This window comes from Peromyscus maniculatus, chromosome 8 (genome assembly GCF_049852395.1).
Source record: "Peromyscus maniculatus bairdii isolate BWxNUB_F1_BW_parent chromosome 8, HU_Pman_BW_mat_3.1, whole genome shotgun sequence".
Taxonomy (NCBI): domain Eukaryota; kingdom Metazoa; phylum Chordata; class Mammalia; order Rodentia; family Cricetidae; genus Peromyscus; species Peromyscus maniculatus.
In genome coordinates, this window is record NC_134859.1 from 69,394,731 (window position 1) to 69,465,550 (window position 70,820).

General features: G+C 45.8%; 1 protein-coding gene and 8 pseudogenes across 4 annotated transcripts in view; 3 read left to right on the top strand and 6 right to left on the bottom strand.

Moving 5' to 3' along the window:
- The first annotated feature begins 4,262 nt into the window (after positions 1–4,262).
- Positions 4,263–5,756, top strand: LOC143266948 (eukaryotic translation initiation factor 2-alpha kinase 1 pseudogene; annotated as a pseudogene).
- A 1,350-nt stretch (positions 5,757–7,106) lies between these two features.
- On the top strand, positions 7,107–7,681 carry LOC143267076 (schlafen family member 2 pseudogene; annotated as a pseudogene).
- A 3,163-nt stretch (positions 7,682–10,844) lies between these two features.
- Positions 10,845–14,084, bottom strand: LOC143274477 (E3 ubiquitin-protein ligase RBBP6-like; annotated as a pseudogene).
- Positions 14,085–15,400: 1,316 nt separating this feature from the next.
- LOC143274478 (E3 ubiquitin-protein ligase RBBP6 pseudogene) lies at positions 15,401–18,576 on the bottom strand (annotated as a pseudogene).
- Positions 18,577–19,866: 1,290 nt separating this feature from the next.
- Positions 19,867–23,045, bottom strand: LOC143274479 (E3 ubiquitin-protein ligase RBBP6 pseudogene; annotated as a pseudogene).
- Positions 23,046–24,335: 1,290 nt separating this feature from the next.
- Positions 24,336–27,514, bottom strand: LOC143274480 (E3 ubiquitin-protein ligase RBBP6 pseudogene; annotated as a pseudogene).
- Positions 27,515–28,756: 1,242 nt separating this feature from the next.
- Positions 28,757–31,976, bottom strand: LOC143267077 (E3 ubiquitin-protein ligase RBBP6 pseudogene; annotated as a pseudogene).
- A 1,227-nt stretch (positions 31,977–33,203) lies between these two features.
- On the bottom strand, positions 33,204–36,411 carry LOC143267078 (E3 ubiquitin-protein ligase RBBP6 pseudogene; annotated as a pseudogene).
- Positions 36,412–55,012: 18,601 nt separating this feature from the next.
- The window catches only part of LOC143266949 (schlafen family member 13-like), a 24,056-nt gene continuing 8,248 nt past the window's right edge, over positions 55,013–70,820 (top strand). Inside the window, exons 1-3 of one of the 4 annotated variants that reach the window (XM_076543006.1) lie at positions 55,013–55,182; positions 56,112–56,367; positions 63,532–64,595. In XM_076543006.1, the coding sequence (XP_076399121.1) occupies positions 63,539–64,595 (1,057 nt within the window). In that variant the 5' untranslated portion in view covers positions 55,013–55,182; positions 56,112–56,367; positions 63,532–63,538. Of the gene's footprint in view, positions 55,845–56,111; positions 56,368–63,434; positions 64,596–70,820 lie in introns of those variants that run through there. The other 3 variants (XM_076543004.1, XM_076543005.1, XM_076543003.1) reach the window with 3 other exon arrangements.

Below are 70,820 nucleotides of genomic sequence, written 5' to 3' on the forward strand. Positions count from 1 at the left end.
AGTTGGAGGGCCGGAGGGGGGAGGACAAAAGAATCCGTGGCTGATATGTAAAATTAAATTAAATTATAAAATAAAATTAAAACAAAAAATTTTCAATGGTTCATAATTCACCTTTTTTAATCATGTGTCTCGGACACGATCCTTCAAAAACAAACAGGATAAGTAAGCCACAAACCCAGGCATGTAAATTCATTAACCTCTTTGCAACTTTAGGTCCGGTTTACAAAACAGATTCCCTGCCCCCACTCCGAAATTGCAGTGTTGACTGGAAAAAATTCCCTGAGACTTGGACTTGGCATTTAAGGTGTCTTGTTAGCTGTCCTCAGAAGGGAAGACCATGGCATTCAGATGCCAGGGCTCAGACTGGCAGGAAAACACACTGGGACAGGAGCAGGAGCTGCCTCTTGGAGAAGAAAGAGACATGCAGCAAGCACTCTGTGCTCCTCTGAGGTGCTTTGCATTTGGTCTGGAGAGCATTGTAAGCTTTCTGGGCTCCAGTGCACTTACTTCCTTTCTCATCTAGAATGCTGTTCCTGCCTGCCTGATGGACATGTTTACCCAACTTCCCACAGGATCAGGTCTCCCTGTGAATGGGGAAGCATCTGGAAAAAGAGGTGCCAGTGCTTGTGGTGTGTGTGGCTCAAGTCTCTCCAGTTAACCTTCTCCTTCTCTCTTTCCCTTCCCCTCTTCTCTCTCCTCTGTCCTCCTAGCTTCTTCTCAATCAATCCTCAGAGTCCAATTCAGTCACAAAGTCAGAAAAAAGAACTGGAAAAAAGTCAGAAAAAAGAACTGGCTGGGCTTCCTTTCCTCCAGCTTCCCTGATTCCTGTGTAACCCAGCCATGTTGACTAGTTCAGCCCTTTTGCCCTTTTAGCCTCTTGGTCTCCTGACCTCCTGGCCTCTTGCCTCCTGACTCTCCTAGCTCAGTCTGCCAGTCATGTTCTCTCTGGACCCTTCCAGAAGCTTCTGGCTTTTTTTCTCCCTCCCATCTACTGTAAATCTTCTCTTCCACCATACCTAGGAGCAGTCATGTCCTCTTTTAAGTTCGTTTTTTCATTCACTGAACCTGTCTTTAGATCTTTCTTCTCTTTTCAAGGTTTATCCACTTACTTTGTGGAGGAATACTTTGAGCAGAATACAGTCAGTGTCGACAGTTGTCATGATATTGTGCTCCCCAAAATATTGTGTACCCTAATAAACTTATCTGGGGCCAGAGAACAGAACAGCCACTAGATATAGAGGCCAGAAAATGGTGGCACACATGCCTTTAATTATAACCTTCCAGAGGGAGAGATGCACCTGGATCTCTGTGAGTTCAATGATACACTGGAAACAGCCAGGCAGGGTAACAAGAGAATTTAATCCCAGGAAGTGATAGCAGAAAGCAGAAACGTATTTAAGGGGTGGTATTTAAATGCTTTTAGGCTTTTGAGCAGCACAGTTCAGCTGAGAGGCATCCAGGTCTGAGGCAACAGGATCAGCTGAGGAACTGGCAAGGTGTGGTGGCTGTGGCTTGTTCTGCTTCTCTGATCTTCCAGCTTTAACTCAATACCTGGCTCCAGGTTTGTTTTTGTTAATAAGACATGTTAAGTTTCATGCTACAGACAGTACCTCCACACTTGTCTATTACAAATTCCCTTTTACACTTTGCTTCCTTTGGCAGAGGACTGGACAGAATATACATCACTTGGCTCTTGAGGGACCAACAGTGACATAACATTCTGGTCCATGCTCTGTTGGGAACTGGAGGGTGTTAGGCCCCTGTGTATTTCTGTACAGTGTTAGGTTCAAAGGAAACTCCAGTTCCCCACACTCCAAAAGCCAATCCAAGTAGTGAGAAATGAGCTCAAATTAGACTATAGGAAGATTTCTGGTAATTAGATGAAAGCCAGCATTCCCGGCAAATTGGTGAAGTCAGTTTCTGTGAACCAAAGACTAAAATCAAAAACACTGATGACAGCTATTGTTGGACAGGGTGTGGAGCAAGGGGAACACTCCTGCTCTGCAGGTGGGAGTACAAACTTGTAGAGCCACATTGGAAATCAGTATGATGACTCCTTAGAAAATTGGGAATCAATCTACCTCAAGAGCCAATGATACCACTCTTGGGCATATACCCAAGTGATGCTCAATGATACCACAAGGACACGTATTCAACTATGTTCATAGCAGCATTATTCCTAATAGCCAGAAGCTGGAAACAGCCTAGATGCCCCACAACCAAAGAATGAATCAAGAAAATTTCGTACATATCCTCAGTGAAGTATTACCCACCTGTAAAACTCCAGAAGAGCTAGGAAACAAGGAACACCCTAAGAGGGATGCAGGGATCGATTTGGGAAGGGGAAACAGAAGAGATCTCCATGAATAAACTGAGGATGCGGTGGGGGAAGAGAAGAGGTGATGGAGGATGAGAACATGAGGGAACACCATGGTTGGTCTGGGGCAGAGTAGGAATGGAAGAGCAAGGAAAGAAATATCTTGATAGAGGGAGACATTATGGGGTAAGGGAGAAACCTGGTGCTAGGGAAATTCCCAGGAATCCACAAGGACGACCACCGATAGACTACTAGAAATAAAGAGGGTGCCTGAGCTGGACTACACTGGTAAACAGGTTGGTGAATACCCTAACTGTCATCATAGAGCCTTCATCCAATAACTGGAGGAAGCAGATGCAGAGATTCACAGCCAACCACCAGGCCGAGCTCTGGGTGTCCAGGTGAAGAGAGGAGAGAGGGATTATTTTAGCAAAAAGTGGTGGGGGTCATCAAGATCATGATTAGGACATCTACAGAGACAACTGAACCTAGCTCATAGGAACTCACCAACTTGAGACCAACAGCTCTGGAACCTACATGGGATCAGACTAGGCCCTCTGAAAATAGGAAGACAGTTGTATAGTTTGGTCTGTTTGAGGGGCCCTTGGCAGTGGGATTAGGATCTATCCCTGGTGCAGGAGTGGGCTTTCTGGAGCCCATTACCTATGGCCAGAGGCCTTGCTTAACCTTGATGCAGGAGGAAGAGACTTAGTCCTGGCTCAACTGTGTATAGCAGGCTTTTCTGCCCTGCCATGGGAGGGGAGGCCTTCATTTGTTGGAGTTCAGCATGGGGGAAGGGTCAAGGAGGGGAAGGCTGGGAGGGAACAGGAGGAGGGATGAGAGGGAGAATCCATGGTTTGTATGTTAAATGAATAAAAATATTTTTTAATAAAAAAGAAGAAATAAAATTAAACACCTCACCCTAACACGGGGTTTTCCCCCATCACCTCTATAAACCTTTTGCCTATATGCCATGTGTGTCTACCCTCTATCCAGAGGATGTCCCTTGTTCCTCCTGGACAAATACCCCTGTCCCCTTTTCCTTTTCTCCTTCCTTTATTCTCCCTTCTCCCCTATCTCCTTCACCAGTGCATCCTAGCCCATTCTAATACAGATCTAAATCTAAATCTAAAATTAAATCTAAATCTACATCTAAATCTCCCTTTTCCTCCTCCTAAAAGTTGCCCATAAATTCTGGGGGGTGAGGTTGCAAGCCTTTAATCCCAGCACTTGGGAGGAAGAGCTAGGTGGATCTCTGTGAGTTCGAGGGGCAGCCTGGCCTACAGAGGGAGATCCAGGACAGGCACTAAAACTGCAGGGAGAAACTCTGGAAAAAACCTAAAAACCTAAAAAAAAAAAAAAAAAAAAAAAAATGACTCCTGCAAGGTGATTTGCTGCACGTTTCTGCCTGAGTCAGAAAACAGCCACTTGAAGTTAACATTCCTGGCCCCACTTAGAAAAGAATCCCTGAGTAAAAACAGGTATTTGGCTGGGGTTTATAACTAACCTGGAGTCTGAGTTTCACAGAAAATATTCAGTGTACTTCAAAAAGTGTTACAGTAGAGGTTTTTAGTATAGTTCACCTCACTTCCGGAAGTGCTATACAGTAGTACTGTTTTGGATACTTCCCTTCACTTCAGGAAGTGTTAAACAGTAGTGCTGTTTTGGATACTTTCCCTTACTTCAGGAAGTGTTATACAGTAGTGCTGTTTTGGATACTTCCCCTTACTTCAGGAAGTGTTACAGTGGCGTTTTTAGTATAGTACTTCTTTTCAAGCACTCACAGTGGCTATATATTGATTCCACAAAGCCAATTTCTCTCAAAGGCTTGCCTGGAGAGGTACTGTGAAGTGCTGGTTCTCACTGGGTAGGTCCTACTGTATTGGCTCTGTTTGTTCTAAAGGAAAGAATTAACTTGGAACACGAAACGAGTGCTTGGAAAATGACCATTGTTGTTGATCAGGAGATGGACTGTGCACAAACCTCACGCTACTTAAATGAATTTGAAGAGCTTGCCATCTTAGGAAAGGGAGGATATGGAAGAGTATACAAGGTCCAGAACAAAATAGACCGTCAGCATTATGCAATTAAGAAAATCCTGATTAAGAGTGCAACTAAAACAGACTGTATGAAGGAGCTACGAGAAGCAAAGGTTCTGGCAGGTCTCCGACACCCCAACATTGTTGGCTATCACGCTTCATGGCTAGAACTTGTTCGTGTGGTTCGGCCACAAGACAGAGTTCCCATTCAACTGCCCTCTCTTGAAGTACTGTCGGAGCATGAAGGGGACAGAGATCAAGGTGATATTAAAGACAATGAAAGCAGCTCATCCATTATCTTTGCTGAACACACCTCAGAAAAAGAGAAACCTTTTGGTGAATCTGACATTAAAAACGAGAATAACAACTTGGTGAGCCGCACTGCTGATTTAGTGATCAGCAACAGCAGTGAATTTGAATCGTCCACTGAGCTCCAAGAAAATGACTCGACCGATTTGTCTATCAGACCAGTTGTCAAGCATCAGCTGCCACTGGGGCATAACTCAGACTTGGAAGGGAATTCTACATCCACGGATGAGTCCTCTGAAGGCAATTTGAACCTGCTGGAGCAGACAGAGGTTCGGTACCACCTGATGCTGCACATCCAGTTGCAGCTGTGTGAGCTGTCCCTGAGGGACTGGATAGCCGAGAGGAACAAGCGGAGCCGGGAGTATGTGGATGAAGCTGCCTGTCCCTCCGTCATGGCCAGTGTTGCAACAAAAATATTTAAAGAATTGCTGGAAGGTGTCTTTTACATGCATAACATGGGCATTGTCCACAGAGATCTGAAGCCTAGAAATATTTTTCTTCATGGCCCTGATCAGCAAGTAAAAATAGGAGACTTTGGTCTGGCCTGTGCAGACATCATACAGAAGAGCTCAGGCTGGACCAGCAGACATGGAAAGGGAATGCCGACACATACGTCCAGAGTGGGGACCTGTCTGTATGCATCACCCGAACAGTTGGAAGGATCCGAGTATGATGCCAAGTCAGATATGTATAGCCTGGGTGTGATCCTGCTCGAGCTCTTACAGCCATTCGGGACAGACATGGAGCGAGCAACAGTCTTAACAGGCATGAGGACTGGTCGGATACCCGAATCCCTTAGTAAGAGGTGTCCGGTACAAGCCAAGTATATCCAGCTCCTAACTGGGAGGAATGCATCACAGAGACCGTCTGCTCTTCAGCTGCTGCAGAGTGAACTTTTCCAGACAACTGGAAATGTTAATCTCACATTGCAGATGAAGATAATAGAGCAAGAGAAGGAAATTGAAGAACTACAGAGGCAACTCAGCCTCCTTTCCCAGGACAAAGGGCTGAAGGGATGAGAGGGAAAGTGGGGGCCTAGCTATATAGCCTGAATTATGCTGCCCACCATGGGAAAGTGGACTTACACTCTTTGGAAGGCATCCAGGCAGTGGGACCAAGACCTGTCCTCAGTGCATGGGCTGGCTGTTTGGAAACTGTTTGGAAGCTTATGCAGGGACACTTGGCTCAGCCTGGAAGGAGGGGACTGGACCTGCCTGGACTGAATCTACCAGGTTGAACTCAATCCCCAGGGGAGTCTTTACCCTGGAGGAGATGGCTATCCGGGGTGGGCTGGGAGGAAGTTGGAGGGCCGGAGGGGGGAGGACAAAAGAATCCGTGGCTGATATGTAAAATTAAATTAAATTATAAAATAAAATTAAAACAAAAAATTTTCAATGGTTCATAATTCACCTTTTTTAAGCATGTGTCTCGGACACGATCCTTCAAAAACAAACAGGACAAGTAAGCCACAAACCCAGGCATGTAAATTCATTAACCTCTTTGCAACTTTAGGTCCGGTTTACAAAACAGATTCCCTGCCCCCACCCTTTCATGGCCCAAGACTGCACTAAATCGAGCCTGTTCCTCCTGCCCTCTCCAAGATTTGATTCTTCAATTTCCTACTTAAATGTTACTGCCCACCCCTGAAACTTAAGGTAAGGTATCATTCCATTACTTTCTTAAGCTCTGCCAATTGACCATCCTGTCTTCCAGAAGTTTCAGAAGATACTTTCCAGAAGATACTGAGACAGCTGCAAGTCTTCCTTGGTCCTTGCATGCTGCTGCTGAAGCCAGTTACCAGACACTTGATCACTCCTGGGCTCAAAACTTCTATGGGCTATGCACTGTCTTGAAGGTCAGAGTTCAGCTTCTTAGCACCATGCCCAGCCTTTCTGCTCTCTCTCAACATGGCATCACCCTCAGCTTGCTCCTATCAAGCTTTCAAGTCCTTGCCCTCAAGTGATCTGAGCAGCTGAGATGTCATGTTTTCTGCCTTTATCTTGCAGTGTACCATGATCCTTTTCCTTTTTAAAGCCCGCAACTCCCTAAACCACCTGAGCATTCTTCAGCCAGCAGTCTCTGATGTCTTTTAAGTGCCTGCCCCCTGGCTAGTAGTCAACTCAGTACATCGCACTTGATTTTACTGACTTGAATAAAATAAAATCCACAGACAAAAAAAAAAAAAAAAGAATTCCAATTACAGCTTGACCAGAGATGGAATAGGGCTGGATCTGGAAAATAATTTTGGTGATATTCTTTCATTTCCTCATAAATACCTACACTACAGGCAGAACAAAGGCTACTTTTTTATTTTTGTGAGACCCTGGGTCGGTGATATCTCCGGTCAACGTGTCCTTACATTAAAAACCAATTTTTATAGGAGAAGTTTGCCATCCTCATTTCAACTGAAAGCACCTGATGTAGTTCGGGTCCTCAAAGCCATGAAGGATGCTAAACTGAGATCAAGTTCAAGACAATGTTTGCATGGATCATTTGACTCTGAGGAATTAAAACTAGGACATCTTGATAAGTTTTTTAACAAGGAAAAGTTGACTCTGGAGGAGCCATTCTATTTCCCTAAATCAAAACATGCAGAGTTAAAATGTACCCTAAAGAAAAGACTATAGAGATTCTCCCTAAAACTGTTTCTGCATTTGCAAACACTGACGGGGGATATTTGTTCATTGGTTTAGATGGGAAAAAACAGCAATTCATTGGTTTTGAAGCAGAGAGGAGCGATCTTGTTCATCTAAAGAGTGAAATAGAGAAGTGCATCCAACAGCTGCCTGTCACTCACTTCTGTGAGGAGCAGGAGAAGATAAAGTACACATGCAAATTCATCCAAGTCCACAGACCTGGAGCTGTGTGTTCCTATGTCTGTGCACTCAGAGTGGAGAGATTCTGCTGTGCTGTGTTCTCTGCAGAGCCCGATTCCTGGCACGTGGAAGACAGCTGTGTGAAGAGGTTTACCACAGAGGAATGGGTCAAGCTCCAGGTGAATGCCCCACCCTTTTGAGGAAGGGGGATTTACAATCACTTTTCATTTACTCCAGAGGTTGGAAGATTGCTTTCTGGGACCTGAGCAACATCAACACTCCTCATGTCAGGGTTTCTCTGTGTGTAGCCTTGGCTCTCCTAAAACTTTTGAGCAGGGTGGCCTCATACTCACAGAGATCTGCCTCCTTTTCCTCACAAGTGCTAAGATTAAAGACATGAGACACTGCCATTGTGTATCTTTATATTGCTACTCTGTAGCTCAGACTGGCATGGAACTTTCTATGTAGTTCAGCAGGTTGGCCTTGAATTTGTGGCTCTTTTCCTGTATCATTACCCAAGTGCTGGAAATTCCAACACTTTTTCATCTCTTTTTCTTTTCCTTATTCAATAATCTGACCTGGATTCCAGGGAATGTAGCTTCATGTGTACATTGGAATATGAGTTAAATAAATCTGTTCTCCCCCAACCTTCCTTCATTTGGTGCCACTTAACAACAAGTGCTCTTTGGGATGTAAGTTAGGGACTATCACTGGACTCCTGTGAGTTTGTGCCACCCAGTGGCTAGAACTAACCACTGCATCCTGAAAAGCACAGGGCATTCCTGAATAAAGGCAACAGGAGAAAGTCACAACAAAGGCCAGGTCTGCATAACTACCCAGTGAGAAAATACTTCCTAATAGGCAAAGACAGTTCCACTGTAAGTCTCATTTTCTAAATGACTTTAATAGAAGGGGTGAGGGTATATTCCAAGGGATACAGCCATGGACTCTGCAGATGGTGTTCTGGAAATATTCAAGGATCTTACTCAAGTTGCTCATCCTCACCAGTGTGATGGAAATCAAGAATCGAAAGTGCAGAACATAGGTGCTTACTAAACTCTAGAAGGTTCTAAACCCTGCTGAGAGGACATTGAAGTAGATGGCTCATGAACCAGGCCTACAGGAATATTAGTAGTTTCTTGTAGAATAATTATGCTTGAGCATGTCTATGTCTAGGATTATGTCAAGAAGGAGTCATAGGTTTTAGGATTTATAGATTAAACTTAGTAGATTGAAAAAGACTCTCCAGGCTGGTCAGTGGTAACACATGACTTTAATGCCAGCACTCAGGGGCCAGAGGCAGATGGATCTATGTGAGTTGGAGGCCAGCCTGGTCTAGAGAGTTCCAGGAGAGCCAGGGCTACACAGATAAACCCTGTCTTGAACGAAACCTCCCCAAGCCCAGAGAAAAAGAAAAAAGAAAAAAACCACAAAGAAACAGGGTCTCACTAAGTTGACCAGGGGGCCATAACTCAGTGATCTGCCTGCCTCTATTTCCTGGGTGCTAGGACTAAAAAGTGTTTGTCACCAGGCCCACACATCCACTTTCTTCTCTCCTTCTTTATTTTTAAAGATGTATTACTTTATTACTTTTCCTGTAAGATAGCTCTGGGTTTAAAGGTGCCTGCCACCAAGCCTAAAACATGAGTTCCATCCTTCTTTGGGATTTAAATGGTAGAAACATATAACTTCTGTTACAAGTTGTCCTCTGAACTCCACAGCACATGGCATGATGCCTAACCCTACACAAAATAAAAATTTTAAATATAATTTTTAAAAGATTGAATTTTTAATTTGTGTATGTATGTGTTTGCCTGCATGGGTTTGTGTGTACCATTTTATGCAGGAACCCCTGGGGGCCAGAAGAGTGCCTCAGATACCCTGGAACTGGACTTAGAGATGGTTGTGAGACATTCAGTGGGTGCTGGAACCGAACCCAGGGCCTCTTCGAAAGCAGCAAGCACTGCTCACCACCCTCTAGCTCCTGGTCACTGTCTGATGTGCACTTCACTTCTTTTGTTTGTGTGTGTGAGACAAGGTCTCATTTAGCCCGTGCCAGCCTCCAAATAACTATAGCCGAGGATGGGCTAGAAGTCCTCTTCCCCCTGCCTCCACTTCTGGAGTACAAGTTCAAGGTCAACTGTAACTCGAATTCTAGTTGCTTTTAATAGTAAAAACCCAGAGCTAGATATCAGAGGAAATGCTGAAAGATCAGAGAGACAAAGGAGCAAGTCACAGCCACCACTCACCTTGCCAACTCCACAGGTGAAAGGGGGAGATCCTATTTCTATGAATACTCAGACTGACTGGACTGAGATGCTGTCCCCACCGACCTTATATTTCTTTCTCCAGCTCTCTAGAACTGGGGTTAAAGGTGTGAGCCACCACTGGAGCACCAGTTCTAAATGGTTTGAACAGTAAAAACCCCGAGCCAGATACCACGGACGCCAAATACCAAAAGTTAAAAGCGTCCAAGGGGCAACCCACAGCCAACTCTCAGCTATCTTTTCTAATCCTCACCTGAAAGGGTGAGATCCGGACTCAAGGAATCCTCAGACTCAATGAGCTGAGATCCGATCTCCATCTGCCTTATATACCTGTCTCCAACTCCCTGGTACTAGGATTAAGGAAGTGGCCCAATCCCACCCTTTGGTTCTCTTTCTCCGTCTCTCTCTTCCCCTCCCTATCACTCTCCCTCCCCCACCCTCTCTCTCTCTCTCTCTCCCTCTCTCTCTCTCTCTTCTTAGACTGACTCAATGACTTAGAGCTAGGGTGGTCTTGATATCTGGATCTTCCTGCTTCCTCCTCCCAAGTTCTTGGATTAGAGGTGTGTACCAACAGTCCCTGGATTCTATGCTGAACTTGTGACTGATCAGCCCTCTGATCTTCAGGCAAGCTTTTTGATTGGGGCACAAACAAGATATCACCACAGTCACCCCCAGCTACCTAGGAGTTAGAGACCAGGCTACACAAGACATTTAAAAAAAAAAAAAAAAGGAACTTTTGATATCTAGATCTACTGCTAGGATTCGAAAAGGGTAGAACTAAAGGCAGATGTGACGAATTAGGCACAATACCACTGTGGCAATGCTTTGCTAAATGTTAAATGGGAGAAGCAGCCGCCTGGGATATAAAGTTGACCGCAGAATTTGCCGTATGTGTAAAGTATCAGAAAAGAGTGGAAATAAGCAAAACTGAAAACACAAACAAACAAACAAAACACTGGGGTCATGAGATGTTTAGAAACTTTTTATTTTTATTTTTCCATCCCTCAAGCTGATAGGATCATGTTCCGTTGCCCTCTTTTAACAATGTTTTTTGTTAAAATCGACAGTATCAGATCCTGCCCTCAAGACACCCAGTCCAAGTTATTGGTCTACAGGACATATCCTGCCATCACTCCCAATAGAGCTACAAGATCGGAGTTTTATAGAGTCAGTCTTTGCAGCCCGCTCTTTGGCTTTTTCAAGTGGAGCGTCAGACCTAGGAGAGTTTTCACGGTCCCCGTCCACCTACACTTGGGGTCCTTTAGAAGGTTTGAAAACATTTTCCTTCTTGGCTGTAGCAGGCATATCCCTTTCCCCTTTGGTCTTGTCACTTTTTCCTTTTGGTTTATCTTTTTCTCTCTTGTCCTTCTCAGACACTGCTTTGAAAGTGATGGATTCTGCCTCCGTCAGTTCATCCCCAACAGGTGTGTAGCATCGTCTCTCCTCGGGAGGACAAACGGTGTATCTGCCTTAGTGTCATCCACACCCAGCAACTCCCTGGATTGGCTGGAAGTCTCTAACAGCTCAGAACTCAGGAAGCTCTCACTCTCCTCATGCTTTCCCCGTTTTCCGTTTTTCTCTTATGCTTGTGTCTTCATGGACTCCTGGAACGTTCCCACACTCCTTCACTTTGGATTTTGTGTTACTTTTCGGATTGTGACTTATCTGTCCATGGAAGGCTTTCCTGGATAGTTGCTGCCTCGGTTTCTGTGTCTATGATGTTGTCCAGGAGCATAGTCTTCTCTGGGCCCTCTTGTGAAGGGTGAATTTCTGATATTAAGAGGTGAAAGTCTCTATGGAGAGAAGTCTTCTCTGGTAGCTGATGGTCTAGCCTGTGCCCCCACAGCATACCCATGGTAGTACTTGTTGTACCATTATCGGTAGGCGATTCCCCTCCCATTTCCCTGGGGCGTTCTTTCTCAAAGAGGTCTCTAAAGTGGACCCTCTGCCCTTACTAGGTTTTGATGTCACGGCGAGTGGACCTTCTCTGAGGAGATCTTGACCGTGAACGAGAACCTCTATATGGAGGGGACCTTGACCTAGATCCATGATATCCTCGAGAACTGGCCCCTGAACCGTGATGACGGCTCTCGCCTCTGCCTCTCCTGGGGTAGCGAGGTGATGGCGAATAGAAGCCAGAGTGTGGGCGGCTGGAGGATCCAGAGGAAGAGCTTGACCGCGTGGAGCCAGATCTTGACTTAGAGGAAGAAGCGTATGAACTTCTGGAATCTGATGAACCAGTACAGGGAGATTTAGACCTGGAAAAGGAGTGCCCTGGCTTCCTCTGAATCTTTTCATGCCCCGTCAACGCCTTAAGAAAACCATTGGTAAACTCGTCTAGCCTGGACTTTTTCTTCTCCTCTTCCCTCAGTCGTCGTTGCTCTCTATAGAATTCTTCCCTGGACAAAAGCCGGGTTGGTGTTGCAGGCATGGTGTTTGGGTGAGCAGTCTGCACTCCTGACGACCATACCCAAGGTTTCCATACAGTGGCAGGAGCTGGTGGAAACCCTGCAGGGGGGACACTGTATCCTGAAGGCTGGGGCTGGTCAGGAGGGAAGCCAGGAGAGAAGTGTGGGGGAGGTACACCAGGAGGAACAGGCACAGAGACTGGAGTTCCTGGGAGGGATGGGCCTTGAGCCCTCTGGGATCTTTGGCTGTGCTGTGGCCCGCGCTCTGTGCTCCTGTGACGACTTCCTTCCCCTCTTCTGACTTGCTGCGGTGGAGAAACCAGGTGGCCAAGCTGGTTGAAATGTCCCCAGCCTGGTGGTGGTCCACCACCTGGAAGGGCAGCACTTTTTCTTACCGGACCAGTTGTGGGGACCCACTGTCCCTGCAATGAGGACTGTGCCAACCGAGACGCAGTTCCAAGGACAGGCACCTCGTGACCCTTTTCCTGAGTAAGAGCCCCAGTGGCAACTGAGGAGGCTCCCTTAGAATGCTCTGGTTCCAGCGCTGCGGCTGGTAATAATTTATCACCCGAATCCCGGAAAGGGCCGTCTGAGTTTTCCGAATGGACTGGGATAGACACTGTCGCAGTCAAATCCGGTACCGGTACCGGAGCTGGGGCAGAAGATGGACTTCCAGGCACAGAGGGTGCCAAGGGAGCCGGACTTGAAGTTAACGAAGATACAGAGGGAGCTGGGACAGCTGAGGAAGATGTCACTGGGATCCTCAGAGGATCCAGCTGTCTCCGTACCAAAGTTCGCGCCAGAGGCTGGGGGCTCCTCTGAAGGAGCGGTCTTGGTGGTGGTATTGGGGGTGGGGGTGGAGGGAACTGTTGCCGAGGTCCTTTGGTACAGCCAGTTCCATTTTCGAAGTTACTAACAGCCTGTCGTAAACACTTGTTGGCAGTTAAAGCATCCGGAGAAACATGGATCTGATGACATGTTGGACATGTATGTTCATCTGATTCCAGGAGTGCTGTCCTAATGCATTCATCACAGTAACTGTTTCCACAGCAGGGAATGATAGCAGCATCCACCATGATGTCTTTGCAGATGAGGCACAGGAGCTCCTCCGGGATAGGTGTTTTTTCTTCTTCTTCTGAAGATGACGACGACGACGACGACGATGTCGAAGACGACGACGACGACAAGGACGGTTTCTCTGGGAAGAAGGGTGGCTTCTCTTTCTTCCCGATCGCATAGGCCTCTGCATCTAGGGTCGGTATTGCGTATTTTCCAGAGGTGGTGAGCATCGCACCCTTCGTGTTAGGATCTTTCACCTCAGTCAGAAAACTGGTGGGAATTCCAGTGCTCCTTCTGATTCTCCGGCCGGATTCAAGGTTCTTATCCCCGTTTGTTGGGCAACTCTTAATATGATGACCAGGGACACCACAACGAAAACAGGTATAAGATGGAGGTGGTGGACCCAGAGGTTTCTTCACGGAACTGCCTGGGTCGTATTCTCGGCCACATTGCCACATCATCGCTTTGATTTTATCTTCCTCCGAAGCATTGGCTTCAGCCAGATTGGCAGTCTCTGTGAGCTGGGCCAGAGAAATGGATGCAGAAGAGTCATCGGTTGCCTGTGTGGTTCCCATCACTGGTCCAGGTCCACTTAGAGCGTGTGTCTTCCTTGCCGACTTAACGCCTCCACTAGGAATTCTTCTGACAATCACAGATGAGTTCTTAGGAATTGGCGCATTGTCATCTGTATATTCTTCTTGCGTCTCTGCGTTGAAGACGCGCAGGTCGCTATTGGCAGCTTTCAGCTTTTCTCTGCCCATAATCTGCTTCTTTAAGTCGCAGAGGGAGATTTGGAGCCCATCAAAGATGATCATGTCGTAGTTGAGTTTAGAGGAAAATTTATAGTGCACACAGGGCATGCTGGCAGAGGATTCTGTGGGCTAGGCCCCGCTCAGAGCCCTGATGTTTGCAGCTGGGTCTCAAGTAGACCCCGGGACCTTGATTGATCTCCTGTCTTCAAAGATGCTGCCTCAGAATAGAGCCAGCTCTTGGGGTACAGAGTGAGACTCTTATGTCCGGGTCCTGGGTTCTTGCCCCACACTGGGAACCAGCTGTAGCACCAGTTCTAAATGGTTTGAACAGTAAAAAACCCCAGCCAGATACCACAGACGCCAAATGCCAAAAGTTCAGAGAGTCCAAGGGGCAACCCACAGCCAACTCTCACCTATCTTTTCCAGTCCTCAGCTGAAAGGATGAGATCCGGTCTCTAGGAAACCTCAGACTGAAAGAGCTGAGATCCGGTCTCCATCTGCCTTATATACCTGTCTCCACCTCCCTGGTGCTGGGATTAAGGGTGTGGCCCAACCCCACCCATTGGCTCTCTTTCTCCCTCTCCTCTCCCTCTTCCCCTCCCTCTCCTTTTCCCTCTCCCTCTCCCCCCCCCCCCCTCTCTCTCTCTCTCTCTCTCTCTCTCTCTCTCTCTCTCTCTCTCCCTCTCCCTGTCCCTCTCTCTCTCTCTCTCTGTCCCGCTCTCTCTCTCTTCTTCGACTGACTCAATGACTTAGAGCTAGGGTGGTCTTGATATCTGGATCTTCCTGCTTCCTCCTCCCGAGTTCTTGGATTAGAGGTGTGTACCAACAGTCCCTGGATTCTATGCTGAACTTGTGACTGATCAGCCCTCTGATCTTCAGGCAAGCTTTTTGATTGGGGCACAAACAAGATATCACCACAGTCACCCCCAGCTACCTAGGAGTTAGAGACCAGGCTACACAAGACACTTTAAAAAAAAAAAAAAAGTATCTTTTGATATCTAGCTCTACTGCTAGGATTCGAAAAAGGGTAGAACTAAAGGCAGATGTGACTGACGAATTAGGCACAATACCACTGTGGCAATGCTTTGCAAAATGTTAAATGGGAGAAGCAGCCGCCTGGGATATAAAGTTGACCGCAGAATTTGCCGTATGTGTAAAGTATCAGAAAAGAGTGGAAATAAGCAAAACTGAAAACACAAACAAACAAACAAAACACTGGGGTCATGAGATGTTTAGAAACTTTTTATTTTTATTTTTCCATCCCTCAAGCTGATAGGATCATGTTCCGTTGCCCTCTTTTAACAATGTTTTTTGTTAAAATCGACAGTATCAGATGCTAGTATCAGATCCTGCCCTCAAGACACCCAGTCCAAGTTATTGGTCTACAGGACATATCCTGCCATCACTCCCAATAGAGCTACAAGATCGGAGTTTTATAGAGTCAGTCTCTGCAGCCCGCTCTTTGGCTTTTTCAAGTGGAGCGTCAGACCTAGGAGAGTTTTCACGGTCCCCGTCCACCTACACTTGGGGTCCTTTAGAAGGTTTGAAAACATTTTCCTTCTTGGCTGTAGCAGGCATATCCCTTTCCCCTTTGGTCTTGTCACTTTTTCCTTTTGGTTTATCTTTTTCTCTCTTGTCCTTCTCAGACACTGCTTTGAAAGTGATGGATTCTGCCTCCGTCAGTTCATCCCCAACAGGTGTGTAGCATCGTCTCTCCTCGGGAGGACAAACGGTGTATCTGCCTTAGTGTCATCCACACCCAGCAACTCCCTGGATTGGCTGGAAGTCTCTAACAGCTCAGAACTCAGGAAGCTCTCACTCTCTTCCTGCTTTCCCCGTTTTCCGTTTTTCTCTCATGCTTGTGTCTTCATGGACTCCTGGAACGTTCCCACACTCCTTCACTTTGGATTTTGTGTTACTTTTCGGATTGTGACTTATCTGTCCGTGGAAGGCTTTCCTGGATAGTTGCTGCCTCGGTTTCTGTGTCTATGATGTTGTCCAGGAGCATAGTCTTCTCTGGGCCCTCTTGTGAAGGGTGAATTTCTGATATTAAGAGGTGAAAGTCTCTATGGAGAGAAGTCTTCTCTGGTAGCTGATGGTCTAGCCTGTGCCCCCACAGCATACCCATGGTAGTACTTGTTGTACCATTATCGGTAGGCGATTCCCCTCCCATTTCCCTGGGGCGTTCTTTCTCAAAGAGGTCTCTAAAGTGGACCCTCTGCCCTTACTAGGTTTTGATGTCACGGCGAGTGGACCTTCTCTGAGGAGATCTTGACCGTGAACGAGAACCTCTATATGGAGGGGACCTTGACCTAGATCCATGATATCCTCGAGAACTGGCCCCTGAACCGTGATGACGGCTCTCGCCTCTGCCTCTCCTGGGGTAGCGAGGTGATGGCGAATAGAAGCCAGAGTGTGGGCGGCTGGAGGATCCAGAGGAAGAGCTTGACCGCGTGGAGCCAGATCTTGACTTAGAGGAAGAAGCGTATGAACTTCTGGAATCTGATGAACCAGTACAGGGAGATTTAGACCTGGAAAAGGAGTGCCCTGGCTTCCTCTGAATCTTTTCATGCCCCGTCAACGCCTTAAGAAAACCATTGGTAAACTCGTCTAGCCTGGACTTTTTCTTCTCCTCTTCCCTCAGTCGTCGTTGCTCTCTATAGAATTCTTCCCTGGACAAAAGCCGGGTTGGTGTTGCAGGCATGGTGTTTGGGTGAGCAGTCTGCACTCCTGACGACCATACCCAAGGTTTCCATACAGTGGCAGGAGCTGGTGGAAACCCTGCAGGGGGTACACTGTATCCTGAAGGCTGGGGCTGGTCAGGAGGGAAGCCAGGAGAGAAGTGTGTGGGAGGTACACCAGGAGGAACAGGCACAGAGACTGGAGTTCCTGGGAGGGATGGGCCTTGAGCCCTCTGGGATCTTTGGCTGTGCTGTGGCCCGCGCTCTGTGCTCCTGTGACGACTTCCTTCCCCTCTTCTGACTTGCTGCGGTGGAGAAACCAGGTGGCCAAGCTGGTTGAAATGTCCCCAGCCTGGTGGTGGTCCACCACCTGGAAGGGCAGCACTTTTTCTTACCGGACCAGTTGTGGGGACCCACTGTCCCTGCAATGAGGACTGTGCCAACCGAGACGCAGTTCCAAGGACAGGCACCTCGTGACCCTTTTCCTGAGTAAGAGCCCCAGTGGCAACTGAGGAGGCTCCCTTAGAATGCTCTGGTTCCAGCGCTGCGGCTGGTAATAATTTATCACCCGAATCCCGGAAAGGGCCGTCTGAGTTTTCCGAATGGACTGGGATAGACACTGTCGCAGTCAAATCCGGTACCGGTACCGGAGCTGGGGCAGAAGATGGACTTCCAGGCACAGAGGGTGCCAAGGGAGCCGGACTTGAAGTTAACGAAGATACAGAGGGAGCTGGGACAGCTGAGGAAGATGTCACTGGGATCCTCAGAGGATCCAGCTGTCTCCGTACCAAAGTTCGCGCCAGAGGCTGGGGGCTCCTCTGAAGGAGCGGTCTTGGTGGTGGTATTGGGGGTGGGGGTGGAGGGAACTGTTGCCGAGGTCCTTTGGTACAGCCAGTTCCATTTTCGAAGTTACTAACAGCCTGTCGTAAACACTTGTTGGCAGTTAAAGCATCCGGAAAAACATGGTTCTGATGACATGTTGGACATGTATGTTCATCTGATTCCAGGAGTGCTGTCCTAATGCATTCATCACAGTAACTGTTTCCACAGCAGGGAATGATAGCAGCATCCACCATGATGTCTTTGCAGATGAGGCACAGGAGCTCCTCCGGGATAGGTGTTTTTTCTTCTTCTTCTGAAGATGACGACGACGACGACGACGATGTCGAAGACGACGACGACGACAAGGACGGTTTCTCTGGGAAGAAGGGTGGCTTCTCTTTCTTCCCGATCGCATAGGCCTCTGCATCTAGGGTCGGTATTGCGTATTTTCCAGAGGTGGTGAGCATCGCACCCTTCGTGTTAGGATCTTTCACCTCAGTCAGAAAACTGGTGGGAATTCCAGTGCTCCTTCTGATTCTCCGGCCGGATTCAAGGTTCTTATCCCCGTTTGTTGGGCAACTCTTAATATGATGACCAGGGACACCACAACGAAAACAGGTATAAGATGGAGGTGGTGGACCCAGAGGTTTCTTCACGGAACTGCCTGGGTCGTATTCTCGGCCACATTGCCACATCATCGCTTTGATTTTATCTTCCTCCGAAGCATTGGCTTCAGCCAGATTGGCAGTCTCTGTGAGCTGGGCCAGAGAAATGGATGCAGAAGAGTCATCGGTTGCCTGTGTGGTTCCCATCACTGGTCCAGGTCCACTTAGAGCGTGTGTCTTCCTTGCCGACTTAACGCCTCCACTAGGAATTCTTCTGACAATCACAGATGAGTTCTTAGGAATTGGCGCATTGTCATCTGTATATTCTTCTTGCGTCTCTGCGTTGAAGACGCGCAGGTCGCTATTGGCAGCTTTCAGCTTTTCTCTGCCCATAATCTGCTTCTTTAAGTCGCAGAGGGAGATTTGGAGCCCATCAAAGATGATCATGTCGTAGTTGAGTTTAGAGGAAAATTTATAGTGCACACAGGGCATGCTGGCAGAGGATTCTGTGGGCTAGGCCCCGCTCAGAGCCCTGATGTTTGCAGCTGGGTCTCAAGTAGACCCCGGGACCTTGATTGATCTCCTGTCTTCAAAGATGCTGCCTCAGAATAGAGCCAGCTCTTGGGGTACAGAGTGAGACTCTTATGTCCGGGTCCTGGGTTCTTGCCCCACACTGGGAACCAGCTGTAGCACCAGTTCTAAATGGTTTGAACAGTAAAAAACCCCAGCCAGATACCACAGACGCCAAATGCCAAAAGTTCAGAGAGTCCAAGGGGCAACCCACAGCCAACTCTCACCTATCTTTTCCAGTCCTCAGCTGAAAGGATGAGATCCGGTCTCTAGGAAACCTCAGACTGAAAGAGCTGAGATCCGGTCTCCATCTGCCTTATATACCTGTCTCCACCTCCCTGGTGCTGGGATTAAGGGTGTGGCCCAACCCCACCCATTGGCTCTCTTTCTCCCTCTCCTCTCCCTCTTCCCCTCCCTCTCCTTTTCCCTCTCCCTCTCCCCCCCCCCCTCTCTCTCTCTCTCTCTCTCTCTCTCTCCCTCTCCCTGTCCCTCTCTCTCTCTCTCTCTCTCTGTCCCGCTCTCTCTCTCTTCTTCGACTGACTCAATGACTTAGAGCTAGGGTGGTCTTGATATCTGGATCTTCCTGCTTCCTCCTCCCGAGTTCTTGGATTAGAGGTGTGTACCAACAGTCCCTGGATTCTATGCTGAACTTGTGACTGATCAGCCCTCTGATCTTCAGGCAAGCTTTTTGATTGGGGCACAAACAAGATATCACCACAGTCACCCCCAGCTACCTAGGAGTTAGAGACCAGGCTACACAAGACACTTTAAAAAAAAAAAAAAAAGTATCTTTTGATATCTAGCTCTACTGCTAGGATTCGAAAAAGGGTAGAACTAAAGGCAGATGTGACTGACGAATTAGGCACAATACCACTGTGGCAATGCTTTGCAAAATGTTAAATGGGAGAAGCAGCCGCCTGGGATATAAAGTTGACCGCAGAATTTGCCGTATGTGTAAAGTATCAGAAAAGAGTGGAAATAAGCAAAACTGAAAACACAAACAAACAAACAAAACACTGGGGTCATGAGATGTTTAGAAACTTTTTATTTTTATTTTTCCATCCCTCAAGCTGATAGGATCATGTTCCGTTGCCCTCTTTTAACAATGTTTTTTGTTAAAGTCGACAGTATCAGATCCTGCCCTCAAGACACCCAGTCCAAGTTACTGGTCTACAGGACATATCCTGCCATCACTCCCAATAGAGCTACAAGATCGGAGTTTTATAGAGTCAGTCTTTGCAGCCCGCTCTTTGGCTTTTTCAAGTGGAGCGTCAGACCTAGGAGAGTTTTCACGGTCCCCGTCCACCTACACTTGGGGTCCTTTAGAAGGTTTGAAAACATTTTCCTTCTTGGCTGTAGCAGGCATATCCCTTTCCCCTTTGGTCTTGTCACTTTTTCCTTTTGGTTTATCTTTTTCTCTCTTGTCCTTCTCAGACACTGCTTTGAAAGTGATGGATTCTGCCTCCGTCAGTTCATCCCCAACAGGTGTGTAGCATCGTCTCTCCTCGGGAGGACAAACGGTGTATCTGCCTTAGTGTCATCCACACCCAGCAACTCCCTGGATTGGCTGGAAGTCTCTAACAGCTCAGAACTCAGGAAGCTCTCACTCTCTTCCTGCTTTCCCCGTTTTCCGTTTTTCTCTCATGCTTGTGTCTTCATGGACTCCTGGAACGTTCCCACACTCCTTCACTTTGGATTTTGTGTTACTTTTCGGATTGTGACTTATCTGTCCGTGGAAGGCTTTCCTGGATAGTTGCTGCCTCGGTTTCTGTGTCTATGATGTTGTCCAGGAGCATAGTCTTCTCTGGGCCCTCTTGTGAAGGGTGAATTTCTGATATTAAGAGGTGAAAGTCTCTTTGGAGAGAAGTCTTCTCTGGTAGCTGATGGTCTAGCCTGTGCCCCCACAGCATACCCATGGTAGTACTTGTTGTACCATTATCGGTAGGCGATTCCCCTCCCATTTCCCTGGGGCGTTCTTTCTCAAAGAGGTCTCTAAAGTGGACCCTCTGCCCTTACTAGGTTTTGATGTCACGGCGAGTGGACCTTCTCTGAGGAGATCTTGACCGTGAACGAGAACCTCTATATGGAGGGGACCTTGACCTAGATCCATGATATCCTCGAGAACTGGCCCCTGAACCGTGATGACGGCTCTCGCCTCTGCCTCTCCTGGGGTAGCGAGGTGATGGCGAATAGAAGAAGCCAGAGTGTGGGCGGCTGGAGGATCCAGAGGAAGAGCTTGACCGCGTGGAGCCAGATCTTGACTTAGAGGAAGAAGCATATGAACTTCTGGAATCTGATGAACCAGTACAGGGAGATTTAGACCTGGAAAAGGAGTGCCCTGGCTTCCTCTGAATCTTTTCATGCCCCGTCAACGCCTTAAGAAAACCATTGGTAAACTCGTCTAGCCTGGACTTTTTCTTCTCCTCTTCCCTCAGTCGTCGTTGCTCTCTATAGAATTCTTCCCTGGACAAAAGCCGGGTTGGTGTTGCAGGCATGGTGTTTGGGTGAGCAGTCTGCACTCCTGACGACCATACCCAAGGTTTCCATACAGTGGCAGGAGCTGGTGGAAACCCTGCAGGGGGGACACTGTATCCTGAAGGCTGGGGCTGGTCAGGAGGGAAGCCAGGAGAGAAGTGTGGGGGAGGTACACCAGGAGGAACAGGCACAGAGACTGGAGTTCCTGGGAGGGATGGGCCTTGAGCCCTCTGGGATCTTTGGCTGTGCTGTGGCCCGCGCTCTGTGCTCCTGTGACGACTTCCTTCCCCTCTTCTGACTTGCTGCGGTGGAGAAACCAGGTGGCCAAGCTGGTTGAAATGTCCCCAGCCTGGTGGTGGTCCACCACCTGGAAGGGCAGCACTTTTTCTTACCGGACCAGTTGTGGGGACCCACTGTCCCTGCAATGAGGACTGTGCCAACCGAGACGCAGTTCCAAGGACAGGCACCTCGTGACCCTTTTCCTGAGTAAGAGCCCCAGTGGCAACTGAGGAGGCTCCCTTAGAATGCTCTGGTTCCAGCGCTGCGGCTGGTAATAATTTATCACCCGAATCCCGGAAAGGGCCGTCTGAGTTTTCCGAATGGACTGGGATAGACACTGTCGCAGTCAAATCCGGTACCGGTACCGGAGCTGGGGCAGAAGATGGACTTCCAGGCACAGAGGGTGCCAAGGGAGCCGGACTTGAAGTTAACGAAGATACAGAGGGAGCTGGGACAGCTGAGGAAGATGTCACTGGGATCCTCAGAGGATCCAGCTGTCTCCGTACCAAAGTTCGCGCCAGAGGCTGGGGGCTCCTCTGAAGGAGCGGTCTTGGTGGTGGTATTGGGGGTGGGGGTGGAGGGAACTGTTGCCGAGGTCCTTTGGTACAGCCAGTTCCATTTTCGAAGTTACTAACAGCCTGTCGTAAACACTTGTTGGCAGTTAAAGCATCCGGAAAAACATGGTTCTGATGACATGTTGGACATGTATGTTCATCTGATTCCAGGAGTGCTGTCCTAATGCATTCATCACAGTAACTGTTTCCACAGCAGGGAATGATAGCAGCATCCACCATGATGTCTTTGCAGATGAGGCACAGGAGCTCCTCCGGGATAGGTGTTTTTTCTTCTTCTTCTGAAGATGACGACGACGACGACGACGATGTCGAAGACGACGACGACGACAAGGACGGTTTCTCTGGGAAGAAGGGTGGCTTCTCTTTCTTCCCGATCGCATAGGCCTCTGCATCTAGGGTCGGTATTGCGTATTTTCCAGAGGTGGTGAGCATCGCACCCTTCGTGTTAGGATCTTTCACCTCAGTCAGAAAACTGGTGGGAATTCCAGTGCTCCTTCTGATTCTCCGGCCGGATTCAAGGTTCTTATCCCCGTTTGTTGGGCAACTCTTAATATGATGACCAGGGACACCACAACGAAAACAGGTATAAGATGGAGGTGGTGGACCCAGAGGTTTCTTCACGGAACTGCCTGGGTCGTATTCTCGGCCACATTGCCACATCATCGCTTTGATTTTATCTTCCTCCGAAGCATTGGCTTCAGCCAGATTGGCAGTCTCTGTGAGCTGGGCCAGAGAAATGGATGCAGAAGAGTCATCGGTTGCCTGTGTGGTTCCCATCACTGGTCCAGGTCCACTTAGAGCGTGTGTCTTCCTTGCCGACTTAACGCCTCCACTAGGAATTCTTCTGACAATCACAGATGAGTTCTTAGGAATTGGCGCATTGTCATCTGTATATTCTTCTTGCGTCTCTGCGTTGAAGACGCGCAGGTCGCTATTGGCAGCTTTCAGCTTTTCTCTGCCCATAATCTGCTTCTTTAAGTCGCAGAGGGAGATTTGGAGCCCATCAAAGATGATCATGTCGTAGTTGAGTTTAGAGGAAAATTTATAGTGCACACAGGGCATGCTGGCAGAGGATTCTGTGGGCTAGGCCCCGCTCAGAGCCCTGATGTTTGCAGCTGGGTCTCAAGTAGACCCCGGGACCTTGATTGATCTCCTGTCTTCAAAGATGCTGCCTCAGAATAGAGCCAGCTCTTGGGGTACAGAGTGAGACTCTTATGTCCGGGTCCTGGGTTCTTGCCCCACACTGGGAACCAGCTGTAGCACCAGTTCTAAATGGTTTGAACAGTAAAAAACCCCAGCCAGATACCACAGACGCCAAATGCCAAAAGTTCAGAGAGTCCAAGGGGCAACCCACAGCCAACTCTCACCTATCTTTTCCAGTCCTCAGCTGAAAGGATGAGATCCGGTCTCTAGGAAACCTCAGACTGAAAGAGCTGAGATCCGGTCTCCATCTGCCTTATATACCTGTCTCCACCTCCCTGGTGCTGGGATTAAGGGTGTGGCCCAACCCCACCCATTGGCTCTCTTTCTCCCTCTCCTCTCCCTCTTCCCCTCCCTCTCCTTTTCCCTCTCCCTCTCCCCCCCCCCTCTCTCTCTCTCTCTCTCTCTCTCTCTCTCCTCTCCCTGTCCCTCTCTCTCTCTCTCTCTCTCTGTCCCGCTCTCTCTCTCTTCTTCGACTGACTCAATGACTTAGAGCTAGGGTGGTCTTGATATCTGGATCTTCCTGCTTCCTCCTCCCGAGTTCTTGGATTAGAGGTGTGTACCAACAGTCCCTGGATTCTATGCTGAACTTGTGACTGATCAGCCCTCTGATCTTCAGGCAAGCTTTTTGATTGGGGCACAAACAAGATATCACCACAGTCACCCCCAGCTACCTAGGAGTTAGAGACCAGGCTACACAAGACACTTTAAAAAAAAAAAAAAAAGTATCTTTTGATATCTAGCTCTACTGCTAGGATTCGAAAAAGGGTAGAACTAAAGGCAGATGTGACTGACGAATTAGGCACAATACCACTGTGGCAATGCTTTGCAAAATGTTAAATGGGAGAAGCAGCCGCCTGGGATATAAAGTTGACCGCAGAATTTGCCGTATGTGTAAAGTATCAGAAAAGAGTGGAAATAAGCAAAACTGAAAACACAAACAAACAAACAAAACACTGGGGTCATGAGATGTTTAGAAACTTTTTATTTTTATTTTTCCATCCCTCAAGCTGATAGGATCATGTTCCGTTGCCCTCTTTTAACAATGTTTTTTGTTAAAGTCGACAGTATCAGATCCTGCCCTCAAGACACCCAGTCCAAGTTACTGGTCTACAGGACATATCCTGCCATCACTCCCAATAGAGCTACAAGATCGGAGTTTTATAGAGTCAGTCTTTGCAGCCCGCTCTTTGGCTTTTTCAAGTGGAGCGTCAGACCTAGGAGAGTTTTCACGGTCCCCGTCCACCTACACTTGGGGTCCTTTAGAAGGTTTGAAAACATTTTCCTTCTTGGCTGTAGCAGGCATATCCCTTTCCCCTTTGGTCTTGTCACTTTTTCCTTTTGGTTTATCTTTTTCTCTCTTGTCCTTCTCAGACACTGCTTTGAAAGTGATGGATTCTGCCTCCGTCAGTTCATCCCCAACAGGTGTGTAGCATCGTCTCTCCTCGGGAGGACAAACGGTGTATCTGCCTTAGTGTCATCCACACCCAGCAACTCCCTGGATTGGCTGGAAGTCTCTAACAGCTCAGAACTCAGGAAGCTCTCACTCTCTTCCTGCTTTCCCCGTTTTCCGTTTTTCTCTCATGCTTGTGTCTTCATGGACTCCTGGAACGTTCCCACACTCCTTCACTTTGGATTTTGTGTTACTTTTCGGATTGTGACTTATCTGTCCGTGGAAGGCTTTCCTGGATAGTTGCTGCCTCGGTTTCTGTGTCTATGATGTTGTCCAGGAGCATAGTCTTCTCTGGGCCCTCTTGTGAAGGGTGAATTTCTGATATTAAGAGGTGAAAGTCTCTTTGGAGAGAAGTCTTCTCTGGTAGCTGATGGTCTAGCCTGTGCCCCCACAGCATACCCATGGTAGTACTTGTTGTACCATTATCGGTAGGCGATTCCCCTCCCATTTCCCTGGGGCGTTCTTTCTCAAAGAGGTCTCTAAAGTGGACCCTCTGCCCTTACTAGGTTTTGATGTCACGGCGAGTGGACCTTCTCTGAGGAGATCTTGACCGTGAACGAGAACCTCTATATGGAGGGGACCTTGACCTAGATCCATGATATCCTCGAGAACTGGCCCCTGAACCGTGATGACGGCTCTCGCCTCTGCCTCTCCTGGGGTAGCGAGGTGATGGCGAATAGAAGAAGCCAGAGTGTGGGCGGCTGGAGGATCCAGAGGAAGAGCTTGACCGCGTGGAGCCAGATCTTGACTTAGAGGAAGAAGCATATGAACTTCTGGAATCTGATGAACCAGTACAGGGAGATTTAGACCTGGAAAAGGAGTGCCCTGGCTTCCTCTGAATCTTTTCATGCCCCGTCAACGCCTTAAGAAAACCATTGGTAAACTCGTCTAGCCTGGACTTTTTCTTCTCCTCTTCCCTCAGTCGTCGTTGCTCTCTATAGAATTCTTCCCTGGACAAAAGCCGGGTTGGTGTTGCAGGCATGGTGTTTGGGTGAGCAGTCTGCACTCCTGACGACCATACCCAAGGTTTCCATACAGTGGCAGGAGCTGGTGGAAACCCTGCAGGGGGGACACTGTATCCTGAAGGCTGGGGCTGGTCAGGAGGGAAGCCAGGAGAGAAGTGTGGGGGAGGTACACCAGGAGGAACAGGCACAGAGACTGGAGTTCCTGGGAGGGATGGGCCTTGAGCCCTCTGGGATCTTTGGCTGTGCTGTGGCCCGCGCTCTGTGCTCCTGTGACGACTTCCTTCCCCTCTTCTGACTTGCTGCGGTGGAGAAACCAGGTGGCCAAGCTGGTTGAAATGTCCCCAGCCTGGTGGTGGTCCACCACCTGGAAGGGCAGCACTTTTTCTTACCGGACCAGTTGTGGGGACCCACTGTCCCTGCAATGAGGACTGTGCCAACCGAGACGCAGTTCCAAGGACAGGCACCTCGTGACCCTTTTCCTGAGTAAGAGCCCCAGTGGCAACTGAGGAGGCTCCCTTAGAATGCTCTGGTTCCAGCGCTGCGGCTGGTAATAATTTATCACCCGAATCCCGGAAAGGGCCGTCTGAGTTTTCCGAATGGACTGGGATAGACACTGTCGCAGTCAAATCCGGTACCGGTACCGGAGCTGGGGCAGAAGATGGACTTCCAGGCACAGAGGGTGCCAAGGGAGCCGGACTTGAAGTTAACGAAGATACAGAGGGAGCTGGGACAGCTGAGGAAGATGTCACTGGGATCCTCAGAGGATCCAGCTGTCTCCGTACCAAAGTTCGCGCCAGAGGCTGGGGGCTCCTCTGAAGGAGCGGTCTTGGTGGTGGTATTGGGGGTGGGGGTGGAGGGAACTGTTGCCGAGGTCCTTTGGTACAGCCAGTTCCATTTTCGAAGTTACTAACAGCCTGTCGTAAACACTTGTTGGCAGTTAAAGCATCCGGAAAAACATGGTTCTGATGACATGTTGGACATGTATGTTCATCTGATTCCAGGAGTGCTGTCCTAATGCATTCATCACAGTAACTGTTTCCACAGCAGGGAATGATAGCAGCATCCACCATGATGTCTTTGCAGATGAGGCACAGGAGCTCCTCCGGGATAGGTGTTTTTTCTTCTTCTTCTGAAGATGACGACGACGACGACGACGATGTCGAAGACGACGACGACGACAAGGACGGTTTCTCTGGGAAGAAGGGTGGCTTCTCTTTCTTCCCGATCGCATAGGCCTCTGCATCTAGGGTCGGTATTGCGTATTTTCCAGAGGTGGTGAGCATCGCACCCTTCGTGTTAGGATCTTTCACCTCAGTCAGAAAACTGGTGGGAATTCCAGTGCTCCTTCTGATTCTCCGGCCGGATTCAAGGTTCTTATCCCCGTTTGTTGGGCAACTCTTAATATGATGACCAGGGACACCACAACGAAAACAGGTATAAGATGGAGGTGGTGGACCCAGAGGTTTCTTCACGGAACTGCCTGGGTCGTATTCTCGGCCACATTGCCACATCATCGCTTTGATTTTATCTTCCTCCGAAGCATTGGCTTCAGCCAGATTGGCAGTCTCTGTGAGCTGGGCCAGAGAAATGGATGCAGAAGAGTCATCGGTTGCCTGTGTGGTTCCCATCACTGGTCCAGGTCCACTTAGAGCGTGTGTCTTCCTTGCCGACTTAACGCCTCCACTAGGAATTCTTCTGACAATCACAGATGAGTTCTTAGGAATTGGCGCATTGTCATCTGTATATTCTTCTTGCGTCTCTGCGTTGAAGACGCGCAGGTCGCTATTGGCAGCTTTCAGCTTTTCTCTGCCCATAATCTGCTTCTTTAAGTCGCAGAGGGAGATTTGGAGCCCATCAAAGATGATCATGTCGTAGTTGAGTTTAGAGGAAAATTTATAGTGCACACAGGGCATGCTGGCAGAGGATTCTGTGGGCTAGGCCCCGCTCAGAGCCCTGATGTTTGCAGCTGGGTCTCAAGTAGACCCCGGGACCTTGATTGATCTCCTGTCTTCAAAGATGCTGCCTCAGAATAGAGCCAGCTCTTGGGGTACAGAGTGAGACTCTTATGTCCGGGTCCTGGGTTCTTGCCCCACACTGGGAACCAGCTGTAGCACCAGTTCTAAATGGTTTGAACAGTAAAAAACCCCAGCCAGATACCACAGACGCCAAATGCCAAAAGTTCAGAGAGTCCAAGGGGCAACCCACAGCCAACTCTCACCTATCTTTTCCAGTCCTCAGCTGAAAGGATGAGATCCGGTCTCTAGGAAACCTCAGACTGAAAGAGCTGAGATCCGGTCTCCATCTGCCTTATATACCTGTCTCCACCTCCCTGGTGCTGGGATTAAGGGTGTGGCCCAACCCCACCCATTGGCTCTCTTTCTCCCTCTCCTCTCCCTCTTCCCCTCCCTCTCCTTTTCCCTCTCCCTCTCCCCCCCCCCTCTCTCTCTCTCTCTCTCTCTCTCTCTCTCCCTCTCCCTGTCCCTCTCTCTCCCTCTCCCTGTCCCGCTCTCTCTCTCTTCTTAGACTGACTCAATGACTTAGAGCTAGGGTGGTCTTGATATCTGGATCTTCCTGCTTCCTCCTCCCGAGTTCTTGGATTAGAGGTGTGTACCAACAGTCCCTGGATTCTATGCTGAACTTGTGACTGATCAGCCCTCTGATCTTCAGGCAAGCTTTTTGATTGGGGCACAAACAAGATATCACCACAGTCACCCCCAGCTACCTAGGAGTTAGAGACCAGGCTACACAAGACACTTAAAAAAAAAAAAAAAAAAAAAAAGGATCTTTTGATATCTAGCTCCACTGCTAGGATTCGAAAAGGGTAGAACTAAAGGCAGATGTGACGAATTAGGCACAATACCACTGTGGCAATGCTTTGCAAAATGTTAAATGGGAGAAGCAGCCGCCTGGGATATAAAGTTGACCGCAGAATTTGCCGTATGTGTAAAGTATCAGAAAAGAGTGGAAATAAGCAAAACTGAAAACACAAACAAACAAACAAAACACTGGGGTCATGAGATGTTTAGAAACTTTTTATTTTTATTTTTCCATCCCTCAAGCTGATAGGATCATGTTCCGTTGCCCTCTTTTAACAATGTTTTTTGTTAAAATCGACAGTATCGGATGCTAGTATCAGATCCTGCCCTCAAGACACCCAGTCCAAGTTACTGGTCTACAGGACATATCCTGCCATCACTCCCAATAGAGCTACAAGATCGGAGTTTTATAGAGTCAATCTTTGCAGCCCGCTCTTTGGCTTTTTCAAGTGGAGCGTCAGACCTAGCAGAGTTTTCACGGTCCCCGTCCACCTACACTTGGGGTCCTTTAGAAAGTTTGAAAACATTTTCCTTCTTGGCTGTAGCAGGCATATGCCTTTCCCCTTTGGTCTTGTCACTTTTTCCTTTTGGTTTATCTTTTTCTCTCTTGTCCTTCTCAGACACTGCTTTGAAAGTGATGGATTCTGCCTCCGTCAGTTCATCCCCAACAGGTGTGTAGCATCGTCTCTCCTTGGGAGGACAAACGGTGTATCTGCCTTAGTGTCATCCACACCCAGCAACTCCCTGGATTGGCTGGAAGTCTCTAACAGCTCAGAACTCAGGAAGCTCTCACTCTCCTCATGCTTTCCCCGTTTTCCGTTTTTCTCTTATGCTTGTGTCTTCATGGACTCCTGGAACGTTCCCACTCTCCTTCACTTTGGATTTTGTGTTACTTTTCGGATTGTGACTATCTGTCCGTGGAAGGCTTTCCTGGATAGTTGCTGCCTCGGTTTTCTGTGTCTATGATGTTGCCCAGGAGCATAGTCTTCTCTGGGCCGTCTTGTGAAGGGTGAATTTCTGATATTAAGAGGTGAAAGTCTCTATGGAGAGAAGTCTTCTCTGGTAGCTGATGGTCTAGCCTGTGCCCCCACGGCATACCGACGGTAGTACTTGTTGTACCATTATCGGTAGGCGATTCCCCTCCCATTTCCCTGGGGCGTTCTTTCTCAAAGAGGTCTCTAAAGTGGACCCTCTGCCCTTACTAGGTTTTGATGTCACGGCGAGTGGACCTTCTCTGAGGAGATCTTGACCGTGAACGAGAACCTCTATATGGAGGGGACCTTGACCTAGATCCATGATGTCCTCGAAAACTGGACCCTGAACCGTGATGAGGGCTCTCGCCTCTGCCTCTCCTGGGGTATTGAGGTGATGGCGAATAGAAGCCAGAGTGTGGGCGGCTGGAGGATGCAGAGGAAGAGCTTGACCGCGTGGAGCCAGATCTTGACTTTGAGGAAGAAGCATATGAACTTCTTGAATCTGATGAACCAGTACAGGGAGATTTAGACCTGGAAAAGGAGTGCCCTGGCTTCCTCTGAATCTTTTCATGCCCCGTCAACGCCTTAAGAAAACCATTGGTAAACTCGTCTAGCCTGGACTTTTTCTTCTCCTCTTCCCTCAGTCGTCGTTGCTCTCTATAGAATTCTTCCCTGGACAAAAGCCGGGTTGGTGTTATAGGCATGGTGTTTGGGTGAGCAGTCTGCACTCCTGACGACCACACCCAAGGTTTCCATACAGTGGCAGGAGCTGGTGGAAACCCTGCAGGGGGGACACTGTATCCTGAAGGCTGGGGCTGGTCAGGAGGGAAGCCAGGAGAGAAGTGTGGGGGAGGTACACCTGGAGGAACAGGCACAGAGACTGGAGTTCCTGGGAGGGATGGGCCTTGAGCCCTCTGGGATCTTTGGCTGTGCTGTGGCCCGCGCTCTGTGCTCCTGTGACAACTTCCTGCCCCTCTTCTGATTTGCTGCGGTGGAGAAACCAGGTGGCCAAGCTGATTGAAATGTCCCCAGCCTGGTGGTGGTCCACCACCTGGAAGAGCAGCACTTTTTCTTGCCGGACCAGTTGTGGGGACCCACTGTCCCTGCAATGAGGACTGTGCCAACCGAGACGCAGTTCCAAGGACAGGCACCTCGTGACCCTTTTCCTGAGTAAGAGCCCCAGTGGCAACTGAGGAGGCTCCCTTAGAATGCTCTGGTTCCAGCGCTGGGGCTGGTAATACTTTATCACCCGAATCCCGAAAAGGGCCGTCTGACTTTTCCGAATGGACTGGTATAGACACTGTCGCAGTCAAATCCGGTACCAGAGCTGGGGCAGAAGATGGACTTCCAGGCACAGAGGGTGCCAAGGGAGCCGGACTTGAAGTTAACGAAGATACAGAGGGAGCTGGGAGAGCTGAGGAAGACGTCACTGGGATCCTCAGAGGATCCAGCTGTCTCCGTACCAGAGTTCGCGCCAGAGGCTGGGGGCTCCTCTGAAGGAGCGGTCTTGGTGGTGGTATTGGGGGTGGGGGTGGAGGGAACTGTTGGCGAGGTCCTTTGGTATAGCCAGTTCCATTTTCGAAGTTACTAACAGCCTGTCGTAAACACTTGTTGGCAGTTAAAGCATCCGGAGAAACATGGTTCTGATGACATGTTGGACATGTATGTTCATCTGATTCCAGGAGTGCTGTCCTAATGCATTCATCACAGTAACTGTTTCCACAGCAGGGAATGATAGCAGCATCCACCATGATGTCTTTGCAGATGAGGCACAGGAGCTCCTCCGGGATAGGTGTTTTTTCTCCTTCTTCTGAAGATGACGACGACGACGACGACGACGACGACGACGACAAGGACGGTTTCTCTGGGAAGAAAGGTGGCTTCTCTTTCTTCCCGATCGCATAGGCCTCTGCATCTAGGGTCGGTATTGCGTATTTTCCAGAGGTGGTGAGCATCGCACCCTTCGTGTTAGGATCTTTCACCTCAGTCAGAAAACTGGTGGGAATTCCAGTGCTCCTTCTGATTCTCCGGCCGGATTCAAGGTTCTTATCCCCGTTTGTTGGGCAACTCTTAATATGATGACCAGGGACACCACAACGAAAACAGGTATAAGATGGAGGTGGTGGACCCAGAGGTTTCTTCACGGAACTGCCTGGGTCGTATTCTTGGCCACATTGCCACATCATCGCTTTGATTTTATCTTCCTCCGAAGCATTGGCTTCAGCCAGATTGGCAGTCTCTGTAAGCTGGGCCAGAGAAATGGATGCAGAAGAGTCATCGGTTGCCTGTGTGGTTCCCATCACTGGTCCAGGTCCACTTAGAGCGTGAGTCTTCCTTGCCGACTTAACGCCTCCACTAGGAATTCTTCTGACAATCACAGATGAGTTCTTAGGAATTGGCGCATTGTCATCTGTATATTCTTCTTGCGTCTCTGCGTTGAAGATGCGCAGGTCGCTATTGGCAGCTTTCAGCTTTTCTCTGCCCATAATCTGCTTCTTTAAGTCGCAGAGGGAGATTTGGAGCCCATCAAAGATGATCATGTCGTAGTTGAGTTTAGAGGAAAATTTATAGTGCACACAGGGCATGCTGGCAGAGGATTCTGTGGGCTAGGCCCCGCTCAGAGCCCTGATGTTTGCAGCTGGGTCTCAAGTAGACCCCGGGACCTTGATTGATCTCCTGTCTTCAAAGATGCTGCCTCAGAATAGAGCCAGCTCTTGGGGTACAGAGTGAGACTCTTATGTCCGGGTCCTGGGTTCTTGCCCCACACTGGGAACCAGCTGTAGCACCAGTTCTAAATGGTTTGAACAGTAAAAAACCCCAGCCAGATACCACAGACGCCAAATGCCAAAAGTTCAGAGAGTCCAAGGGGCAACCCACAGCCAACTCTCACCTATCTTTTCCAGTCCTCAGCTGAAAGGATGAGATCCGGTCTCTAGGAAACCTCAGACTGAAAGAGCTGAGATCCGGTCTCCATCTGCCTTATATACCTGTCTCCACCTCCCTGGTGCTGGGATTAAGGGTGTGGCCCAACCCCACCCATTGGCTCTCTTTCTCCCTCTCCTCTCCCTCTTCCCCTCCCTCTCCTTTTCCCTCTCTCTCTCTCTCTCTCTCTCTCTCTCTCTCTCTCTCTCTCTCTCTCTCTCTCTCTCCCTCTCCCTGTCCCGCTCTCTCTCTCTTCTTAGACTGACTCAATGACTTAGAGCTAGGGTGGTCTTGATATCTGGATCTTCCTGCTTCCTCCTCCCGAGTTCTTGGATTAGAGGTGTGTACCAACAGTCCCTGGATTCTATGCTGAACTTGTGACTGATCAGCCCTCTGATCTTCAGGCAAGCTTTTTGATTGGGGCACAAACAAGATATCACCACAGTCACCCCCAGCTACCTAGGAGTTAGAGACCAGGCTACACAAGACACTTTAAAAAAAAAAAAAAAAAAAAGGATCTTTTGATATCTAGCTCCACTGCTAGGATTCGAAAAGGGTAGAACTAAAGGCAGATGTGACGAATTAGGCACAATACCACTGTGGCAATGCTTTGCAAAATGTTAAATGGGAGAAGCAGCCGCCTGGGATATAAAGTTGACCGCAGAATTTGCCGTATGTGTAAAGTATCAGAAAAGAGTGGAAATAAGCAAAACTGAAAACACAAACAAACAAACAAAACACTGGGGTCATGAGATGTTTAGAAACTTTTTATTTTTATTTTTCCATCCCTCAAGCTGATAGGATCATGTTCCGTTGCCCTCTTTTAACAATGTTTTTTGTTAAAATCGACAGTATCGGATGCTAGTATCAGATCCTGCCCTCAAGACACCCAGTCCAAGTTACTGGTCTACAGGACATATCCTGCCATCACTCCCAATAGAGCTACAAGATCGGAGTTTTATAGAGTCAATCTTTGCAGCCCGCTCTTTGGCTTTTTCAAGTGGAGCGTCAGACCTAGCAGAGTTTTCACGGTCCCCGTCCACCTACACTTGGGGTCCTTTAGAAAGTTTGAAAACATTTTCCTTCTTGGCTGTAGCAGGCATATGCCTTTCCCCTTTGGTCTTGTCACTTTTTCCTTTTGGTTTATCTTTTTCTCTCTTGTCCTTCTCAGACACTGCTTTGAAAGTGATGGATTCTGCCTCCGTCAGTTCATCCCCAACAGGTGTGTAGCATCGTCTCTCCTTGGGAGGACAAACGGTGTATCTGCCTTAGTGTCATCCACACCCAGCAACTCCCTGGATTGGCTGGAAGTCTCTAACAGCTCAGAACTCAGGAAGCTCTCACTCTCCTCATGCTTTCCCCGTTTTCCGTTTTTCTCTTATGCTTGTGTCTTCATGGACTCCTGGAACGTTCCCACTCTCCTTCACTTTGGATTTTGTGTTACTTTTCGGATTGTGACTATCTGTCCGTGGAAGGCTTTCCTGGATAGTTGCTGCCTCGGTTTTCTGTGTCTATGATGTTGCCCAGGAGCATAGTCTTCTCTGGGCCGTCTTGTGAAGGGTGAATTTCTGATATTAAGAGGTGAAAGTCTCTATGGAGAGAAGTCTTCTCTGGTAGCTGATGGTCTAGCCTGTGCCCCCACGGCATACCGACGGTAGTACTTGTTGTACCATTATCGGTAGGCGATTCCCCTCCCATTTCCCTGGGGCGTTCTTTCTCAAAGAGGTCTCTAAAGTGGACCCTCTGCCCTTACTAGGTTTTGATGTCACGGCGAGTGGACCTTCTCTGAGGAGATCTTGACCGTGAACGAGAACCTCTATATGGAGGGGACCTTGACCTAGATCCATGATGTCCTCGAAAACTGGACCCTGAACCGTGATGAGGGCTCTCGCCTCTGCCTCTCCTGGGGTATTGAGGTGATGGCAAATAGAAGCCAGAGTGTGGGCGGCTGGAGGATGCAGAGGAAGAGCTTGACCGCGTGGAGCCAGATCTTGACTTTGAGGAAGAAGCATATGAACTTCTTGAATCTGATGAACCAGTACAGGGAGATTTAGACCTGGAAAAGGAGTGCCCTGGCTTCCTCTGAATCTTTTCATGCCCCGTCAACGCCTTAAGAAAACCATTGGTAAACTCGTCTAGCCTGGACTTTTTCTTCTCCTCTTCCCTCAGTCGTCGTTGCTCTCTATAGAATTCTTCCCTGGACAAAAGCCGGGTTGGTGTTATAGGCATGGTGTTTGGGTGAGCAGTCTGCACTCCTGACGACCACACCCAAGGTTTCCATACAGTGGCAGGAGCTGGTGGAAACCCTGCAGGGGGGACACTGTATCCTGAAGGCTGGGGCTGGTCAGGAGGGAAGCCAGGAGAGAAGTGTGGGGGAGGTACACCTGGAGGAACAGGCACAGAGACTGGAGTTCCTGGGAGGGATGGGCCTTGAGCCCTCTGGGATCTTTGGCTGTGCTGTGGCCCGCGCTCTGTGCTCCTGTGACAACTTCCTGCCCCTCTTCTGATTTGCTGCGGTGGAGAAACCAGGTGGCCAAGCTGATTGAAATGTCCCCAGCCTGGTGGTGGTCCACCACCTGGAAGAGCAGCACTTTTTCTTGCCGGACCAGTTGTGGGGACCCACTGTCCCTGCAATGAGGACTGTGCCAACCGAGACGCAGTTCCAAGGACAGGCACCTCGTGACCCTTTTCCTGAGTAAGAGCCCCAGTGGCAACTGAGGAGGCTCCCTTAGAATGCTCTGGTTCCAGCGCTGGGGCTGGTAATACTTTATCACCCGAATCCCGAAAAGGGCCGTCTGACTTTTCCGAATGGACTGGTATAGACACTGTCGCAGTCAAATCCGGTACCAGAGCTGGGGCAGAAGATGGACTTCCAGGCACAGAGGGTGCCAAGGGAGCCGGACTTGAAGTTAACGAAGATACAGAGGGAGCTGGGAGAGCTGAGGAAGACGTCACTGGGATCCTCAGAGGATCCAGCTGTCTCCGTACCAGAGTTCGCGCCAGAGGCTGGGGGCTCCTCTGAAGGAGCGGTCTTGGTGGTGGTATTGGGGGTGGGGGTGGAGGGAACTGTTGGCGAGGTCCTTTGGTATAGCCAGTTCCATTTTCGAAGTTACTAACAGCCTGTCGTAAACACTTGTTGGCAGTTAAAGCATCCGGAGAAACATGGTTCTGATGACATGTTGGACATGTATGTTCATCTGATTCCAGGAGTGCTGTCCTAATGCATTCATCACAGTAACTGTTTCCACAGCAGGGAATGATAGCAGCATCCACCATGATGTCTTTGCAGATGAGGCACAGGAGCTCCTCCGGGATAGGTGTTTTTTCTCCTTCTTCTGAAGATGACGACGACGACGACGACAACGACGACGACAAGGACGGTTTCTCTGGGAAGAAGGGTGGCTTCTCTTTCTTCCCGATCGCATAGGCCTCTGCATCTAGGGTCGGTATTGCGTATTTTCCAGAGGTGGTGAGCATCGCACCCTTCGTGTTAGGATCTTTCACCTCAGTCAGAAAACTGGTGGGAATTCCAGTGCTCCTTCTGATTCTCCGGCCGGATTCAAGGTTCTTATCCCCGTTTGTTGGGCAACTCTTAATATGATGACCAGGGACACCACAACGAAAACAGGTATAAGATGGAGGTGGTGGACCCAGAGGTTTCTTCACGGAACTGCCTGGGTCGTATTCTCGGCCACATTGCCACATCATCGCTTTGATTTTATCTTCCTCCGAAGCATTGGCTTCAGCCAGATTGGCAGTCTCTGTAAGCTGGGCCAGAGAAATGGATGCAGAAGAGTCATCGGTTGCCTGTGTGGTTCCCATCACTGGTCCAGGTCCACTTAGAGCGTGAGTCTTCCTTGCCGACTTAACGCCTCCACTAGGAATTCTTCTGACAATCACAGATGAGTTCTTAGGAATTGGCGCATTGTCATCTGTATATTCTTCTTGCGTCTCTGCGTTGAAGATGCGCAGGTCGCTATTGGCAGCTTTCAGCTTTTCTCTGCCCATAATCTGCTTCTTTAAGTCGCAGAGGGAGATTTGGAGCCCATCAAAGATGATCATGTTGTAGTTGAGTTTAGAGGAAAATTTATAGTGCACACAGGGCATGCTGGCAGAGGATTCTGTGGGCTAGGCCCCGCTCAGAGCCCTGATGTTTGCAGCTGGGTCTCAAGTAGACCACGGGACCTTGATTGATCTCCTGTCTTCAAAGATGCTGCCTCAGAATAGAGCCAGCTCTTGGGGTACAGAGTGAGACTCTTATGTCCGGGTCCTGGGTTCTTGCCCCACACTGGGAACCAGCTGTAGCACCAGTTCTAAATGGTTTGAACAGTAAAAAACCCCAGCCAGATACCACAGATGCCAAATGCCAAAAGTTCAGAGAGTCCAAGGGGCAACCCACAGCCAACTCTCACCTATCTTTTCCAGTCCTCAGCTGAAAGGATGAGATCCGGTCTCTAGGAAACCTCAGACTGAAAGAGCTGAGATCCGGTCTCCATCTGCCTTATATACCTGTCTCCACCTCCCTGGTGCTGGGATTAAGGGTGTGGCCCAACCCCACCCATTGGCTCTCTTTCTCCCTCTCCTCTCCCTCTTCCCCTCCCTCTCCTTTTCTCTTTCTCTCTCTCTCTCTCTCTCTCTCTCTCTCTCTCTCTCTCTCTCTCTCTCTCTCTCTCTCTCTCTCTCCCTCTCCCTGTCCCGCTCTCTCTCTCTTCTTAGACTGACTCAATGACTTAGAGCTAGGGTGGTCTTGATATCTGGATCTTCCTGCTTCCTCCTCCCGAGTTCTTGGATTAGAGGTGTGTACCAACAGTCCCTGGATTCTATGCTGAACTTGTGACTGATCAGCCCTCTGATCTTCAGGCAAGCTTTTTGATTGCGGCACAAACAAGATATCACCACAGTCACCCCCCAGCTACCTAGGAGTTAGAGACCAGGCTACACAAGACACAGGGCATACTGGCAGAGGATTCTGTGGGCTAGGCGCTCCTCTTGAACCCTGATGTTTGCAGCTGGGTCTCAAGTAGACCCCGAGACCTTGATTGAACTCCTGTCTTCAAAGATGCTGCCTCAGAATAGAGCTAGCTCTTGGGGTAGAGCGTGAGACTCTTATGTCGGGGTCCTGGCTTCTTGCCCCACACTGGGCACCAGCTGTAGCACCAGTTCTAAATGGTTTGAACAGTAAAAACCCCGAGCCAGATACCACAGACGCCAAATGCCAAAGGTTCAGAGAGTCCAAGGGGCAACCCACAGCCAACCATCACCTATCTTTTCTAGTCCTCAGCTGAAAGGGTGAGATCTGGTCTCTAGGAATCCTCAGACTGAATGAGCTGAGATTCGGTCTCCATCTGCCTTATATACCTGTCTCCACCTCCCTGGTGCTGGGATTACGGTGTGGCCCAACCCCACCCTGATCTTTGCAGAGTTCTTGGATTAGAGTTATGTGCCAACACTCCTTGGCCTCAATGCTGAACTAGTGACTGGATCAGCCCTGTGAACTTCAGTCAAGGTTTTTTGATTGAGGCACAAACAAAATATCACCACAGTCACTTTCAGCTCATAGGAGTTAGCGACCAGGCAACATGAGACTTTTTGGAAAAACAAATTAAAAAAGAAGCATCAATATTTGGGGTTATAGGAAATCATCTGGGTTTAAATATTTGTCTTCCTCTTTTTTCCATTTCTAGATTATTAATACTCTTAATGCTTAGTCTCAAATTTTCTATCAATCTAATCATATTTCCTAGGAAAACTTTCAGGTCTCTTAAATTTTAAAAGTTATTTTTGTTTCAAGGTCTTTTTACTTAGTCGTTTCTTGCCCAGGTGTTCCTGAACTCTCATTGATCCATTTGCCTCTGTCTCTAAACTTCTGAGATTTAAGTTGTGTGCTTTAATTCTGTTTATTCATTATTTTATTTAATTCTTCGTGTCAGAGTCTCCCTATGTAGTCCTGACTGTTTTGGAACTCTCAATGTGGATCAAGCTGGCCTGAACTTAGAGTTCTGTCTTGCTCTGCCTCTGTGCTTTGATTCAGGGCCACAGTTCCCTGTGTGCTTTTATGCTTAACTGACATTAAGACGCAATTCTCTTTCCCATTTCTATCAGGTACGTTTTCTGCCCCCACTCATCAGTGGAATGATATCCAAGATTTCTGCTTTAATGTATGATTATAGGAGGATTTCTGGCAATTAGATAAAAGCCAGCATTCCTGGAGAATTTGTGAAGCCAGTTTCTGTGAACCAAAGGATTCATTTCCTTACTTCTGGCAAAATCATATGGCTCTCCAATTAACACATATGAGTGGCACCTTTCAGCATCAAGGCCCATGCCAGTCTCCAGGCTCCCTCAGTCCCTACCCACAAGTACATGTTAAACATTTCAAAGCCTCCACACCAGTCTCCTGGCTTTTCCCTCTCCCCAGCTACTCACTCTTCTTGTAATCTAGATATTCTCACTGTTCTAGGTTGGCTCTTGCTCTTCTAAGTTCTCACTGTGGTCTATCCCCTGCTATTTCCCCAATGCTCTCACTGTGGTCTATCCCCTGCTATTTTCCCAATGTTCTCACTGTGGTCTATCCCCTGCTATTTCCCCACTGTTCTCACTGTGGTCTATTCCCTGCTATTTTCACTGTGGTCTATACCTTGCTATTTTCTCCTCTCTTGCAGAAAATCTTGGGCATGTCCAGACTGCTGTCCATATTCAGTTGACTTCTTTTTCTCTTTGCTCTGTACTCCCCCAGAAGCCTCTGGCTGTTTTCTCTCTCTCAATAAAACTTTCACCATACTATAGGGAGGTCATGTAGGAAATGTCTTTATTGTGTCCCTTCAAATACATCCGGTGCCAAACCCTTTTGATACACATAGAACTATAGCTTATCCCTTCTGTTGTCTTTCTGAGCCTGGGTTACCACACATAGTATTTTCTATGTCTCACCAATTTCCTGAAGTTTTTATAATTTCCTTTTTCGTGTGGCTGAAAAAAAAGTTCCATTATGTATATGGACCAAATTTCATTATTCATTTGTCCTGTCAGAGTTCAGTTTAAACATTAAATATGAAGAAGTTAACTTTCTATGTGTGTTTATTTTGTTTTACAGAGAAAGAGAGAAAAAACATAGTTTGGTGGATACAGAGATGGGAGAGTCTTGCCTGAAATGGGGGAGGGGAAAACATCCAAATATATTGTGTGAAAAAAAAATTGTCAATAAGGTAATTTAAAAAAAAAACAAAACAGATTGCTGTCTCCAAGGCAAAAGCACAGACATGGATAATATAGAGGCTGCTTTGTGACAAGGAATCTGTGCACAGAAGAAACCTCCTCCCTTCCTCTTCTCTCCTCCCATTCTCCCTTGTCCTCCCTCCCACTCCCTGCCTGCACCTGGGGACCTTGAACCAGTGTCTAAGAGGTGAGGGGGCAGGGCAGAGCAGAGCAGAGACTGAAGCTACAGTAGAGGTCCAGGAGAGTGCTGAGAAGAGCCTGAAAGAGCAATTGGAGAGCAGAGGCTGGAAAGGGAGGGACCTGGATGTAGATGTCTCTCCACCATCAACTTCAGACAAATAGTCATTTTATATCATAGACCTTTGGGGTTCTGACTTATTTTCCACACTCCTGGACTCACTGAAGAAATGGCGCTTGCATCCTGTTGTCTTCTAGTATTTTCCATCAATGTTATGTTCCTGAGTTGCTCAGTCCTCAGTAGGAAAGTGTGCCTAAGGCCTAGACCTTACTTGACCTAACAAACCCAAACTGGTGACCGGTCCACAGGTCCACAAGTGCACCTGCTGGTTTGACTTTCCAACACTTCACAGTTTCAGCGTTTTAAGTTTTTAAGGACATTTAAGGTTTAGTTTACTTCTCCTGGGTTGCCAATTATTTATTGGTGTTTATCTAATTTTGTTGCAAACTTAGATAGATTTACCAAAGTAAACTGATATCTTTATGAGTTCCTCTAGTGAACATTAACATTTTCTACTATCTTACAAGAAAGTTCCATATAGAAATACTGTCAGATTTTGTAAATATTTTTGCTAGGTGTATTTCTTTATTCTTATGTTATTTAATGGTATATAAATGCAGATTTGACAGATTCCTGAAATCCTTCATAGGGCTGTGAATTGTATTTTAGATTTCAGTGATCTTAGTTTTTCACCTTACTTTTTATTTTTTATTATTTAATGTTGTATTTATTTTTTATTACTATTACTGTATGGGGGCACGCACATGCCAAGCACACATGTAGATGCCATAAGACAACATTCAAGAGTTTTATTCGCCATCCACCTTATTTTGGTCAGTTTCTTTCTTGATTTTTATTTGCTTGTTTTGAGACAAGATCTCTCTGTGTTGAGCCCTGCTAGCCTGGAACTCATGTAGATCAGGCTGGCCTCAAACTCACTGTGATTTGCCTGCCTCTGCCTCCACAGTGATGGAACAGGATTAAAGCAGTTCCACCTCCCCATGGTCTCTTGGGTTTGGTTTGGTTTGGTTTGTTTCTAGCTGTGTTAATTACTCAGGGCCAGCTGACTTCTGAACTTCCAGGCAGGGCTCCTGTTTCTCCCTCTCTCTGGCACCTCACAGGAGGAGGCTTTGACTGCAGGTGCAAAGCACTACAGCCAGGTTTTTGTAGGTTTGGGGACCCAGCTCAGGTCATCAGGTTTGTGTGACAAGTGCTGAGCCATTGTACCTCTTGTCAAATGCAATGTCTTGTTAGCATGCAGAACAGTGGATTTCCTCATGGGTCTTCATGTACATGTCAGTGTGTCCTCATTTGTTCCCTTCCCCCACTGTTCCCATGGGTGCCACCCGCACCACCACAGCTCCTTCTCTCTTGTCACCCTCTGCTTTCTTATTCCAGGCACAACACTGCAGCTCCATTTCCTCCCTCCTCTAGGCTCTCTTCCTCTCCTCTCATGACCCTTTATTCAGTTCTATGTCCTACTCAGATAGACAGAGAGAGAGAGAAAGAGACAAACATATATACATACACACACATACAAATATATGGTTTTTTAAGTCTAATTTCTACATATAATAGAAAACTTGTATTTCTGTGAGTTTGGCTTGTTTTCCCTGACATAGTAAATTACAATTGTATCCGTTTCCTATAAATATCATCATTTCATTATTCTTTACAATTGCATAAAATTATACTTGTTATGTGTACATTTTCATTATCTGCTTATTTATGACCGACTTTAGGCTGGTTTCATTTCCTAGCTCTTGTGAATAGTGTGGCTATTGTGAATAGAGCTTGTTGGAACAAGCTGAACACCCTGGACAGAAACCATTTGGTCGTGGTGTATTGTGGGAGCCCGTTCTGGGGTTCCTCGTGGCTTTACCCAGCAGGTCCGAATAGAGGATGATCAGGACCACGGGCCTGAGTGCAGGTGTCTGAGATGGCCTGCACTTGGCTATGCTGGGGGAGGAGGTCTTTTGCTCCACCCCTTGGCGTCTCTATAAAAACCCTGGACCAGAGACAGTCCGGGCCCATTGGAATAGGTTCCAGGCCCTCTCGAGGCTATCCTTTATTTTCTATCTGTTTATCTCCACAAGATTCTCCACTATAAATCCTTCTATCTAATATTTCCTGCTGATCGCACTCAAGAAAACTCTGGGAAGCTGTGGGGGTGGTGGGTAAATGCCCCACAGAATGCCGCCGTGAGCATGGACTAAAGAAAAAAAGGGACTAAAGAAAAAAAGGGGCAAAAAAGGGGGGGACTAAAGACAAATGAACAGGGACTTAAGACAAAGTAATAGGGACCAAAGATAAAGGAAAATAATAGTTTTAATACAGAGTTTTTGGTGAAAGTGCTGAGTCAGCCCTGCCAGTGGAAAGGCATGCCAGTGTTATGAAAAAATATATATATATGAGGCAGGGGTTTTATCCTCGAGAGAAAAGGAAAGTGGACTGGAAGGATGTCCGATGCTGCAGCGAAATTCTCTTCTGTCAAAATTTTCTATCTTCTATCCCTTTCTCAATTTCTATCTGTGATAAGTATAAGGTATAGGGTAGTAATATAGTTTAGGAAAAACTTAGAAGTGTAAGATTGTGTAGGAAAAAATAAGTAAGGCAACTAGACAGAAAAACTCTTCAATTTTCTCACTTTGGGGGCTTTGAAAGCAAACTGGGGGAAAAATCTTTCTTTGGGCTTTACGGGTAGTAAAAAAAGCTCTTCTTTGAGCTTATGGGGAAGAAAAAGTTTCCTATGGAAGCTTTTGACCTGGGGACAGCTGAAATGCCAAATCCAAGCGGCAGGAGAAAGTAAATTCTCCCTGAGGCAAAAATGGGGGTGTAAGAAGTCAAAGTTTAAAGTTGGGAAGTTTTGGGAAAAGTTGGTCTTTCTCCTGGGGGGGAAAAAAATCTTTCTCTTAAACTATAAAGCTTTTCTTGGAAAATTTGGGGGGAAAATCTCTCTAAAAAGCCTTAATCTTTCTCTCTTAAGAAACTTAAAAACTAAAGCCTCTAACCTCTCTCAGAAAGAGGAGAGTAGAATCACCTGAAGATATTGGTATGGGGACCATCTGGGAAAACAACAAACTTAAGACAGCAAAACCTCTCGAAGTTCTTTCAAGCTTTAACAATCCTCCCTGCAATGCAGGAGGCAGGACAGTTTCCTAAAAACCTCTTCTAAGCTCTGTCTCTTTAAGCTGGTAAAAGACAGTGGGTCAGAGTACCCTGAGGGAAACGCTTGGGAGAGTGTGGGTGAAGAGCTACAGAGAGCCCAAAATGGCAGGAAACTTGACCTGAGAAAAGCAAAAAAGCCAAGCTTCAGTTACAGCCGAGCTGAGGCATCAAGGATTTTGTTTGAGTGAGCATTTTTTAGAATGAAATGGTGCTCCTAATCGTCCTAATGCAAAGATCCCTTGAAGCAATGCAAACTCCTTTAGCATTGTATCCTCGCTTCTGAGCAAAAACCCAGAGGTGACTGGCCAGCATCTCTGAGTTGGAGTGCATTTCGGGGATACTAGGGTTCCTGCAATTGTGAACTTCCTGGAGCACAGAGCTGGGGCAGGAAGGTGCAGGACCCAGGGGAAGATGGCTAATAAACAAAGCTAAAGCCGGTGGGAACGGCACAGTTGTCCACTTTCCTACAAGTCCCAGGTTGAAAGGTCCACAACTGCAAAAAGAAATCTGAGAAAAGCCTTCCTATCAGAGAAAGGACCTTTCTGGGAAAACAGTAAAGCTGAACTGTGTCTGAAGCAGTTGTGCTGCCGAGTCAGAACGCTGTCTGGGGAAAGAGCCCAGCCTGGGCAAAACAGAACTATCCAGGAGTAAAGCTTTCTTTTCTGTCAGAGAAAGCACGTATTTGAGAAAAGCTTTGTTTCAACTGACTCCGATGAGATGAAGGAGTGTAGCCCTGAAGGGTGATGGCCTCTGGCATAAGCTCTGTACTTGAGCACCCAGACAAGCAAACACAACCCACTGGGGGACTGGGCCAGGTGAAGGCCTCATGAGGCACAACACCTGTCCTAATGGGAGTTTAGAAATGGCAAAAACCTCCCTCGTTAGATTTTCAGTCTGTAAGCAAACCACACAGACCCCGAAAACAGACAAAAAGCCCCTACCTTTCAGTAGCAGGGAAAGCCACCGCTGTAGTGTCAGAAACTGTTTCTGGGGTAGAGGGGATAAACTGAGACCAAACTGGGAACTGTCTGGGAGAAAGACTCTGAAGAAACAGACCAGACAGATTCCTCCCCAGAAAATGCATGATGTGTGAAAAGCTGCTAGAACTTGAGGCAGATTCAGGGGGAGAAAAAAAAGCCCCTACCTCCAAAGGCAGCTAGCAGAGGTACAGAGCCGCAGACAGACACCTGAAGCTCTGCATCTGGGGAGGAACGAACAAGCAAAATGAGAATAAAATCAGTGGGAGAAAATCTCTCTTAAGGAGCTATGGAAAAGCTGTTGTACATGATCTTGTTTTTCACTGACTGGCTAAAACAAACAAGCCCCGAGGAAAGTTGCTATCAGAAATGCCAGCCTCAATGTGCGCTGAGGCAGGTGTGGTTCTGATCCGGGGACCAGTATCTGATGAAGTTGAAACACCTGTTAAAGCCAGTTGAGAGAATAGAAACCTCCCAATGTGCCATAGCTGAAAATGTAAAATGCTTGTTCAAATCTCCCGTTGCAAAGGCAAGAGACTTTGTTCAAACCTCCCAGGCAAGTCTAGTAAAAGAGAACCAGTTGACTCTCAGACCCGAAAAGAACTATGAGAAATCAATGATATAAGGAAAATGGTATAAGGGACTGATATGGGACTGATATTATTATGGACTGATATAAGGGAAATGCATTCAGGGAAAGGTAGTTTTTCCGCTAAAGATGGCGACATTGCCCTGAAACACTTTTGTCAGCTTGAAAATACATTCATGGTAAACTTAAAATACAGCTTTTAAAAGAATAAGGAGGAAAATCGTCTAAGAGTTTAAGTGTCAGTTCCATTGGAAAAATTGAAAGAATACGAAACTAGGTGCTTCATGGTTTGAGGCTCTGTTGGTAACATGCCTTATTTACCCTAATAGCTGTGCAAAGTTTTTAACGGCAGTTGGGTGACAAAAAGCTACCTATAAGAGCAAACAAGTCACTTTAAAATCCTTAAAATACCACCTAATAGCTGTGCAGTTTTTGGCGAAGAGCTTTACAGCAGCTAAATATGGTAATTTCACCCTCAATGTGAGGTGAAGTTTTTTGGTAGAGCAAACCAAAAGTGCTGCTGTAATAGAAACGTTTGTCTGAATTGAAGTACTTAGGGGAGCTATTATGAATTTGGGTGAAGGGACAGCCTCTAGTTAAAAACTGTCTACCGCTGACAGTGCATCTCTGCCGGTCCGGAACGGCTGAGAGAACTCGGCAACTTTGGGATGTGGCTTCATCCTGAGAATGTTACAAACCCCTAGCAACAAGTATCACAACTCTATAATGACAACACTCACTAAATCCCAGTGCTTTATAACAAAGCTAACTATAAACTGTAAACTTTAGAAATGATGTACGTACTTCCTGTCTAGTTAAGAGAATCTTTCTGATAGAGATGGTGATAATGATAATAATTAATAATTAAGAAGTAGAAAGACGAATATAAGATATGTGAGTTTGTAAAAATTCTGTCTTGTTAGATCTGTGTTAAGAAATCTTTAGGTGTTTGCTAAGTTAGATATATGCTAATGGTAGCCTATATAAGTTTGTAAAATAGATCTATAGAGTTCCTTTAAGAATATAAGCTTGTAAGAAGTATCTAAGGTAGTCTTAAGACATGTAGTAATAAGCTGGTAAGATGCTAGTTGTAAATGTAAGTTTAAATAAATAAGATGGAATGAATATAAGTATATGAGAATTAATAAGAAATATATTTGCTAAAGTAGTTCTATAGTTTCCTTAAAGTATAAATAAGTAGATGTTAATATGTGAGTTTGTAAAAATGTGTAATGTTGAGTGAGTTTATGCTTAAGCACATGTTATGTGAGTTTGTGAAAAAGTGTAAATGTTAAGTGTGAGTCTATTAATGTATATGGTGAAAACACCTGAGACACAGGAGATAGTGTCCTAGTAGACTACAAGGTAGGCAGTCTGAATGGTTTCAAAAGCTCCAGAAGCCGCTAAGAAGCTAAGAATGGCGGACGCCAGAACCAGCACAAGGCATCTGTGGCTGAGATCCATGGAATATCAACGCAGTACAGAAAAACCTGAGCTAACAGCAAAAACGGTGCGGTTTAAAATATTACTATAACTAAAAAGGTCTGTCTGTGAGAACAAAAGTTGCAGACATGCTTGTTTGAACAAAAATTATTAACTGCAAAAAGTTTTGGTTGAAAAACGTCTCTTCATATTTGGAAGTGAAAGCCTGATACCAGAATTTATTTCTTGTTTGAACTTTTTGAACTTAAAATGAGATAAAATTACAAAAACATTTTGGTTATGGATTTCTTCAAATTTGGAAAGCTAGTACCAATATTTATCATTTGAATTTTGGTACTTAAATGAAATGAACAATAGAGATTTCATTGCAATGGGACAATTTTGAGCTTACTTATAGTAATGACCTAGGAACGGTTTTCTGGAATTGGGTTAAAAGTGGAACTGTTTAAATGAAGAAATGTATTTCTACTTAGAATCAATATGCAATTTTGTGTATGCATATATACTTTATTAACTGGAGATTTATTAATTGTTTTGTGGAACTGTTTATGTAAAATGGAATTACTTATGGAACTGGTTTTGTGTTACAAATGGAACTCTTTAAACAGAAAAGTTTGGGTTTTCTAATTAGGCTTGAGATTTTGCTTAAAAATTATAAAGAAAAGGAGGAGCTAGGAGATTGAATTATGTTCGCAGAAACCTATTGATATTAATGCACCCTGGCTTTGTGGAATTGAGGAAATGTTTAAGTTTGATGTGAATACATCAAAGTTTTTCCTATGTTCTGTTAACAAGAAAATTCAAATGACTGAGTTAAAGTTGTAAGACGGAGAAAATTGTTAACTATATATAGCACCATATATGCTAATTCTAATGGTTCTGTTAAGAGTTTGCTTTGAGTTGTAAGATTGAGAGAATTGTGACTATGTGACTATGTATAGCAATATTTATGTTAACTTGTTATTGGTAATGATGAAGCTAAGGGATTCTTTAAGTTTGTAGTTGACTTAAGAGTTTTGGTTTAGAAAGGGCTTGAGGCAGCTAAGACTGGTGTGGTCACCTTGGACCTAATTCAAAAGAGAAATGCCATTTATATCATCCTCTACTCCCATACTGGGAGGTGTAACAGCTATGGAGATTGCTGTAAGCCATTAATAGTTATTTTTTTATATATTAAGAAGGGGGGACCTGTGGGAGCCCGTTCTGGGGTTCCTCGTGGCTTTACCCAGCAGGTCCGAATAGAGGATGATCAGGACCACGGGCCTGAGTGCAGGTGTCTGAGATGGCCTGCACTTGGCTGTGCTGGGGGAGGAGGTCTTTTGCTCCACCCCTTGGCGTCTCTATAAAAACCCTGGACCAGAGACAGTCCGGGCCCGTTGGAATAGGTTCCAGGCCCTCTCGAGGCTATCCTTTATTTTCTATCTGTTTATCTCCACAAGATTCTCCACTATAAATCCTTCTATCTAATATTTCCTGCTGATCGCACTCAAGAAAACTCTGGGAAGCTGTGGGGGTGGTGGGTAAACGCCCCACGGTGTATGATCTTAGTGTGTTACTGAATTTGATTCCCAAGAATTTTACTAGACTATTCACCTGTCTTCAATGGAGAAACTGGTACTTAGTTACCCTTCTTCAGTGTGTCCTTATCCTGTTTCCGTATCAGGATAATGCTGACTTCATGGAGTAAATTTCTAATTCCCTTCTATTTCATGATGCCATTTGATGAGCAACAGTGTTATGTGGTGGTATTGTGTTACCCAAAATATTGTGTACCCTAATAAACTTATCTGGGGTCAGAGAACAGAAAAGCCACTAGATACTTAGGATCGGCAGTGGTAGCGCATGCCTTTAATCCTAGCATTCCATAGACATAAATCCATCTGTTCAAGGATACAGTCAAGCTTGGTGACTCATGCCTTTAATCCCAGAAAGCAAGCCTTTAATCCCAGGGAGTGATGGTAGAAAGCAGAAAGGTATAAAAGGTGTGAGAACCAGAAACTAGAAGCATTTGGCTGGTTAAGCTTTTAGGTTTTGAGCAGCACAGTTCAGCTGAGAGCCATTCGGATATGAGGACACGGAGGCTTCCAGGCTGCAGAAACAAGAGCAGCTGAGAAGTTGGCCAGGTGAGGTTAGCTGTGGCTTGTTCTGTCTCTCTGATCTTCCAGTGTTCACTCCAATACCGGCCTCAGGTTTGATTTTATTAATAAGAACTTTTAAGATTCCTGCTACAGTGTTATCTCTTTTTTAAATGTTTGGTAGAATTTGAAAATGACTATCTAGTCCTGGGCTTTTCTCTGTTGGGTTATTTTCCAACTTTTATACTCTTATTTATTGCTTGAATCTTATTGGTTGTGGTGGGTCTATTTAAGATGTTTGCACCCTCTTGGTTTAATTTTGGCAGGTCATGTGTCGAGGAATTTACCTGCTTCTAGATTTCCCAGTTTACAAAATAGAAGTTTTCTGTGACTCTACCTTACTGGACATTTCACTGGACTCTGTGGTCACCCTTTTTCTTTGTTTTTTGTTTCTTTGTTTCTGTTGTTGTTGTTTTTGTTCTTTAGACAGGGTCTCACTATGTAGCTCTGGTTGTCCTGGAACTCACTATATAGAGCAGGCAGGCCTTGAACTCACTGAGATCCACCTGTTTCTGCCTCCTGAGTGCTGGCCTGCATCACTATACCTGACTTTTACCTCCCTTTTAACTAACCTTATTTTTAAATTTTTGATTCTTCTCTCTGTGTTCTAGCAAGATTGGGTAGTGATAGATTAATTCTGTTTTTTAATTTTATTATACATTTTAGATTACACTTACATCATTTTTCCCTTCCCTTTCTTCCCTCCAACCCCTCCCACATACTCCTCCTCACTCTCTTTCAAATTCATGGCCTCTTTCTTCATTAATTGTTGTTACATGCATATGTGTACATACATACATATTCCTAAATATCTCTGTTCAGTCTGTGTAATGTTACTTGTATGTGTGTTTTCAGGGCTGACCATTTTGTATTAGGTAACTAATGGATGTGTTTGTCCCTGGAAAACAATCTTTCTCCTACTCCAAATTCATTAGTTGCCTATAATCCTTTTCGTAGGTCTTTAGGTTTCCTGTTTATTTCTTTCAAAGAACCAATTCATTGCTTGGTCAATTCTTTGTAATGTTCTTTTGGTCTCCATTTCATAGAAGTCTGCCCTGTTCTTCATTATTTCTCGCTACCTACTGATTCTCATTTTGAATATTCTTGTTTTCCCTTTTTTTTCCGTTTTTTTTTCCCCCAGAGCTGAGGATAGAACCCAGGGCCTTGTGCTTGCTAGGCAAGCGCTCTACCACTTAGCTAAATCCCCAACACCTGTTTTTCTTAAGGTACATCTTAGGGTTATTTATTTGAGGTTTTAGATTTTTGACATAAGCATTCACAGCTATAAACTTTCCTCTTAAATGTGCCTTGGTCAGACCCCATAGGTTCTGATAGGTCATATTTTTTATTTTCATTTGATCCTAGGGACTTTTTTCGTTTTCTCTCTGATTTCTGTAATAACCCACGAGTCATGTAAGCATGTATTGTTCAGTCATTGTACACACTTGTAGTTCCGGGGTTCTATTTTATTGTTGGCACAGGGTCTCACTATTTATCTCTGGCTAACCTGGAACCTGCTATGGACACCAGACTGGCCTCCAACTCTAGATGTGTAATTTTAAAAAGGGAATCACAGGGCAATGGGTTTTGGGGCAGCTTCTTTCTGGGTCCTTGAAAGCAGGAGGCCGCAGGTTTCATCGAGGAGGAGCAGGGGAGTCTTCTGTCAAGCTTATGGACTCTTGTTTTACCTGTGGTTTACACTGTGGCAGCATCTGTACCAGACAGATATCTGCAGTCCACTCCATTCTTTGTGTCCCACCGCCCTCTGCTGGTCACATCTATATTTGCATTCCATGGGCTGCACAGATTTTCTCACCCTTCTGAGCTCTTCAGATCATACCCACTAAAGGTGCCAAATGTTTGCACTGGAGATGACTCTGGGGTGTTTGGGAGCGTGGAAAGAAAAACCACAGCACTGTAATCAATGTAAACAGAGCACATTTCCTCACACTTCAGCATTAATCACCCTACGGTAGAAACACAGCAGTGAGTACATTGTACAGCCTTGGAACATCAATGTTCTCCAGCTCTGTAGCAGTACACGATGGGCTGGCTGGTGGCTCCAGAATCTTTCCAGATGCTTCAGGTTCAGGACTATCAAATTCCAGGGTTATATCAGTAGATACGATTTGTCCCTAGCCACCGAGACCTGGGCTAACTCTCTATGCTCTTCCCAGCCTAAGCCCAGATTCTGTCTCTTGAGTTTTTGGTTTGCTAGTGTCTGGCCTCCTATTCTCCATGACTGGATGTTCCCTAACCCAGAGGCTGTGACAGGCAAACCTGAGACCTGTGAATGTTGCCGGATATCCAGCCCTCACAGTAGCCCCCTACCCCAACAGTCATCTGCTGGGGGTACTACTGTCTCCTCAAAGCCTGCAAATGAATCTGAGGCTTGGGAGGGCTGTCTGTGAGTGCCCATGCTTTCTTCCCAGGCCAATGCTTCCTGATATGGTGGTAAGAAATTGAACCAGGCTGGTTGGAGGGGCCACAGCAAGACTGAGGCTGTGAAAACTTTATTGAGAGCAATCAGACTTTTTATACCGTTTTCAGAAACAGAATATAGTGGTAAGTGAACAAACAGGGAAACACAAAGTGGCTTGACAGTCAAAGAGAATGCCCAAATATGCTTCAGCAGTAGCAGATGCTTTCTACACAGACAACTTAGCAAGAAATAGCAACCAGGCAGGGACAGCTAAAATTCCATTAATCCCTCCCCTCGGCCAGTACTTTCTTCATCTGAGTCGTTGTTGGTAGGGAGACTCTGTTCTTCATGGCTCCACAACTCTGTCACCCCGATCACCTTCTTTTCTTCCTGTGTCTCTTCTGGAGACACTTTGGAAGTTCTCCGTCCATCTTCCATAGGTCTAGTCAGTCTTTCAGGTATTCATACTGACTTTTTAGCACCCTGAGGAAAAAAACACAAACAGACCTTTGGCCCCACAGAATTGCTGGAGTCGGGCTACTCAGCTGGCCAGATTCAACATCTCTAAAGGACCCTGAATTTTTTTTTTTTTTTAGAGTGGCCCAAAAATGTTCTCAAGCACTGAGGCCATCCTTGCCCAAATTTATAAAATGTCAAGTATGTATAACAGAATACAAAATATTGTAAAAAGTGGCCATATTATCTTTATCCCCCTCCTTTATTTTTAAATAACATATAAGTTGTTCATTAGCTCTTTCTGTAAAAGATTGACCCTGAGTGTTATATGGAATGCCTGTGATGTGGGTTATAGCGAACTCTTGCTAAAATGTTTGAAAAGACTTGGCAATGTATACAGGACTGTGGTTGTTTGAATGTAATTTGTCCCCATAAGCTCATAGGGAGTGGCACTATTAGCAGGTATGGCTTTGTTGGAGAAGGTGTGGCCCTGTTGGAGAAAGTATGTCTCAGTAGGGGTGAACTTTGAGGTCTCCTATGTTCAAGCCACACTCAGTGGAGACTCAGTTCACTTCCTGTTGCCTGTGGATCAAGATGGAGAACTCTCAGCTCCTTCTCCAGCACCATGTCTGCCTGCACACCATCATGTCCCAAAAGGATGATAATGGACTAAACTTCTGAAACTGTAAACTATCCAAATTAAATGTTTTCCTTATAAGAATTGCCATGGTCAAGGTGTCTCTTCACAGCAATAGAGATCCTAACTAACACAAAGAGCATTATCATCAGTTTTTAATATTTTGCAGGGGCCTAAAACAGGAAAGGCTCTGAGTAAAAGGGTAATAATATCCTTAACTGCTTTTTCTGATAGGGAAATAGCAAACATGAACAATGAATAAATGTCCACAATGATATGAACATAAATCAGCCTCCCAAAGCTAGGGATGCTGTGGATATAGCTCTGTATTACAAAATTCCAATTGGCCAGTAGCCAGGCAGGAATTATAGGCGGGACAAGCACAGAAAAGAATTTGGGGAACAGAAAGGCAGAGATTCAGGAGACGCTGCCAGCCCCAGCCATGAGTACCAACATGTAAGATATTGGTAAGCCACAAGCTATGTGGCAAGATATAGATTTATAGAAATGGGTTAATTTAAGATATAAGAACAGCTAGCTAGAAGCCTGAGCCATTAGGCCAGTTTAAATAATAAAAGCATCTGTGTGTTTATTTTATAAGTGGGCCACGGGATTGCAGGACTTGGCAGGACCTGAAGAGAAACTCTCCAGCTACATAGGGACATGATTAACACCCATGTGCCCCAGGGAAGGAGTGGACCTAGTGTAAAAATGGCTTTTTTTTTTTTTTTTCAGGACCCAAAGCCTGCTGTCCTGAATTGGGTTATTTCCTATTATGTTACCATGTGTTGGATTATCTGAGCCTTTTGTGAGTATACTAAATATCCTGTGGCTGCCAGAAAGTTTAAAAAGTTAATAGAGTGTCTTAAAAGATACATGTATTGTGTATGCAGTGGTCTGGCAGCGTGTATGCCTGCCTGCATGCCTGAAGAGGGCACCAGATCTCACGGTTGTGAGCTACCCTGTAGTTGCTGAGAATTGAACTGAGGATCTCTGGAAGAACAGCCAGTGCTGTTAACCTCTGAGTCATCTCTGCAGCCAATAGAGTGCTTTAAGGGTAACTTAGTAGGTCTACAAATGAGGAGACCACCTATGTACTGAGATAAATGTCTGCTTTTTAGAGTCAAGGACTCTCTATACACCTGAACAAGGCTATTGTTGCAGGGTAGAAACCGAAAGACCACTCAGCATGACCAAAGTTTGAATTGAGAGTCTGTATTAAGCCTTGAGCACATATTACAGGGAGTTTTTAAAGACAAAGAACACACACACACACACACACACACACACACACACACACACACACACACACAAAATATATCCCGGTTGGCAGTTGAAGGGGGAAGTGAAGCAAGACAGCAGCTTAACAAGAGCCAAGACTTGCAATCCGCTGGGGGATTTCCACCCTGAGCTTCTAGAGCAGGGTGTAGGGCTTTCCCTCTAGAAACACAGCCAGTGTTTCTAATCTCTGAGCCATTTCTCCAGCCCCATTAAATGAATAAACACCAGGTAGCACACTAATTGTCTATCCTGGAGTCTCTACATCCCAGAATGGAGGATCTTCTTGAAGTAATATTTCTTTTATTTTATTTTCTTTTTTAAAGATTTATTCATTTATTATGTATGCAGTGTTCTGCCTGCATGCATTCCCGTAGGCTAGAGAGGACACCATATCTCATTACAGATGGTTGTAAGCCACCATGTGGTTGTGGGGAAATGAACTCAGGACCTCTGGAAGAGCTGCCAGTGCTCTTAGCCTGTGCTCTTAATTTCTGAGCCATCTCTCCAGTCCCTGAGTTATATTTCTAGATCAACATTTGAGGTGTTCTTCTTTGCCACCTTTGCATACACCACTCGTGTGAAAGGAGACATATGCTCTGGGGCCAGGGGGAAGGGTGCACTCAAGGAAGCTAAAAGGCATCTTCCTAACAAAAGGGTAGGACATTCAGGAAGACCTAAAAGATGAGAGAAACTAAACCTCCGAGTCTGCTGTACACAGTGCAGTGAATCCTAGGTGCTAATCAACACCAGTTGTCACAGTTTCATGCAGGGAGCTGTCCTGGGTTCAGTCAGGCAGAGCAGAAAGTCTGTATTCAAAAGGAAAGTAATACTTTTACCTGCCACTTCCGGCCTCCAGTTGCTAAAGAGACCTTTGGCAGAAATAGTGATGCTGGAGCTTCCAGAAGACCCAATCCTACAATCATGTTCTAGAGCCATAGTAAGAGAAACAGTGTGGCCCTGGTACAAAACCCACACGTGTAGACCCGTGGAATAAAACAGAGGACCCAGAAATAACCGGAAGAGTTACAGTTTCAACAAAGCCCTAAAAATACACATTAGAACACAGCCTCTTGACCAACTTTTCCTACTTCCTGTTTGTGCTCACTGCTCATCTCTGAGTCTCATGCTTAGGCGGGCAGCTTTCTAATACAATCAGACACCACGTCCTTCTTTAGGTCTCAGTGGCTTAAGAGTCGCATGGTTGGCAGCAGCCATTCTGACAGGGGTGAGACAGGATATCAAAGCAGTTTTAATTTTCATTTCCCGGATGATTAAGCATCATTACTTTCTAAAAACTTTTAGAAGTATATATTGGTCATTTGTATTTCTGAGGATTACCTTTTAACATCCACATAATGACCCCTGTAGTATAGGCTTCAATCGTGAGATTCCAAGTGTCGATCTGGTATTAATTTCTATCGGGCTTTTAATGCTTCATGTGATGGAGATCTACTGGTGACAAATCCCTTGCTGGATTATTTTGTCAGAAAAGAACAACATTATTTTCTCTCTAATGGATGTGGGAGGGGAGCAAAGGGGGGAATTAAATTCTAGACAGACAGTATTTTCTTTCAACACTGTAGATTCATGGTCTTGGTTATATAAACAATCTGGAAAATGAATATTTTAAAGAAAAACTTGAAGATGATGGTCTGAAGATATACTGGAATGGAGAGTTTAGAAGCATGGATTAACAGGTTATGAACTAGATTGCATATCATGACACTATTAGCTGTGTTAACACATGTCTAATAAGTGTAAATGCGTTAGGAACACACAACGTATAAAGATCTGCAAGTATGAAGGGTTAATGGTGGTTAGTTTTCACCTCCGAGGACAGGGGGTGAGATCCTGATAAAAGCTCCTCTCTCACTCCCTAGACCAGCGTGAATCTCTGCTCCTGCCAGAAGCTTTCCACTGCAGAGAACTCGGCCTTCAGGCAGAGGCAGCAGCTCAGGGCTGTAACCCACTGGGCCAGGCCTGCAGTAAGGAGTTCTGCCCACAGACCAGGATGAGGGTTTAGCTGGAGAGAGAAGGGCTGCTAGACAGTCCAGTCCACCCTAAACCAACAGGGAGCTCAAGCTGGCAGCGTGCCAAAGACCTGCAGCCGGACAGAAAATCGGAACAGTTTCGTTTTCCCCCAAGGCAGGGTATGGAAGTGAGAAGGGTTGATTCAAACAGTTGGCTGAGATCACCGTCAAACCCAGGCTGGAAACAGAGCTGCTCCTCTGCGCCTCACAGGCAGGTGACAGGTCCACCACTGGAACTCCACAGACCCGCAGGATTTGTGCCCGAGGCTGAGTTCTGGAAGGGAAAGGTTCGTGTCTGTGTCCAACTTCTGTTTTCCGAGACAACCAGGGAAAGCAGAGCGAGAGAACTCAGAGTTCTTTCCCTCAGATTAAAAGAGGTGAGGCTCCCAGGGTCGGATGGGAGGCAGGATGCAGAGGGAAGGACATAGGGAAGAGCTTTTCTCCTCTTGAATGAATTTTATCGCATCTTGTGTAATTAATATAGGCATATGAATAGATTCGATAAATAGATTGATAGATGCAGACCGATGGGCAGGTGCCTGAGCGCTGGGAGAGCCGAAGAGCAGGAAGGAGTAAGAATGGCGGCGGAGACCAAAAGAGGAACTAAAGACACCAGGAACAACTTGGAAGTTCAATGTATCTGAAATTTAGGATGATTAAAGTTTAGCTTACGAGTTTCCCGGTATTCAGTAGACTTCCTATTGGTCTCTTTGTTTCCGCAGCTTTGGCAGGGAGCGCAGCCAACCATTGGAAAGGAAAGGCGGGACCTTAGTCCCAGCCTGGCAAACTCAAAGGACCTGGGATTGTAAGGCTAGGCTCCAGATGCTCAGAGTCCCGAAGCTCCCTAGCGCCACCACTGAGGTCTAGCCCGCCAAATCCGGGACCTGGAGGCCTGAGCAGCCCCAAAGCCAAGGTGACATCTGTGTGTCTCTCCTGCCTGAAGGCCCAGGTATTTTATCAGGCTCAGCCACAAGTTCCTTATAAATGATGAGGACGATAGGGGATGATCCTGACTAGGCTCGCACAGGGGAAGGGAGACCAGCAGAGACAGAGAAGTGAGGGGCCGGAGGTGGTGAGGGGAGGGCGGAACAATGCATGCACTCACACTAGGGCAGCTCTCAGCAGCAGGTTTCTGTGCTGGCAGAGCTCAAGCTGGCAGCTTGCCAAAGACCTGCAGCCGGACAGGAAATCTGAACAGTTTCGTTTTCCCCCAAAGCAAGGTATGGAAGTTAGAAGGGTTGATTCCAACAATTGGCTGTGACCACGGCACTGCCCAACCCAAGCTGGAGACAGAGCTGTTCCTCTGTGCCTCAAGGCGGGTGACCTGTCCCCCACTGGAACTCCACCCGACCACAGACCCGCAGGATTTGTGCCAGTGGCTGAGTTCTGGAAGGCAAAGGTTCGTGCCTGTTTCCAACTTCATGGGAAGAGGAGCAAGAGAACTGGGAGTTCTTTCCCTCAGATTAAAAGAGGTGAGGATTGGGCGCGACTTCCAGGGGGCCAGGGTCGGATGGGAGGCGGGAGGCAGAAGGCAGGGTCTGAGGAAGAGCTTTTCTCCTCTGGAATGAGTTTTATCCCATTTTGTGTAATTAATATAGGCATATGAATAGATTCGGTAAATTGATTGGTTGGTAGATGCAGACTGGATGGGCAGGTGACTGAGTCCTGGGAGAGCCACAGAGCAGGAAGGAGTGAGAACCGCGCGAAGCCCAAAAGAGAAACTAAAGACACCAGGAACAATTCGGAAGCTCAATATATCTAAAGTTTAGGATGATTAAAGTTTAACTTATGAGTTTCAAGTTTCCCGGTATTTAGTAGACTTCCTATTGGTCTCTTGGTTTCCATGGCTTTGGCGGGGAGCGCAGCCAACCATTTTAAAGGAAAGGCGGGACCTTAGTGCCAGCCTGGCAAATTTACTGGACCTGGGATTGGAAGGCTAGGCTCCAGGTGCTTAGGGCCCTGCAGCTCCTTAGCGCCACCACCGAGGTCTAGCCCGCCAAATCCGGAACCCGGAGGCTTGAGCAGTTGAGAAGTCAAGGTGACATCTGTGTGTCTCTCCTGCCTGAAGACCCAGGTATTTTATCAGGCTCAGCCACAAGTTCCTTAAAAAGGATGAGGGTGACGGGGTGATCCCGGTGGTTGCCAACCTGACTAGGCCAGCACAGGGGAAGAGAGGCTCGCAGAGGAGTGAGGGACTGGGATTGGGGGATGGGGTGGAGCGGGACCATGCATGCCTGAATGCCAGGGCTGCCCTCAGCAGCAGGTTTCTGTGCTGGCAGAGCCTGTCACCCTTAGCAGGTGCAAGTTAGATGCCGAGAGTGCAAGTGCTCAGACCCCCCAGCTGCAGTTTTTGAAATTGCAATGTTGAAAGAGATTCTATAGATGCGACTTAGAAACCCCCTGTGAGATACTGTCCTTAACTGAGGCGCTGAGAGGCAGAAATAGCACTGTTACTGTCTAACCCGGAGTTTATAATCTAGAAGCTGTTGGAAAAGAGCCAAGGACTCTGTGATTTTTGTTTCCCAAATGTCTCTCGTTCTACAGCTCTATTTCTTTCTGTTCTGTTTCTGCCCCAAGATAGCCGGTTCCAACTTGTTTTGCTCAGTGTACTGCTCCAGGCCACCTAGAGGTTTGTGCATCCCACCCTTACTTTCCACACACATCCATCAGAGGCCTAATCTTTCACCAACAGTTTCTACGGTGGTGTAAGGCAGACAAAGATCACTTTTCTTCAGTTCTCATGGAAAGGTGCTATTGACTCTGGACCTGTTGTCCCACAGGCCCCTCCATGGTAGCTCACCCATTTCCTGTTGGAAGGCATTCTGCCTATCAAACTCTAGTATAGCTTTATTCTGTGTCATATGACATTTTTAAGATATTTACTTCCTAAAAACTCTGTTATCTGGAGCTGGAGAGATGGCTCAGCAGTGAAGAAGACTTCTTGTTTCTGCAGAAGACCCGGGTTCAATTCCCAGCACCAACATTAAAGTGAACAACTGTCCATAACTCTGGTCCCAGGGATCTGATGCCCTTTTCTAACCACCACTGGCACCAGGCAGGTGGTACACAGACATACATACAGGCAAAACACTCGTATACACTGAGCCATCTCTTCAACCCCTTGTCTGTGAGTTTTCTATGCAAATACTATCATAATGTGCATTGCCCTGCTATAAAATGGCTTTTTTGAGTCATTATTACATTTTGTAAATTTATGTGTGTTGGGTGAATGAAGACATGGTATAACTGTGTTCAATGTTGACTTGATGAGAAATGGAATCGCATAGAGGAAAGACTTCCAGGCTCATACCTAAGGGATTATTTCATCTATAGGCATATGTGTGAGTGATTATGTTGACTGAGTTAATTGAGAAGACCCATTCTAAAGGAAGGTGGCACCATCTCAAGGCTGTGGTGCCTAGACTGAAAAAAAGAACCAGCTAGCTGAGCAAAGGCATTTCTTGCTCCCTCTTCCTGACCATGGGTGGTTACACTGTGACCAAGCTGTGCAAATTCCAGCTGCCTTGTCTTCCTGGCTCTGGTCATCCAAACTTCTCACCGTGAGCCAAGCCAACCCTACCTTCCCCAGTTGTCTTTGTCAGGGTGTTTCATCACAGCGGCAGAGAAGTAGCTTAGACACAAGGCTCACTCACTTTCTCTGCAGTATTTTTCTTTGTGGGCACATCCTTCATTCCCCATATCGCTGTGATGTTCTTCAAACTTTTTCCACTCTATTGCACTACATTTCTCCTCCTACCTTTACAGCAAAAGCCTCTTTCCAGAGGGAGTGATTTTGTTTCCTAGCTGAAGAGGAAAAAGGAAGGCATTAGAAGATTCTCCCTCCTGCCTCCCCCACAGCTATAAACCTAACCTCAATATCAACAGGTTTGCTTTTCTCCTCTTTGTCTTCTTACAGATTCTGAACCACAATCTTTTCCAAACCTTGACTCTCAGAATTCCATTGTTTTACTCACAGCCTCTTCCTCCATCTTTAAGTCCTCACTTTCCTACTGGCTCTTTCTCATCCATGGCAAATATTGTTTAAGCCTTTCTCATCCTAAAGAAAAAATAATCTTCAACTTCTCTTCCTCCATATACATTTCTGAACCTCTCTTTTTTAGTAAGTTTATCTAATGACTGGCTGTCTACATTTGATAACACTATACCTGTACCTGGTATTCATTCCTCAAGCCATTGTGACATAATGACAATTAGTATAGTTTTGCATACTGGACATGTGTGTACCAAAGCATAGTGTTAAGTGCTTGGTGAATTACTTAATCCTTTCACTAAGAGTCATATTATGGTAAATGATCCCTGTACTCTTAGCAAGGATATAGGGTTAGGCATTTTTAGTATCCAGATAAATATAACAATAGTATGTTGTAACAAGTCTTTCTCTGTCCCACCAGGCAGTTCCCAAATAATGACATGGAGAATTCTTAGTAATTATGAATGTTCAGTTTTAGCTTAGGCTTATTTCCAACTAGCTCTTAAAACTTAAATTAACCCATTTCTATTAATCTACATGTTGCCATGTGGCTCATGGCTTTTACCTCTCCTCTTGCATGTCCTGCTTCCTCTTTGTTCTGCTGGTGACTCTGCCTTTCTTCTTCCCAGAGTCCTATCTATACCCAGAAGTCCCGCCTAACCTCTTTCTGCTTAGTGATTGGCAATTCAGCGCTTTATTAAACCAATCACAGTGACACATCTTCACAGAGTGTAAAACAATATTCTGCAACATTTCCTCCATTTTGTCTAAATAAAAAGGAAAGGTTTTAACTCTAACATAATGAAACTATAAACAATAACAACAATTATCAGGTAAGAATTACATTCACAATGTCCAGTCCATTTGTATTTGGCAAATTCAGAGAAAATATTCCAATATCTGCCCTATCTTGGTGAGTCCCAAGTTTTGTACCTAATTCACTTTCTTTCCTAATTTCTATTACCAACCCAAAACATCTTTTGGACCTGAAAACATTTTCTTAGATAAACATTTTAAGCTTTTATGTATCTCAACCTTATATACTTTACACTACTTTTGTAAGGTTCTTTTCTGAATTTGGTAACAAAGAAAACTGTAACTATGACTATCTAGTCTTCAACTCCATCCAAGAAGGATATAATATTACCTGAGTAAGCAGAGGTGCAAAACAAACAAAACTTCCAAAACTATAGAAATGACAGAAACTGCTAGCTGCCTGAACAGTCTCCCAAGATTCCTCTGTAACCTTGGGGCATCCATTTCAGGCTATGGGCCTAGAATATCTGACAGACTCTTCTGTGAAGGAAGAATTGTGAAGGACTGTCCCATTTTGTCCTGGCAAAGTTTGGCAGTCGCTTTCTTTTGAGTTCTGCTTGTCCAGTTTGGACAGCATAATGTCAGCAGTCAAGGCAAGAGCAGTTTCCGGCCCAGTGGCTAACCTTGCCACAAAGAAAGCAAACTCCATGTGGAGGTTCTTTGTCATCCATCATCCTTTCATGAAGTAGATTGGTGCTGCCAGGAGCAGATATGTCTCATTCTCATGAAAAGCCTTAGGTTATTAAAACATCTTAAATACCATATTCTGTAGGTCTCTGAAGTGTTTGAAGACCATCTTTCTATCTACAATATATTGGTTTAACCATGAAAACATATGTAATGTGACTACAAATTTGATTGTCATAGATGACTCACTATTAATCTGTCTTTGTTATCCTGAATAGTTTTCAGGGACTAGAACTTTACATTTTTAAATGAGCTGCACAAGTACAATACCTTAAACAAGAATAGAAACATATATACAGTATAACAAAAACAAACTTAATTTAAATTTGTATCAATATATAAAAATATCTTAAATAAGAGTAGAAACATATATACAATATAACTAAAATCTCCTTTGCTGAGTTTCCTCCCTGACTATAACCAATAACAACTTGAGTTCAACCCCCCCTAAACAATGATAAACATCCATAATCCACTGAACAAATAAAAACCACCCACCCCACCTCTTGGGAATGTGGATGTCATGTTTTCTAGACTGCTTCCTGTTGTCTGGGGGTGATGACATCTATAGAGGACCCGGAGAAAATAGAGATAATGGTCCTGAGAGAGCTAGCTGTATCATTTGTTGTCCAGTCTCTGAGTAATGGGAAAGTGCAGGGCTTATCTGACGTCCTGGCTGGAGGAGTACATGAGGCTGGACCATTTCAGCTAGCAGCTTCGAAGTTGTTCTGGATGTAGAACTTTGAGGACACTAATAGAGGCATTCTGAGGTGCTGGACCACCTGGGCTACTTGTCTTCATTGGTGTCTGGTCCTTTTTTCTGAAAACACACAAACTTTTAAAGGTAACATATATATCTGCGTTAATACAAGTATGGTGTGTGCAGTGTATACTAATCAGCTAAAGATGATTTTCTGTTTTATGTTTGAGCAGGTAAAACACATCTGCCAACTTTATAAGTTTGGTTGGACTGTATAACCAAACCTCTATTCATGCCATATGAAAGTCATGAGGACTCTGTAGCCAACAAGATTTATCATGTCTCATCCAATCCCAGAGCTGTTCCCATGTCGAGGGATCAGCTTAAACAAGACTATCTTGTAGTCTTTCTTGACTTTTTCCCTCATATCTGTAGCCAAGATCTTCAGGAGATGTTCCCAGGTCAAATCTGATCTCAGTTTATTTGAAAGAATACATAGCTTTTCATTTCCTGTGGAAACAAAAACACAACTTCTCCCCCAATACAACATGTTATCTGACTTTCATTCTGAATCCAAGACATCCCGAAAGTATAATGGTAATTTAATTCAGCAATCACTTCCACAATCAAACGTCTCTCAGCAGCTGTTGTTCTCTGTTCATTAACATTTTAAAAATTCAAAATTAACAAAGCACCATAAAGGATCCAGGCACCCTGTGTATTTCCATCCTTATGTTGCTTATACTATTTTATATTATTTTACTCTCTCTTTAAAGACTTTATTATATTTAAACCATTTTTTCTATGACTGTCTATACCCATTTTCTTTTCTTTCTTCAGCATCTAAGCACATTTTTAAATATACTGTACCCTTTTACAGGTTTTCTGTGTCTGAACCTGACTTTACTAAGCATCTATAGTGTTCTCTGACCAGGTGGGACAAATCTTAAACTGCTACCCCATCAGCCACCACGTGGCTCAGCTTAGTGCATAGCACTCCCACACAGTACCAGCAACTGACCCAGCTCACAGTCAACAGCTAGTAACCATGCCTCTGTATGCCACTGAGCACCAGCCCGACTGAGACACTGCAAGACTAGGAAGCTAAATCTGGGTCCTTGTCCAGAACTTTTCTTAGCTTTCTCAGGCCCTGTGTTTGGATATTTGAGCCCCACATTGGGCACCATATATAACAAGTCTTTCTCTGTTCACAAGGCAGCTTCCTAATTATGACATGGAGAATTCTTAGTAATTGTGAATGCTCAGCCTTGGCTTAGGCTTGTTTCTAACTGGCTCTTATAACTTAAATTAACCCATTTCTATTCATCTGAGTGTTGCCATGTGGCTGGTGGCTTTTACCTTTCCTCCTGCATGTCTTGCTCCTTCTGTATCTGGCTGACAACTCTGCCTTTCTTCTTCCCCAAGTCCTTCCTGTCCCCAGAAGTTATGTCTAACCTCTTCCTGCCTAGCTATTGGCCATTCAGCTCTTTAATAAACCAATCACAAAGACACATCTTCACACTGTGTAAAGAAATATTCTGCAACAGTGTGTGATAGAATTGCAAGCCAAGCCATGTCTGTTGGCACTCATCTCTAAGACCTCAGCTTCTGCAGTCCTTTCAAGTCACCAGTGTGTCATTCATTAAATCCTTTTTGTGGGGGGTGGAGTTTTTGAGAGAGAGTTTCTCTGTGTAGCCCTGGCTGTCCTGGAACTCATTCTGTAGACCAGGCTGGGCTTGAACTCAGAGATCCTCCTACCTCTGTCACTACCTCTGCCTCCCAAGTGCTGGGATAAAACTCATGCACCACCACTTCCTGGCATTTCACTAAATCATACAATAGACTTTCCAATCTCAACTTGCAGCACCTGTCATTAGCTTACATACCTGAATTCTCAGCAGGTAGCCCTGTGCTCCATTCTCTTATACCTTATTCCTTTTGTGTTTCTCCTGCCTCTCCGGGTTTTCATGACTTTTTGATATCTCCTTCCAGTATATTCTCTATATGTCCCCTAGTTCATTGGGAATATGTTCCAAGCTGTGAAATCTCATGCCATGGCACACCCTTGTATTAGGTGATTCCTCCTGCTACTGTACCTCAATGCTGATGGCTTCACTCTAACAATTCCAGTGAGTAGGTGACATTAGATGCTCCTGGGAGCATTATTAAACTACAGTTTAATGGGCAAATATGTTCAGACACCTCTTTAATGTGCTTTTCCTCCCATAGCCCATATCACATGTGATGGTAAGTTCTACTTTCATTACCCCCAAAACAATTTCTAAAGAGAAAAGACTATTTTTATTACTTGATAGTTTATTGTTTTGACAGGATATATTTGACTAAGACTAAATATTTTCAGTAAGTAAATGAATGAATTGTGTGCATGAGAGAATTAATTGTAGTAAGGGTAAAACAAGTGTTTGGATTGTTTGACTGTAGGACCAACATGGAAACAAATCTCTGCTTAGAGGTGACACAGTCTCACCCAGACTTGGTCATCTGTGTAAAAGAAGTGACTCTTGGGGAAGGAAACCGAAATAAAATGGACTCAGGGAAGAGAAATCTGGAGAAGACAAAAATTATAGAGGCTGTCTGTGCTCTGTTAAACTCTGGAGGAGGAGTGATTGAGATACAAATGGCCAACAACAGTGATCATCCTGTGGAGATGGGACTGGACTTGGAACAGTCTTTGAGAGAGCTTATCCAGTCTTCTGATTTGCAGACTTTCTTTGAGACCCAACAACGAGGAAAACATTTTTACATTTTTGTTAAATCTTGGACCTGCGGGCCTAGAAGTGGTTCTGCTAAGCCTCGTATTTGCAGCCAAAATTCTTCCTTGTACCGTAGATCTGAAACTTCTGTGATTGAAATGAATTTTATAGATGCATTCACATTTCTAAAGGACAAGAAGAGTGTCAAATGTAGTCTGACTGATGAAGGAACTCCACCTGCTAAAAAATCCAAAACTATGCATCAGAACAACCCTGAATTAAAATCTGCTTCTGAAATTTTCCAATGTGAGAAACTTGAATATGGTCAAATCTTACCTTTTCCTGAATCTACTTATATAGAGTTTAAACAACTCTCTACAAAAAAAATCCAAAACTATATAAAAAATATAATTCCAAAGTATGTCTCTGCATTTGCAAATACCCTTGGGGGCTACCTTTTCATTGGAGTGGACGACAAGAGTAAGAAGGTCCTGGGATGCCCAAAAGACAATATTGATCGGGACTCTTTGGAAAGAGTGGCAAATGAAGCAATATCCAAGTTGCCAGTTTTCCATTTTTGTTCATCTGAAGGAAAGGTGTCTCCCCAGACCAAAGTCATAGATGTGTTTCACGAAGGGAATTTGCATGGATATCTCTGTGTGATCAAAGTGGAGGCTTTCTGTTGTGCTGTGTTCTCAGAAGATCCCACTTCATGGATGGTAGACAAGGAGAAAGGTATCTACAACCTGACTACTAAGGAGTGGATAGACATAATGATGGATGCTGGTCCAGGTAAGAGGGGAGAGTTCTTCCTTCTCTGTCCTTTCCAACTGTTTTGAGTTCCTCTGTATCCTTCACACTCTGAAAGTCTGAGTTCTTTCACCTACTGAAGTTGGCTTTCTCTGGATCTTGATGCCTTTTGGATACAAGAAATTTGTAGGACTGGAGACATGGCTCAGCAGTTGAGAGCACTGGCTGTTCTTCCAGAGGTCCTGAGTTCAATTCCCAGCAACCACATGGTGGCTCACAACCATCTGTAATGAGATCTGGTGCCCTCTTCTGTCATACAGGTTTACATGCAGGCAGAACACTGTATATAATAAATAAATAAATCTTTTTTAAAAGTTGGAAATAGATTTCTTTTGTGGCACTGGTGTGCATATGCCACAGTTCACACATGGAGGTCAGAGACCAACATGAGTCACTTCTCCTTCCACCAAGTAGGTGCCAGAATTCAAACTCAGGTCATCAAACATGGAGGCAGGCACCTGTCTTAGTCATGGTTTCTACTGCTATGAAGAGACACTATGACCACAGCACCTCTTATAAAGGAAAATACTTAACTGGGGTGGCTTGCTTACAGTTTCAGAGGTTCAGTCCATTATTGTCATGGTGGGACATGACAGTGTGCAGGCAGATGGTTACTGGAGAAGCAGATGAGAGTACTACATCTTGCAGGCAACAGGAAGTGATCTGAGAGACTGGGCAGTATCTTGAGCACATATGAGACCTCAAAGTCAGTCTCCGTGCAGACGGGTGACCCGTCCAGCAGGCCAGGTTATTCGAGGGTCTCGAGGAGGGGCCACCTAGGAATCAATGGGGGGCAAGAGGGAAAGGAGACCAAGCACGTGAAGAAAGACAGAGTCAGTCTGAGTTGTGTCAAGGTCTCCTTTATTGACTGGGTGTTAGAGCTTATAAACGGGCTTCAGGTAGGGAGGGGGAGCAGGAGGAGTGAGGAGAGGACAAAGAAAATTCCTAAGGGAGGGTCAGCAGGAGGTCGCTTTGGTCCCAGGCCCCTGCAGCTAGCTGATTTAGCACTGGCTCCAAGTAGTTTATTTAGTCCTACATTCCTAGGTTAGACTAAAAGCCTCCTATTTACACGAGGCTTGATAAATCGTGGAAGGTTACACAGGTTCAAGACACAGCTGTCCGGAGTCGGTCCCCAACAGTTCCCCCTCTTTTCTCAAAAATGGACCAAGTCCATGTGATCGGGGTTGCGGAGGTCCGAGAGAGCCTCTGTCTTAGGCTATACAGGGGGACTCCCACGCATGGCAGGTGCCATTTTGAGCTGGTCTCAATGACCTCTGTAAGCTGTTGTCTCCTGCGTGGGCCCTGTACTATTCCCGTCATTGAGTACTCTCTAGCAAGACCATGAGGACGTTAGGGCTTTAGGACACTGAATCTGAATCCTTGATGGGGCTCCTGGCCAGCCTCCTAGGAATCTACTCTGTGATAATGAATTGAGATGTGTCGTGGTAAGGCCGAATCAATCTGATTTTTGATAAACCGAGTCAACCGCTGAAAGGCCCAGGGACCAAAGGTAATGAGAAGGAGAAGGAAAATAATCAGGGGTCCAGGAGGGTGGGGATCAGGGTAGAAAGCCAAGGGGATTCTTTAAAGCTTCTATATAGAAGGGCAAACCCTGCTCCTAAGAGCAAGAGCCACATCTTACTGCAGCCCCATAAAGGCTAATAAAGGAAAAACCCACAAGATTACAATTCCCATACAATTTCATTTCACAAGATCATGGTCTGGGTACAGAGTGATCACAGACGGGTAATTTGCGTCAACAGGTACATTTTTCCTGAAACCTCAAAGGGGGGGGGGGTATCAAGGTGGGAGTGGAGTTTACACAAAGGTCACAGTGGTCCTTTCTGGAAAACCTGCAACTATCCCAGTCACAGTTGAGCACATCTCTTAACAGAAATCTTTTTACATTGTTATATGGTTGCAGGGGAGATTGAACAATGGCTAAGTCAGGTTGCTCTTGGAACTAGATTTTTAGTTTCTCATTTCCTGGTGCTTAAAGTTTTCTCTTTTCCTGAGGCGTGGGGGTATAAGCCTGAAGGGCTAGGGTTTTTCACTCCCCCCATTTTCTATTTGGCACATTTTAATCTTAAAATTATGGCATTACATTTGGTAACTCATGGCCTATTTTAGTAACTCATGGCCTGTAATGGCCATGCATAGTTCATGTACAATTAGCCATCTTGTCTCTATGGCAGGGAGTTTTTTTGACCCAGCATTTCAGCCTCTTTTGAACAAGGAATTGGGACGACGTATTCTCTTCTGGAACTGCTTCAAGCTGGCATTGGGGCGTCATTATCAGGGCCCCTCCCCCAAAAGGCTGAAAAGCTGGTCAAAGACTGGGCAGGGGGCATTTGTAAGTAGCATGTAGCTGCCTGACCCCATAGGGACAGAGAAGAATCATGTTAGCTGGGCTGGTCCACATTAGCCTTTAGCACGTCCGGAGCCCACAGTCGTCTGGAGCAGTGGAGTCAGCAACTGAAACTTGGAGGTGTCTGCCAGCCAAGTAGAAATCTGTTGAGACAGATTTAAACTAGGAACAGAGGTTAAAATTTATGAATTTATTTGGAACCCTTAGGTTTATACCCTTAGTAATGGGAAAAGCAGTAATCCCAAGACCAGGAGAAAGGAAAAATACCATCTTTAGGAATACTTATCTAGGGTTCTTTCGACCTCTGTGGAGTGGGTCTATGTTTTTATGACTCTTTTGATCTTTGAGGCCTTTTTGCATAATGACATAAAAGTTTTAGATACATTAGTATTACCAATCTGTACTGAAATCCATATTGTAGACAAAGCAGATAATGGGTATCTGTAAAACAGCAGAAGTAGACTTATACCTTTGAATCCCAACAAGAACTACAGATTTGGGCATTTTACTTCTGTCCAGAAAGCCAGGTGTAAGTTGGACAGAGATTTTTGGCCTGGTGAGAAGCACTTTTAGGTTTACATTTAGACATATCCAGATCACATCTAAAACAAATCCAAAATGTTGAGCTTGAGACTGAACAGTAAGTGGTCATTGCTCTATCAGCTCATCAGGACTCCTAAATGTTAAGCTCTGAACCATAGAACAGGAGAGTAATCTGAAACATATCTTATTTTAGACTCATATCTGAACCTTTATGATTTATTTAAATTTTTATATCTCAGAACATTTTTTTAAAGTGAGCTTACAAGCTAGCTATGGCCTTGCAGAAAGATCTGGTTGTCTGATGCTGCCATGCTGACAAAGTTAGAGCTAGCCTAGTCATCAGCACTGTCAGAGATCTGAGAAGGATAAACTATATCTGAGTGCAGACCAAAAAGCTTCCAATCCTATAAATTACAGTGATCAACCCCTTACCCAGGTTTCTATAGCGTTGGAGGTACCAGTCAGAACAACATCAATCTTTTACCACCATCAAGCCCATAAGGCAGAGTACCTTTTCTGTGGAATAGGGACACGGAAGACTGACAGTGTCCTACTACTTGTCCATAGTCTGGGCTGGGTCCTGGAGGCAGGCGTTGCATTGGGGCATCTTGCCCTGTGGTCAGTGTCGTTTGCAATTTAGGTGGCATCTTCTTGTCATTCCATATCTTCTTTGGAGACCTTGGGAGTCATTGCTAGGAGCTGGGGAGCTAGGAGTCTCTGTTTCCGATAGTAAGTTTTTAATCAAATAATTTAAATGTCATATTCATCAGATCATTGACAGGTTTGAGGACCATTATCTATTAAATGTATCTGAGTCAAACAAATCTAGGCCTAATCTTGAAAATATCTCTAAGTTTGGTAATAATGACCAGGCTAATTTGTTCTCTTATAGATATATTAGTCAAATATACCTTTCAGTTTGTTTTATTTTAAATAGAACTGTTTATGCTTTAAACTAGTATCTGGATAGCCAGATGACTAGTATTAACTTGTATTCCTTAACACAAAGAACATGCAAACTCAGACATTCAAAACCAAACATACATGTGGCCACATTTTCATTCATATCTGCAGAATAGACAGACATTTTTAAAACTATGACCCTTTGGAGTCTCCATGTAACAGCAGAATAACAAGAGAAAGAAATCTGAAACATGTTTACTTAAACTTTAAAGTTAGACCTTAAAGTTTTATTATATTTTTTAAACCCTCATGACATGCTTAAGCCTTTAAATTTTTACATCTTAAACTGTTTCCTTAAGTCAAAAAATCATTTATTTAAACTTTTATTTTAACCAACAATAATTTGAAACCAATTTTCTTAAATGATGGCAAGTATTTGTAACACATTGAACTCAAATGACCAAAACCCATGTAAATTTTTACTTTTCCTGTGGAAACAAAAGCATAATTTTCCTAGTATCTTGAACTGGTAATTTAACATTTTTTTTTTTTTAAGCAATATCAGTGTTATGCCCAGATCGCGTCCCCAAAGAAGCCACTGGAGACCTCAGGTACAGAATGCAAAAGCAAGGTTTATACAAATGAAGTTTACAAGCCTTGGCAGGGGGGCTAGTTCTAAACTTCTCACACACAGCAGGGAGGTTGGAAGGAGCACATGCCTTTCTTTGTGAGGCTAATACAGACCACATAATTCATCTCCCACCGCCCACATCCCTCTTTAGGTTCATATCAGTAGTTTTTTATGTTATCTTTATTTCTCGTTTGTTTAGCAACCGTGTTTAGGAGTTTTATGAGCTGTCTCCCAGGTTTGGGGAGTTTGGGGAGTTTGGGATGTTTTATGACCACTTAGTCTCTGTCAGATGGTCATATATCCTAACTTTGTGTTTTCTTAAGTTTCTGTAGTTGATAAAGCCACCTGGAAAAGGGCATCTAAGTTCTTATCTACATTTAAGAATGCTGGTTTTAGCTTCTCTTTGTCTGTAGGGGATGAAGTGTGTGTGGGGGGGTTACTGAGGTTTCACAATCAGGACAGAGAAGGGTTAACAAGAGAAATTCCTAGCTGGCAGAAGAGACCTTGAAGTTATCACAGTAAAGGAAGGGAGGGGGCGCAGTGGTCATAAAGTATGTCCTTGGCTGCCAGTGTTCCTGAAAAAAAGCTTTTGTTAACTCCTCTGACTAAAGTCAGATTCTATGTTCAGTGTTCACACAGTTTTGTCAGTTGCAGGCAGCCATTGTCCTGTCCAGAGCAGGACATGAGAATCTTAGCCCGCCTGTACCGAGAGCACGCACCCCCACCCTCGTGAGAGCAGCCAGCTGCCTGCAGTCCTGATAGCAAGAGAGCTAGGGAGGGAGGGAGGTGGCCCTCGCTGTGCCTCTCTCTCCTTCTCCCCAGGAAAATAAGGGAGGTGAGTAGCAGAAACAGATGACATTTACACAGACAATCCAAGTACCAGCACATCAGCATTGAGATGATGATAGCCTCACTCACAGCAAGCAAGCCCCTCGATTGTGGCTCGCACATCCTTCTGGTGGGATAGGCAAAGGTCTAGTGGAGAAGAAGGGGACTGTCCCATAGCGTCCGTCACAGTCAAGTCAACAATGAGAACAGTTAACACACTACACACAAGACCAAGGGCACACGAAAGAAAAACTTTGCCCCAACAAGACAACCAACAAAGCTCCAAGAACAATGACAGCCTGATGTGCTCTGTGGAGAGTGACCCTTCAGTCTCAATCACACCAAAAACAATCCAGACTCGAGGATCTCTGTCCTTGATCAAACAGACATCAGGGGCCTTTCACATCCCTGTCAGTCAGACATGTACCTTATTTCTTGGAAGAGAAACAGAGTGTAAAGTAACAATGACCACAATAAAACATACAAACCCCCCCCCCCACAAAATGGCTCTTACAATTTCCCGGGACAAAATGCAAAGTGGTACTTCCTCCCACCATGGGGAAAGGTACCCAAAGATGCTCCTCTCCTGAGCACTCCCTGGAGGAGACTCCTAAAATCAAATGGTCACCTCTGAGGTGGCCCCAAATGGCTCGAGACTAGGGGGTCCCTTGCCCAAATCAGGGAATGAGACGTCTCTCTTTCCCTCCCAGGATCACTGTCTGGACACGTCTGTCCCAGTGAGCCTACAAAGTACAAATCAGTCGACCGGCACAAAACATAACGAGACAAGACAGAGACAGAAAGACAGAGAGCGCTCTTACCAGTAGATGTCAATAAACCTCTGGACCCTTGAGGGTCCTGGTGGGGTCTTTTGGTCTTTTGTTCAATGTGCTTTGTGACAACCTCACTCTTACTGTCTTCTGGGACAGACACA